General features: G+C 41.5%; 1 protein-coding gene across 11 annotated transcripts; it reads left to right on the forward strand.

Moving 5' to 3' along the window:
• The first annotated feature begins 47,382 nt into the window (after window positions 1-47,382).
• Window positions 47,383-59,232, forward strand: ZBTB43 (zinc finger and BTB domain containing 43). Of its 11 annotated transcripts, none has more exons than XR_012155205.1 (4): window positions 47,383-47,515; window positions 52,088-53,535; window positions 53,682-53,717; window positions 56,528-59,229. XR_012155205.1 is itself a non-coding variant. In XM_073313742.1 (4 exons), exons 2-3 carry the CDS (start codon window positions 52,111-52,113, stop codon window positions 53,699-53,701), a joined length of 1,230 nt encoding a protein of 409 aa, XP_073169843.1. In that variant the 5' UTR covers window positions 47,383-47,515; window positions 52,088-52,110; the 3' UTR covers window positions 53,702-53,717; window positions 56,057-59,231. The 11 variants fall into 11 exon arrangements, 6 of the variants coding, with proteins under 6 accessions (XP_073169843.1, XP_073169845.1, XP_073169840.1 ...); XM_073313742.1 differs by having other exon boundaries at window positions 52,088-53,320; window positions 56,057-59,231; XM_073313744.1 differs by having other exon boundaries at window positions 52,088-53,320; window positions 56,528-59,228.
• Window positions 59,233-60,948: the final 1,716 nt, after the last annotated feature.

Below are 60,948 nucleotides of genomic sequence, written 5' to 3' on the forward strand. Positions count from 1 at the left end.
GTGGGTGGCAGCATTAAAGCAGAGCTAAGAAAGCATTTTTCTATAAATTTTTCACATGTAGACACTGAGCTCTTCACAGGGTTTTGTAAGAATACTCAAACTTGCAGTAGGGAGAAATTACTCAATTTATTTAAATGAGAAATAACAATTATACCTGGGAACTAGCTGCAAGTTTTTCCCAAATTAAAATTAACCATTTTCACAGAAAAACATCGACACCTTTGTCACAAAACAGAAGTTTTATAATGAAATAACTGTGCTTCACAGTAGTGAAAAATACCACTTGTTTTCATGGAAAACTGCAAACAAACTGAGGCAAATGTCACAACATGTATTTCAGTTACTTCTAAAATTTTCTATGCCTCCATAGCATCTAAGTGATTCCAATACATTAATGTATTTAATCTTGCAATACTGTAGAGCGGTAGGGAAGAATAACTATGCCTGTTTATGGAAACTGAGGCAGAGAGATTAAATTGACTTGCCCAAGATCACACAGGAAATCTGTGGCAAAGCTTCGACCTCCTAAGTCCCAGTTCAGCAACATAACGAAAATACCACCCTTTCTTTCCTTTGTGGTTCTTGGAAGAGACACCAAAAGGTGATTTGTCAGTGGCTTCACTAGTCTTATAGATGTTTTTTCACACTTCCATGTGTGAAGTCTCGTCTTCAATTGAAAAAGTATTATGCTGCATCAGCTGATATCAGAAGTCTGTTGTATTTTAATTTAAGATGCACCTATATACATGTGCATGATTGCCTCAAGCACAGGATTAAAGTTGGTAAATTCTATAGAAACTATACAAATCCAGACAGAAGCCCCAGCCTAGTGGATTTAACCCATAGTCACTTGCGTGTTTAGAATATTATGTGCAGTAGCTCAAATGTTAAACATAATGAGCCTTCTCAGCTTATCAAGGTGCACAGCTCCACTCAGGGGAAACTTGATAAGCATAGGAGTGACATGGCTGGTCCACACACCTGCAGAAGGTCAGCTGTTATTTCATTTCAACAATGGCAAGGCTCAGATGTTGACAACTTGTTCCAGCACCTGTTTCTGGACAACAAGTATCAAATCAGCTCATTCAGAAGAACCACTGTTTAGTACAGCACTTTTATGGTCCCGTTCCTTATAGAGCATCAGTACAAAGAAAGCAAGAGAGGTTGACAGAAGACTCCTTCCTTTTTAGAGCAGACTCCCCTGAGAGTCATGTGACCCAGTATAGTTCTTGGGGAAGATTCTCTGTACTGGGCATCTCCCACCAAACATCTGGCAACTAGTGACTGCATGTGAAAGGCACAGGCATAGCCTAAATATATCTGGTGTGCCTCATGCTACAAGTAGTAAGAGCCCAGACTGTTTTACTCTTACAACTCATAGGAAAATATCAGAGGTGATCTTCCTTGTGAGCCTTTCCCTGCCCTCTCTCCTTACCCAGGATACTAAAGTAGTTCTCTGCTCTCTTTGTTGCAATTCTTTGGTGGGGATTTCACCACAACAGTACAAAAGGGTCTCTCATTCTGCCCCAAGATGCAGAAAAGGAGACAGCAGGCTGTGCACACTAGCAGAGCTGGCCAGCCAAAAAGAGTATCTCCCACCGGGACCTTTTCTGCTACATATTTACCATCAGGCACGATCCAAGTTTAAATTCCCACGGCATACAAGCAAAGTCCCTGCTCAAACAATACCAAAGAGCCTGTTATAGTACCTAGCCACCAGAAAGGTTTATGCAGCAACCATTTTTATAGGGCCCTCGGATGTTAGCTCTTAGTACCTGATTGACCTCAGCAAGGATCCCAGACTCATTATCACAGAAGAGGAAGGGTTTGACCCTGGGCTCAGGTATTGACTTTATCACAACATAGCTCCTTAGTATGTCTCTTTTCTCTACCAAGTAGAACACGGATTCTGGTTGTACAACCTATGAGCAATGGGACACAATGAAATGCCTTCAGGCTCCCTGCACAGCACACAGCTTTCTGCCTTGTCCTGGGGCTGATGAAGGGGTTGGTTTGTTCATTTGTGAGGCTGTTCCAGTGTTTGACTACTTAACAGAAGTTTAGCAACCTGGTATTTCATTAATGGTAGAATTGTGACTGGATGGAAACAAATATAGTTGTTTAAATATATTTGTCCATGCATAACTTGAAAATAGTTTTTGTCAGCCTCTATTTTAGATTCAGCTGATGTACGTAGGCTAGTCCTTTGCTGTGATAATGCAGATGGCCTTCTGGCCATTTGCTCACAATGCAGAATAATTGCACAAAGCAATACATGATACAAAATAGCAAAGGAAGTATACGATCTAGATTAGTGAGCTAATGCACTGCAAACAGTTTGTGTTTTAGTAATAAAGAAAAATATAATTCTGTGAGCAATAAAGTAATGGGAAAATACATTTGTTCTTTGCTGAACAGAATTCCTTGTTACTTCTATGTTATCCAAGGGATTAGGATGTACTTTTCTTTTCATCTGATGAATGTGGATTTACGTGGTAGCATCCTTAGGTTCTCTTTCCCTGGTTAAATTAATCTAATTGCATTTTCATGTTTCAGATTATAAACATTTGGATTTCCAAAGCTTTTGCTTCTCATAGTGAGTGGCATCTCTCTGCCAGATAAGCTCTTTATGAAAGGCATTTTTTTCTTAACAAAGTTCAAACTTTAATGGCCTTTTATGAAACATAGTTTGGATAAAAGAGATGACTCAAGGTTTCCAGCATTCCAACCTGCAACAAGCTACCCAGGTTATGGGTCACAGTTCAGTCTTTTCATGACTAAAAGGCTTCTCTTTTGGCTGATGCTGCAGGATTGTCTTGCTATCATTTTATTCCAGATAATAGACACAGCAGTGGAAGAAATCTGGTTGTGTTTATGGTAAAGACAGACAAACTGCCTCCTATCTTTCACGTGGTATGTGCTCTCTGCATCTCCTATCTCTTGGTCTTCCCTGTTTCTGACTTTCCTCTCTCATTTCTTTGAAAGCTTGTGGCCATACTCAAATCCACTTTCCCTACATCCCCCATGCCTTGCCCTTTCAATTGGATAAAAGATTTTTCACTTCCTGTCCTAAATTTGCTCAGTAGCACTGCTGTGTGCTGCTGCATTTCACTGGTAAATGAAGCAATCCTTCAGCAGTGTTTGTATGTTAACAGTTCAGGGGTCTGATCCCAAGAGGTTCTGTGATAAGTCGCATATATTCAGTACCATTCTGCAGCAGGCCCCAAGTCTGTAAAGTGCTTTGTGATCCTTCCTGACGAATGGTGCTAAAGATACAGCAGATCCTTAGCAGCAGTATAGAGAAGATACCTCTTTAATCCGCATGCAACCAGAAAACGTACAAATAAATAGCTGTTTTCCTTCCCCCTGGCTCAAGCATTTAGTACACTTAATTTGTTACCTCGGACATTATCTTATACTAGATTTATTTTTAAATAAAAATTCATACGTTTATTTTACTTACAAGACGAACAGCCTCACCTCTACATATGTTAGCCCAGAATTCTGCTGGGATAAGCATGAAGTTGGGAAACAACAGTCAGAAGGGTTCCCGAGGTTAGAAATATGGCCAACAGCAGCACATTGCACCTCTTGTTGAAAAGCTGCTAAACTACACGTTTTGCTTTAAAAATACCCTCCTTTTCATGTTCCAGACTAGTGGCTTCAGTGGTGGGAATTTGGAGTTTTCATAGGTTGATCCCTATTTCAGTTCAGAGGAAAGGATAGGATATTGTTAAATGGCTAAGTCCCATTTATTCTCATCACATTGCATAGCCAATTACATCCCACTTCAAGGTGAAGGAAAGGAGCTATGGCTGTAAAAACCCGCATTTAGTATAGGAACAGACTAAAATACTTACAGGGGAATACATGAATGTGTAGCTTAAAATAGCTCAGACAGTATGCTGCCATGCAAAATGCGTTCAGACATGAATAACCCCCAAAATGCTTTTTTAAAAAAACCTGGAAATCCCAAATGAGGGGAAGAGACACTGATGCTGTATATTGCAAAACTTCTTATCATTGATACCACTAATTTTTAGTTCAATGCATTACTTTTTATCATCGACCCCATATCCAGCAAAATTAGATGTACTGTCCTTGCTTCTTATGAAATTACACAGAAGCTGCTGCTTTATTCCTCTCCAGGACAGTAAAAAGCAATAAAATTCTTGCAGATTTCGACAGTAGGCAATTCAATAAAAAGCTATGTATATTTTATAAGTACAATAAAGACAAGTCTATAGCTGGATCATAAATGGGTTTTGTTTGTTTTGTTTTTGCTGGCATCCCTGTTGCAGTCGGTTGGCAACCCAGGTTGGTCTTCACAACAGCATACAAGACACAACACTGACTTTTTGGGGAGAGGCAGAATGAAATTTATACCTTTATAATATATTATTTAAGTTTTGCCCTAGGGATTTTGCAATGTGGGTCGGTTTAAAATTTAAAGGTGTTGTAGAACTCAATACTTTCCTGTTCTTGATTAGTGCCATAAAATTGTATATATATAGTTTTGTTACACTGTAAAACTTTTCTCTCTTATCATTGTGACTTTCCCCTTTGTAAGCAAACCGTAGATGGTTGATGGGTATATAATCATTTGCTGGACTTGCATTAATGCACTGATATTACTGGACTTGCATTAATGCACAGATATTATTTTATTTTTTTTAAATTCAGGATTAACAAGGGGCAGCTTGGAGGTGGATGGAGGGTGTACACCTGAAACACAGTGCTGCAACGGATTTACTGGGAGTGTCTCTCTGCTGAAATTCAAAATTTTCCCACAGATGTAAAACGCTAACTTAATAATATGCAAATAACCTGTCTTGAAGAATTACAGGACTGTAAATTTCATTTTCTGCTCACTTGAAAAAAGAAAGTCAAAAATATGCAGCAGTTGGACTCAGATTAAAAAATATTCTCTCCCTTTTGAGTTTCTGGGCTTGGTCCTGCAGTGCCCAAACTAAATGGGAGGCTTTTCTGTTACATCAGAGACCGAGTCCCGATCAAGCAAATTGCTCCGTATGTGCATTGAAAGCTGCCCCCAGGAACAGCTTGCAAGGTCAGACACTAAATTCGTACACCAAGGTTCATTTGCTATATCGTTGGGTTAGAGCTTTCAGATTAGTTGTCATTGTTCCAAGTTCTCCGGGTATTTTAACATTATGGGACAAGCCTAGCTATTCTTTTTCACCAATGATCTACAAATATCTGTGTTCTCATGCTTACTGTGAGAATTGAAAACACAAAATTTGGTTTACGGAGGACAGAAATTTACTCAGACCACATCTGTTTCAAAACCACAGAAAGCCCCGAAAAGACATTTTCACTTCCCCATGAAATGATGAGGAAAAGTTGCCTTGTTAATAATTTATTAAAACAATTCTCCTTTTGATCATAACCTAAAATATCTGAAACCCACCCTTAAAATAAATTATTTAAATGAATCACAGCAGGAGATGCAGAGCACAAAAAAAAAAGAAAAACCACCACTATAAAAAAGCACTCAACATCAGGAAGAAAAATGAGGGTCTCAGCTTAAAACTATTAAGGCACAAATGAAGAAACAAGAGAATAAAAGCAATGGAATCAGCATCAGTAACATCTCAGATTTCTGTCTCCAAACTGCTGCGTATTGTGCAGAAACTTATTCTGAGATACAATCCATATCAGGCCTGGTACTTAGAGCTTGGCATGTGAGTGCTGAACCCTTCCTAAAATAATTGTAGCTTTCAATTTTCTGCCAAAATCTAAAGAGCAAATTCCACATGAGCATTGTTGATTAGCAATTGGAAGGAAGGAGCCCTAATCTGTCCATAAAGTTTTACATATTTTTGACTTTGGTTAAATGTTAGTGACTTTTGATTTTCCATTGCCCTGCACCTCATCTAGTTGTTTGCACCAATGCCACACGGGTGTACTGTTACCCATCAAAATAGTGACAGACCATACTGGATTTGCACTGGTATAGGTGACTTTACAAGATGCAAAGCAGAAATTAATCAGGCCCCAAACCCGGGAATCTGGGCTTTGACCATATAGCTCAGAGGCCTCCTGGCTGATGGTGAGAAGGTAGGTAAGCCCACAGCAATAACAACCTGCACACACAATTTAGGGGAATTATTACAAGCCAATTGAATAATACATTCAGGAATAAATAATTAAATGGCATTTGTGACCCACTACTGTGAAACAAACAAATGCCCCCTCCTCAAAAAAGACCCCCCCACGTCTGTGAAGAGAATAGATGCTCCGCTGTGACTCCAAGAATGTGCAGGACCCCATCCCCCTAGAAAGGGTTCAGAAACTCAGCCCCCTCCTGGGAAACCTACCTGCTGCTCTCACCTTGGGCAGGGGATGGGCTAGGTTCAGGCTATGTAAAGAGCAGGCCTTGCTGCAACTACTCATCCTGTGATGGTAACTAAGAGCCCCTACCTCATTTGCAGTCTGTTTCACAAAATTTAAACAAGAACTGTTGACATTAGATGCTTCCATTCTTTAATATCTGTACATCATATCTGAACTCTCCACTCCCTGAGATCCCCCACCTGTGTGGCTCTCCCAGCTGGCACAGTTCATCCTGTGTGCCCAAAAGATAGACGGACAATCTTTTCAATTTTTTAAAATTGGAACATTCTCAAAAAAGCAGATGTGGGTATTTGCATTTTATTAAAAATGGCCACGGCTGATCTGGGCTGCCCCGCCCCAAAGAGGGGGACCAGCCTGGGAGCAGCACTACTAGACTTGGGGAAGAGATGCAGCAAGTCTTCCAGAGCTGTATACACAAGCCAGGAAAAGCTATATAGAAACATCAGTGTAGGAAACACCTTCTTGTCCTGACCCATAGCAGATGCTACCAATAGTACAGAGCTTTAAAGATATTTCTCCAGGAACGCTCCACTCAGCTGCCTCTCTTTCATCCTAATGCTGCTATTGCATAGAAAATCAAGTTGATGTGGTTTGTATTACCTAGTGATGTGCATACAATATGTAATTTATTAACCAGAAAACACTATTGCAAGTGTATGTAAAGCCAACGTTTTACACTAGTTTTCACAGCTCAGGCAGTCTTAACATTTGCATTTCCAGCTGTGTCTTCTGCAGAGGATTGCAGGCCCTAGAGAAATCAAATAGTGCTGTCTGGGCTCTGCATTGGAGCGCGTTCAGCACCCCTTGTAACTGGACTTACCCTTTCTGAAAGATCAGGTTGCTGACTTACAGTTCACTTTTTAGTGTCACATGAGTTTATATGAACATGAATTTGCCCAGCATGATTCGCTGGGAGAGCTGTGATTTATATTGCTGAATAACTCCCATATGCCTACAAATCACAGGTTAGTAAACATTATGCATCCCAGAGTTGGGTGCAGACTAGACAATGATGCCACATTGCTCCTAGTTTACATACATGTATCCTTCCTTTTCATGCCTCCTGCACGGCAGCATCAGTTTTCACTAGGATTTTTGGACATATAATTGCCAACACGTACAGCTCTCCCAGTGATAGCACCAGTGGAAGCTAGAGTGTAGACAAGACTCATATGGGCTCAAACACGGACCCCTACTCTCAGCAGTGTTAGACTTGTGGTAAAAATGCCTACGCTTTGTCTACACTACAGCTTCCAGTCTCTGAGAATCCTAGCGCAGACAAGGCCAAAGAGCTTGGCTTATGAGTCACACACCTAGTTGTATTGCACAAGCTGCCTCATGATGAGCTTAGGTAGCTCTGAATGGACATTCCATGGCCAGGCTGAGCACTCTCTCTTTTTTAATTTCTTTGGCAGAGGGCTTGAATGCCAAATCCCACCCAGAATCAGTTTAAATGGCTGAGTTATGATCTGTAGAAAACACTTTATGCAGACTGGAAACACTAATAAGCCCCAAGCATTACTTGCCCCACCACAGTATATACCATGTGGGTGAGAGTAACAGAATCTGGAACAGAGATGAGAATGATTGTGTACTGGCTGTTCTACACATCACACCTTCAGCACCATGCAGACCACTTTCCTTTCAGGGCCAGGAAAGCTCAGATAGGTCCCTGCCTATCCCTGACTGTGGATAAGAAATGAAGCATTTTTTCTTGTCTGCGTTAGCCAGCCTGTTTTGTAACATGCTGTGTTATGCTGCATAAAGTCAGAAAGCCAGAACAATGCAGCCTCTGTTGTTGTTTTCTTTTTTAGCTGGCCTATCCCCTGTCTGCAGACAGCAGGTATCCTGTTGGAATTCTTTGTGGGTTGTTTAAGCATCTGGTACTCATGAAATGCAGGGCTTTATGAATTCCCCTCCCCCTCCAAATCCTGCAATACTGACCCACCTTGTGTCTGGAGAAGTTCGGTGGGACTTAATCTCTCTCCTCAATGAACACCATGATCAGGAACTTGGCAGTTTCAGTTCTTTGCCTTCATCATCTGTGTTCAAGACTGCAAATATCTCCAATGTGTCTCCTGTCACCGTGAGCGGGATGTGGAGTCTGTTTCCCATTGGGAATTTTAATGCCCTCCTTTGATATTTTCTTTAAAGTTTGTTTCTTTTGTTGGTGGGTGGCTGTTATGAGGTGTTAACAGGCATCTAGCAGAGACATCATTTGTGGTGGGAGGAGCAGTATGGATTTGCAGCACTTCTTTTCCAGTTACTCATCTTAATTGTGTCAGCTTCTACGTTGATTGGGTCAAAGGGTTCTGACTCTGAATGCTTGCTTTCTGGTTTTTATTTCCTAATTCTCCACTCTGGTCCCCATTTTTTTGGGATTTCTTTCTCCAAGTGATGCTTTGGGGATACTTTGATGTTTCTGATGTATGGCTATGTTTAGCTCAACGTGCATCATCCCTGCTTATCCTAGCTTCTTGCAAACAGTGCAACCTGATGAATAAGCCTGCATATATTGTACCAACCTGTCTCCTACAGGAGCCCATGACCAAATAATACAGAGCAATCTGAGAGGACCTTAAAAAGCAAGCCATGTGCCATTGTCCCATTACATCAAAGGGCATGCTCTGACATACTGGCATGTTTGTTTGTGCCACTGCCCTTGACGGTATGGAACTTTGTGATATGTAGATCATTGCCCTCTACTGGATGAATTTTGGGAAATCCTCACTGAGAATGGGTCCATGGTTTCAGAATCCAAGTTCAGGAGTTCTCTTCCACATGCTGTCTGTTTGCAGTTAACTGATGACTATGGCATCTGGGAATGTTGGCAGCCATGGAACATTACAACCACTGTTACTCTTAGAGTAGGGAAATATCAGACATTCTTGCCTGCTGCTGGTTATTTTAGGTTCAGTATTATGTTGACTAAGAAATTACAGTTTGTAGGGAAAAAATCCTTCTTGATTGTTAACTATTTCCAGTGCTGTTTAAGTAACTGACTGCAGCAACTAGCAACAAATATGATTAGCCACTTTTGTCACAAGGAATAAACATAAGACTGAACACACAGAAAGACAGCCTATCCCTAAGCTGCAAGTGCAGACAGAGAGAGCTGCTGACTTGTATGCAACCACTCAGCCTTCAATGCAAGATAATAGATCCAGCTGTGTTTGGGAAGCTCTCATACCTTCAGCTGCTTGCCTTTGAAAACAGAAGAATGGATGTACATCAAGTTGACTTAGAAAATTACAAATCCACTGAATTGTGCAGTTCTGTATTACATAAAAGCTGTTGTTAATCTATTTCTCTCTCTCTTTCTCTCTCTCTCTCACACGAAATAGCTCATGGACTATTCTGCATTAAAGTTTTGAGCAAATCTCATTTCATTTGTGGTGAGCAGGCATGAGTAATAACTTCCTCTGAAGAGGAATCTCAGACCAGTTGCTGCTACCCAGGGCTGAAGTAGTCTGTGGGTGTTTCGAAGCAGTCTGTGGGTGTTTCTAGGTTACCCTTAGCTGCTTTGTGTACCAGTGTGAAGTGAAACTAACTGCAGTGAATTGGAGAACATTTAAATACTAAGTCAAAGGTGAAAAGGCAGCAAATCACTAAGCCTGATACAGACAAACTACTTTTCATCATTCTAGGTTTGCTATTGCTTTGTTTTAGTACTGAATAAATTCTCTATTAGGTGTCTGTGCTTGGAGTCAAAGTGTCATTTGGGGGTCCTTGCAGCCTATCACAGGTGCATATACTCAGTGGACAAAGAAGCTGGCCTGACAATAAGGAGGCCGAAGCTGACAGTGTTCTGCTAAATTCTTCATCTCTCTAGTCAATACTATGAATAAAGCTTGTCTTGGCTGACTGCAGGATGCTTAGCAGCATTAAGCTATTTGAAATCTGTGCACAGTAATAAAGCCAAACAGCAGAAGATCAATCACGGCACAATACCAGGAACAGGGAGAAGAAAGCCAGCAAGGCCATAACCTGAAAATGTAGAGCGCTCCCTCTAACCACCACAGTCTAAAACTAACCACTCTGGGGATATGGAGGGAATTCACCAACAAAGGACATTCACCCCTAAATTCTGAAAACACGGTAACCTGGATGCTATCATGCCAGCTCAGTCCAGCTGCCCTGATATCTTACCTCCAGGACTGGCCAAGACTTGATGCTCCAAAGAATACTGAATGAATCTCTAGAAAGGATCTGGCAAAGTCAGCAATGCTGCAGGTTGGAGCCTCAGTTGGAGCCTTCAGTTGCTTCTTTTCTCCTTCCCATTTTCTAAATGTAAACGAGTCCGTTGTAAAGCAAATCTCAGTGTTCAAGGAGAAATATGATTCCAGTATGAGCTGTCCTTACTAATGCCAATGGAACAAATTCAGCCCTGACATAAGGGGGCACAAGTCCACTGAAGCCCATGTAGATGCCGCCCAAACTAAATTGATCCGGTATCTAACTTTGATTATACATAGGTGGTGGTGGGTTTTAGCACTATTATTCTGCCTCAGCACAAAGCTGCTCAGTGGTGCAGAATAACATCAGTGCAACTGCAAGCCAGCCCTTGGAGCCCTTGCACATAATTCATAGGCTGTCCAACTTAAGCCAGCAATTTTTGCCAAACAAGTGTCTAAGAGTTTCAATTCAGAGTTCCCTGTTGGGAAAATAAGTACTCCCCCCCCCTTATTTTCATTAGTTTAAAGAAATACATTTAAAGGATTTTATTCTGTAATGAGAGTATTTCCTTTAAAGAGCTGAGCAGTTGGCAGCATTATTACACAAAAGGAATATTGCAAGTGTTTGGCTGTAGAGATCATGAGTATCATACTTCAAAACAATTTTCTTCAGCATTGGAAATGGCATTTCCCTTTTCCAGTTAGTAAGCACTTTACCTTTTTTTTTGTTTGTTTTTTTCCCCCGGTTTGTTTAAAATGAGCCAGAAAGAGAACCCTTCCAACAGTTCAGTTCAGTGTCAGGAGTGGCCAGGTGCTGCCAGGTGGGAATAGAGTAAGGTTCCGATCATTGACACTAGCTTCTGGACTGTCACAGCTTGGCTGTGTGGTAGAAGCGAAGAGTGCAGCTGCCATGGGGTAGGAAGCCATTCCAGTGGCACATGAATAATCTTCCTTGGCCCGTTAGACCCTTGCACAGTGATCCTTGGTCATCAGGATAGAGGCCTTTTGCAGGTTGCTGTGGAGCATCCCCAAAGGCCCTTAACATAATGGGAACTGTCAATAGCCAAATACTTTTTTTTTTAAATTAAGTTCATTCTTCATAGAACAATATGAAGAGAGAGAAGATAATGAGCCACCTGCAACCTCCACACAAGAGGTATCCAAGGGCTAATCAGTTTCTAGAGCTGAGCCAGATATTTTATCTCTGCAGAAGATCCCCAGTAAGTGAAAGATACCAGCTGCGTTGTCAACCCGTGTTAGTGGTGACTGTGCCCACCTCCCTTCCTGCTTATTTTCTTTGTATGGACAAGAGAGAAAACAAAACCAGTTACCAGTAACAACAGCAACAAAACCTGCCTGGAATCTGAATCTGACGTATTAATAAAACAAGCTCTACCTCTGAAAGAATCTTGCGCAGATATTGACATTATTAGCACCTAATCTGCCAAGAACAATAAAGCATATGGGGCCAAACTCAAATACACAAACTCCAGTGCCTCATAGCTACAGGGAAACCTCACAATTAGGATGCTCAATGCAAATATCTCACTAATTGATGTATTTTACAATTCTATAATTCCCGTTTTAATGCTGTTATAACAAATCCACTAGCCATGAGGCCTCTGTTTGTGCTGCAATTAAAATGCAAAGCAAACTTGGACATGCTAATAACAGATAATTAAACCCCAGCACTTGGCTCAGCATCCAATATGCTGTTGTACTTTTGCTGTGGCTGCAGATCCCAAAGTGAAGTTTCAATATTTACAGGTCTCAAGAAACACAGCGGAGAGCCAAGATGATGATGTGTTTGTTTATACTCAAGAGTTTGCTCCAAAGATCTATAGACTTAAGGGAAACTAGAATAAATAGCTAAAACAATAATAGTTATGCAATTCCCATTTGCTTTCTTTGTAAAACAGAAATTCTGATTAAATAATATAGCCTAACCGTATAGCATAGCTCCTGGAGTCAACGTGAGTTCGACACACATAATGACTGCAGGATTGGCCACAGCTACAGAAAGGAAATCCAGAATGTTTTTCGGGCGATACTCCCAGTTAATCATAACTAGCAGTGAAAACTGATTTTACCTTTAGAATTACAAGTTCCTCTGCACAAAACTTCAAAAAATACCAAACAAAAAAGCCATACATTCCTTAAATTAAATATTACAGGATTACATCGCAGAATAGATATATTACTAACAAAACAGGTGAGATGTTGGGGACTCATTTATTGGCTCTGATTAAGAAATAATTTTCAAAAATGCAGACCTGCAAATGATGCCCCACAGCTAGTCTACATAACCATGTATTCAGATTATTGTTACTCTCATTTTCCTCTCCTGCAGCCCATCCATTGGGTGCTACACCTACTTGTTACATCTTATCTGCATTTAGATTGTAACTCTTTTCGGCTAGGACTGTCTTTTACCATATGCCTGTTCAGCACCCAAGACAGTCGGGCCTTGATCCTGAGTGAAAATAAGTTTAAGATTTTTGAAGGCAAATATAGATATAGAAAGAGCAGCTTTCAGCTGAGACAAACTCCTAGCCTACCAGAGATCGTGGAGACAAGAAGAGCCAGAAATCAAAGATGTCAGGGAGTTTCACTGATTTATCCATCAACACAAGGGAGTCAAAGATAAAAAGAGGAGATAACTTGTAGCTCTGCACTCTTACATTCACTGCTACATAACAGCACACCCTACCACTACATGGCTTCATTAACATGGTGCTCAGTTACTGATTCTAAATCAGGGTGGGCAAACTTTTCAGCCTGATGGCCACATCTGGTATGGAAATTGTATGGCGGGCCATGAATGCTCACGAAATTAACAATTCAGAGCTATTCAAATAAACTTTATTTACTAAAGATACATTTTAGTGTAAATAAACATAAAACCTTACTTACTATTATAAATATACCATCATAGCAACGTATCACAATAATTAAACCAAACTTACTCCCTTTCCACGCCCTTTCTCTCTAGCCTGGACTTGTCGGGTGTCAGCTTCCAGTCATTGGACCTCATTGAGATTCACCAGCCCCTGCTCTTAGAAATCTCCTCCCATGTAAGTCCCGACAGCCCACAACTTTGAAACCTGCCACTGAACACTCCTTGGCCAACAACTTTTTTTTTTTATTCTCAACAATGGAAAATTAAAACTACTAAAACATCAGAGTCACCTAAGCCAACAAGTAGCAGGTACGTGGGCTTGCAGGTTCCCAGGGTCTGATGGCACGTGGGGGTTGTGCAGCCAGACTAACATGTGTGCCCTCATGCCTGTCATGCGGGTCCTGAACACGCGGGAGCGCTGGGCAAGCGGAGCACGGCAAGTCCCTACTCCGCTCCCCAGCTGGAGCGCTGGGCGGGCGCAGCAGGGAAACCCCCTGATCCCACTCCCCGGCTGGAGAGCCGGAGTGGGACAAGCCCCTGATCCCACTCCCCGGCTGGAGAGCCGGAGTGGGACAAGCCCCTGATCCCACTCCCCGGCTGGAGAGCCGGAGTGGGACAAGCCCCTGATCCCACTCCCCGGCTGGAGAGCCGGAGTGGGACAAGCCCCTGATCCCACTCCCCGGCTGGAGAGCCGGAGTGAGGCAAGCCCCTGATCCCACTCCCCGGCTGGAGAGCCGGAGTGAGGCAAGCCCCCGACCCTGGTTCCCAGCGGGAGTGGGGCAATGGAGCTCGAGAGCTGGATTTAAAAGTTTGATGGGCTGGACGTGGCCCATAGTTTGCTCAACCCTGCTCTAAATGCTACAGTTTTGAGGGATAGAGGGCAGGTCACCTCAGAGAGTGATTTTGGAAGGTGAATCAGCAACAGCACCTCAGCGTTTTAGGGAGAGAGCAATGGGAGCTGTTATGAATCTAGGCTGGGTTCCAATTCAAAGCCCAAATCAAAGACTCCTTTTGAATGATGGTCTTAGCAGTTTGAGCTTTGTTTTGGTGGGTTAAGATGCTGTTACACATATGGATGGAACTACAGCCTTGGAGTTACAGGGCCAGGTATTAATTATATCTGTATCGTTGACCTTTTTCAGGAATCTGTAGTTTGATCAGTTGGCTGATCAACAGCTCACCAAACCAAATGCTCAGCAAGGGTGTAGTGGCAAGCCAAGAAAGATGCAGAATTTCTGCCACAGTATTCTAGAGAAAAGATCCAAGACACATTTTCATAAGGATGATAGGATCTACATCGTCCATTGCAGCAAACTATACCTAGCAATGGCACTCTGAGGCTTCACTCCAATGAGAAGGATTTAGTGGGAATAAGGAATCGTTGCTGTGTATGCCAGTTAGTGTGCTGAGTCCTTCGCTGAACCCCCCATCCCTATGCTGTGGCTGGATTCCTTTATATGCAACATGCACATTACTACAGCCAGGACTCTGGTAGGCAAGCCAAGAGGAAACCTCCTTGGCTGAGCTCATTTTAGCTGCACATGTTTCTTATGTGTGTCACATGGGTGATTATTCACTTTTCACAGCCACATTTCCAGCTGTGGGAATCACACAAAGTTTCGCACAGACCAAACCAGAGGCTTAACGCAGCTGTTTGTCATTTCATCACTGACTCTATCCTTTCCCTTCTTCAGAATATTTTCCCTGCCTCTTGGTACTGTTGATCCATACCGCCCCGCCCCCTTTGTTATTTGCTACAATCCTGAACTCGCAACTACTATGGAGTAAACACATTTTGGCATAACCTTGATGCAACAGTCCAGATGCTGGCTTTCATGCTTCACCTCCTGACATGAGCCACAGTCTCCAGATGCCAACAGGACAAAAATCATTTCTCCCCCAGCAGCTGTCTCCTGAAAATTGTAAATGGTAGTGACTTTCCATTTCTCTCTGGGCAGTTGTATATTAATTATAACTACACTGAACTGTTTCCTCAGTAAATAAGAATATTGCATTTTCTTAAAATATCCCCACAGTGTGAGTAAAGGTTAATACTTGAGAAGGAGAGAAACATGCCGGAGAAACACATTTCATTCTGATATTTGCGTGTCTGAACGATAGTCTAATAATACAACAGTTGAGAATTTTTACTGTACTTTATAGGAGTGGAAGCCTGTGGATCTCCCTAAGGTCAAGACTGGAGATGAGGTCTGCTAGCCACATCAAATCACAATTACTATAGTACTAATTACAACCCCAATGATCACCACAACAAAAACCAAGTTGGTCACATGGTTTGAACAAATGAGATTAGATAGATAGATAGATAGATAGATAGATAGATAGATAGATAGATAGATGGGTATGGAGATGGATAGACAGACAGACAGGGCAATCACACAACCTCCTTGAAACTGTTGAGTGGGATACCCACCTTCCATTCAGGCTAAATGAGGAACAATTAAATGCCCCTTTGATAGGTGAAAAAATGGAAAACTGCCACCCACGAACTAGACCATATGCAAGCCTTAGCGGTAGCTGGGCCATGCAGTTCAAGGGGTTTCCTGGGAGTTTGTTAATAATGCAGAAGCAGGGAATTAATTTGATTGCAGCTGTGCATCTGTGTGACAGAGACAGAAGAAGCAGAAACACTAGAGAAACTGACTGAAAAGCAGGAAAAAGTCAAGGAGCCACCCAGAACAGGCACTGGTAGCATGGTCTTGAGAAAAGACCCTGAGACAGAACTCTTTGGGTAGAGTGCTGGCTGAAAAAAGGGTTGGAACTGTGAACAAAGAAACCTTCCCCTTCTGTCTGATTCCCCATTTGTTCGGGAAACAGGACTTTTATACATTCTTTGTAAATAACCAGGACTGCATTGAAGAAATACCTGGCTCCATCATCCATTTCTCCTCCTTATGGAAACAATCTGCAAGACCCTGAATACTGGCTAATTGCTCAGGCCAAAAGGGTAACAATATATACAGAATAAAGGACTGTGGACTTTATCCAAGCTGTATCTAGGTAGCAGTTTGATTGCAACTCCCTTTTCTATCAGCTTCCCAAGTCCCCTCTCTCCAGAACCTATTGCAACCTTTCCTGCACATGTAAAAACTCAGGCACATCACTCCAGACACCTTCAATGGCCCCCATTCATGTCAGGATCTATCTGAGAACTACTTTCTTTGGGCACAATCCAATGCCCATTGAAGCTTTCAACACTGTAGAATTATAATGTAGAAAAGCCAGAAGTGTCCATAAATATTTCTGTTCTATATTTTGGGGGGGAGGAGGGAAGAGGCGGGGAGACAGATGACATAGTCTCATCACATGGTCTCATCACTATTGTCCTAGTATCTCTGGATGCTTTTAAACAGAAGCTCCTAAATTAAACATTTTTAAATCAAAAGGTCTCGATAACTTGCATCCAAGAGTTTCAAAAGAGCTGGCTGAGGAGCTTGCTGGATCATTACAGTTGATTTTCAATAAACCTTGGTGCTCAGGGGAAGTTCCCAAAGACTGAAAGAAAGCTGATGTTGTGCCAATCTTTTAAAAGGAAAACAAGATGATGCAGGTAATTATAGGCCTATCAGCCTGATGCTGGTCCCAGGCAAGATAATGGAGCTGCTGATACAGGACTCAGTTAATAAAGGTGTAAAACAGGGTAATGTAATTAATGCAAATCAACATGTTTTTATGGAAAATAGATCTTGTCAAGCTAACGATATCTTTTTTTGATGAAATTACAAGTTTGGTTGATAAAGGTAATGTGATGATGTAATATATTTGGACCTCTATAAAGCATTTGATTTGGTACCAGATGACATTTTGATTAAAAAACTAGAACAATATAAAATTAACATGACACACATTAAATGGATTAAAAAATGGTAAACCGATAGGTCTCAAAATGTAATTGTAAATGTGGAATCACCATGGAGAGGGTGTGTTTCTATCTCCTCCTTTGTATCCCTCAACTTTCACAGTCCATCACAACCCAGCCACTGTCTTGGACAGACCATCACCTCATTAAGGCAGTGGTCAGATCTTTCAGTGCCCAGGAAACAAAAAAAAAAAAAAAAAAAAAAAGACCCATGATCCTGATTTGCTCACAAAGACTCATACTTTGTACCATTTCCTGAGCAGCACTCTTGTGACCAGAGGAGGTTTTGCAGTATCCTGTCTCTGTTTCCCCTTTTCAAGGCCCCTTAAAAATTCCAGCCTTTCTCGTGCTGAACAGCACTCCCTCCCAATGCTGGTTTAACAACAGAAACAGTTCAAAACAATCCTCAGGATCCCAAAATAAATTCCATCACCACAATACGAAAGTTCATGCTCAACTCTGGTTCTTCTACCACACACAGAGCTCTTCTTCTGTCCCAGTCTATTCCTCATGAAGCTGCTACTCCAAGCCTTTTCTAGCTAGAGTTCTGCCTTCTGACTCTGTTTTTTTCTCCTGTCAGCCTCTCCGGCACCGCCCATGTCCTGAGGTCCCCTGCTAACAAGGTCTCCCTTCCTCAAGGTTCTTCAATTATGTACACAACAAAACAGGCTCACAGGTCCTTTGGTCCAGGCTTTTTTCAGTTCTTTCTCCCAAAACAGCAAACCAAAAACTGAAAACACAACATAGTCATTACCCAGCTGGACCTTAAGTTCTGTCTTCAGGGATCTCTCTGTCAAAGCTTACTGCCAGATTTCCTCTCCCTGACAATTTCAGCCACTCTCACTTCTAAAAATAAAACAAAACAAAACCTGCTTCCTGCTGCTCTTATAGTGGAATCACTTTATCCAACCCAGGGGGGTCGCTTTAGAAATCAGGGTTGGTAACCCCAGGCCCTCCAGGATTAAGAGGCAAGGCACCCTGTTACAGACTCTAACAAATTCCAAACCTGCTAATGGACAACACTATGCCACCCTCAAGACAAAGAGTGGAGAACTGGTGAATCACGGTAAGCTAGCTTTATCTGTTGACACATTGACCCCAAACAGCCACTCTCCCCACTGTCCACAGAGATCTCCCTGGTTTTCTGTCACACTGTGACGAATGAAGATTGTGGTGCAGAAATTCAAAAGCCAATGGCAGAATACAAAGGTTTATACAGTCAGGTTGAAGCTTAATGAATTCCTCCAAGCCTAAGATGAGGGTAAATTACAGGCCAAGAGAACCTTCATATGATCCTCCACTGAAGCTGTCAAGTCCACCACCAAGGAGCTATCCAGCATAGTAAACCACTTCTTCAATCCAGAGTGCCTACAACATGCAGCAGAACCGAACACCAAACACTGTGAAAAGCTATCATCTTACCGTGCTGAAAAGACCATGCACAATAGGGAAGCCTTCTCCAACAGCCTGTATCCATTCTGTCTGCACCTACCAACCAACAGCCCACTTGCATTCCCATACTTCAGTGCATTTACTCATCAAGAAGTTCTGTACACCATAAAGGACTCAACCCAAAATCTGGGAACCTGCCCTATGCCCTTACTGGCTTGTGAAAGAGAGTCCTGAACAACTGGTGCCACTTCTGATCAAAGCAGCCAATGCCTCATTCAAGGAAGGACTCTTCCCTTCCTCCCTCAAAACATGCAATAGCCTGACCAATACTGAAGAAACCCACCCTGTATACATTGGTCAACTTGTTGGCCAACTACCACCTAGTACTGAAACTCCCATTTCTGAGCAAGTTCATAAAAAAAGCTAGCCAAAGGCCAACTACAAGCTCATCTAATAGTCTAAACCCAGCACAATGTGCATTCAGACTAGGACATGGAAATGGAACAACTTTAGTGGCACTGATGGATGATCTCCTCCTGTCAACAGACAGAACAGACATCCATTCTCATCCTCTTGAAGCTCTGTGCAGCATTCAACACTGTCAACAATCAGATACTGCTCTCTCATCTGAGACAGACACAACAGGGTCCAGGGTATGTTTAAATCTTTCCTGGAAGGAAAGTAACAAATGAAAACTGCACCTGCACCATTAGAACCATCCCTTGAGCACTCCCAGAAGCATCAATTCTCTCTCTGGTCCTATTCAACAGCTACATGCAGTCACTAGATGAACGAGTCAGATAACATGGGCTCAAATGCCAGCAATATGCAGATGACCTACAGCTCTAACTATCCTTTACCACATGTGACCACATGGTGCAGTGCTTGGGCTGAGATTAGCTCATGGATGAAGAATAGATGGCTGGAGCTGAACCCAACCAAGACAAATATGAAATTGATGGGCAGAGGAAAGTATTTTGAAGAGTTTCCTGCCATGGTGCGGTCTCCTTTGGTTGCAGATTCACACCCACAGTGAGTCAGTTCAGTCCATGGTCTAGAAGTACTCTTGGATTCCTTAGTGACACTAAGCTCTCACATAGCAGCATTCACACATATTGCTTTCTGTCATTTGGCAGATGATGACATAGCCACAGTCATTCACACCTTCATCACCTCTTCGCTGGATTACAGCAATGCTATTGGTGGTGGAATCTCCTTCCCTAGAAGCTTTTAAGGTCAGGCTTGACAAAGCCCTGGCTGGGATGATTTAGTTGGGGATTGGTCCTGCTTTGAGCAGGGGGTTGGACTAGATGACCTCCTGAGGTCCCTTCCAACCCTGATATTCTATGATTCTATTAAACTTAGGCATGACTTCTTCAATGCTTAGGAATCTGCAACTAGTTCGGAATGCTGCGGTGTGTCTCCTCAGCAACACAGGCTACCATGAGCACATCAGACATGTCCTCTGCTCCCTACAGCAGCTTCCCATAGAATATCAAAGCAAGTTCAAGGTCTTAGGTCTTATCTTCAAAGTGCTCCATGGCCTGGACCCAGGTTACCTAAAATATAGAATCATAGAACTGGAAGGGACCTCGAGAGGTCATCTAGTCCAGTCCCCTGCACACAAGGCAGGTCTAAATATTATCTAGACCATCCCTGACAGGTGTTTGCCAAGGGAGGTGGTGGAATCTCCATCATTGGGGATTTTTAAGAGCAGGTTGGCAATTTATTCCAGTGCTTCCTAATGTCCAACCTAAATTGTCCTTGCTGTAATTTAAGCCCATTGCTTCTTGTCCTGTCCTCAGAGGTTAAGAAGAACAAATTTTTCCCCTCCTCTTTGTAACAACTTTTTATGTACTTGAAAACTGTTGTCATGTCCCCTCTCAGTCTTCTCTTCTCCAGACTAAACAAATCCAATTTTTTCAATCTTCCTTCATAGGTCATGTTTTCTAAGCCTTTAATCATTTTTGTTGCTCTTTTCTGGACTTTCTCCAATTTGTCCACATCTTTCCTGAAATGTAGCACCCAGAACTGGACACAATACTCCAGATGAGGCCTAATCAGCACGGAGTAGAGCAGAAGAATTACTTCTCATGTCTTGCTTACAATATTCCTGCTAATACACCCCAGAATGATGTTTGCCTTTTTTGCAACAGTGTTACACTATTGACTCGTATTTAGCTTGTGATCCACTATGACCCCCAGATCCCTTTCCGCAATACTCCTTCCTAGGCCGTCATTTCCCTTTTTGTATGTGTGCAACTGATCGTTCCTTCCTAAGTGAAGTACTTTGCATATGTCCTTATTGAATTTCATCCTATTTACTTCAGGCCATTTCTCCAGTTTGTCCAGATCATTTTGAATTTTAATCCTATCTTTCAAAGCAGTTGCAACCCCTCCCAGCTTGGTATCGTCCATAAACTGTAAAAATGTATGCTCTATGCCATTATCTAAATCATTGATGAAGATATTGAACAGAACCGGATCCAGAACCCTGCGGGACCCCACTCATTATGCCCTTCCAGCGTGACTGTGAACCACTGATAACTACTCTTTGGGAATGATTTTCCAACCAGTTATGCACCCACCTTATAGTAGCTCCATCTAGGTTGTATTTCCCTAGTTTGTTTTTGAGAAGGTCATGCAAGACAGTATCAAAAGCCTTACTAAAGTTAAGATATACCACATCTACCGCTTCCCCCCTATCCACAAGGCTTGTTACCCTGTCAAAAAAAAGCTATCAGGTTGGTTTGACTTGATTTGTTCTTAACAAATCCATGCTGACTATTATTTATCACCTTATTATCTTCTAGGTGTTTTGCAAATTGATTGCTTAATTATTTGCTCCATTATTTTTCCGAGTACAGAAGTTAAATTGACAATAAGCTTTAATTCCCCGGGTTGTCCTTATTTCCCTTTTTATCAACTAAAGTGCCAGGATGAAGACCATGCTATACAGCTATGTTCCTTCGGCACAATGGTCAACAATAAGAGTAAAGCTCATCTGTGTGAGAGACTGAATTTATTCTGAGGGCAGTCCAAGACTGTGGAAAGAACTCCCACAGGAACTAAGGATCATCCCAAACCTCACCACCTTCTGCTCCAATTGCAGGACACATTTGTTTGACTTTGTCTTCTCTAACACGTATATAGCAACATGTACATTTAAAAATGAAAATCCCTACAAAAACAAGACACTCTGTGCACATGCTTATCCCTCTGGGGAGAGGATAAGAGACCAAACAACACATGACCAATGTGTAGTCATGTTGTCTAATGCACTACAGGAAGGTCCTGAGATACTACAGCAATAAGTGCAGTATAGTAACCTATAGAGAATAGAACTATCAGCATTCGAGTGACCTTTCCCTGTGTCGTCATTGCAAAGTCTGTGGGTTCCAACCTGAGTTAAACTGGAGTCCAGCTTCTAACATATACCCCCAGTCAAGCAAGCTAGCCCAGGATTAAAGCCCCTCCAATACCAGGTCAGAGATTTTTCAAGGTACATCTACACACCAAAAAACCCAAAGCTGGCAGTGAGTCTCAAAGCCCAGGTCAACCAACTCAGGCTTGTGGGGCTCATGCTACAGGGTCTGAGACTCAGTGAGGTGGAGGTTCTCAGAGTCTGGCCTCCAGACCAAGCCCAAACATCTACATGGCTATTTTGAGCCCATGGCCTGATCCCCATGAGCCAAGAGTCAGTTGACCCAGTCTCTGAGACTCACTGCCACATTTCTTTGTTTGGGATTTTTTTTGTACCCTATGGGTGGATGGTGATGGGGGTGGGAGAGGAGGGTCGGCTAAAACTCGGGCAAGAGCCTGGTTAACCATTCAGTGAAGACATACCCTAAGTATCCCCACTGCTGTTCTGAGAGACTTCTCTGCAGAGCTCTGGGAGCAGATTCTGTATCTCTCTGCCTCATTGCTTCACCAGTACCGTCTGAGCTTTGCCCAGTCACTCTGCTCTCCTACGCCAGTATTCATTATGGAAGTTTGTAAAACATTTGGGGATACTATATGTATGAAAGACGCTATGCAAAGTGCCATAGAGTACATGTGATTTTATCATTCCCTTGGTCTTCTACAAATTAACATCAGCAATTTCTGCTTGCAACTGAGGGGAAAAAACTGTTTGCCATTTTCCATCTTGAGTAAATGAACCTCATATAAAAAGAATTCCTTCCTGGTGGTTTAAGCTGAGAAAGAGGTAAATGACTTAGTTCATTTCAGAAACACATATTAAAAGACCTTCCAATAAACTACTCCTCTTTTCTTTGATTCAGAGAATAGTGCCAATTAATGCTGCACCAGTGGCCAATATTCCAAGAATTTGGACCACAACAGAACAGCTGGTTTGCTACCTGTCTTGCAAAACCATAAGACACAGTCTCCTGAGATAATCAGCCCCATTAGTTCAGTAGGAAAGAATTTTTGGTCAAGTGAACAGTGCAGCAGGTAACAAAGGCGACTTTCAGAAAAGATTACAAGAGAAGACAGGAAACCCTTTGATTAAAAAGCTGTTTGAAATGCTATCAATACCTTGATCACCTGTCGAAGGTCAAGAAAACCATTTCTAATCACTCAGACCTTGCTTTCTCAAAGGGAATTCTCTACCCAACATACAGAGTGAACCTGTTGAACAAATCAGGTCTGTAAGTAGTACATGTAACAATGCTTCTTGGGCCACTAGCCCCTAACTGCCCACCTGTTTTTAAAATGAACACAGATATTCCATGCGACTGCCAAGTTGTCAGTAGTGAGCAACTCAGGTGAGGTAGTCTTCTGCTGTGTGATGTAAAAAACTAATTTTAAAAAGCAGAACAGGAATAATATAAGCCTTATTAACCATTTCAGGCATCATCTGGATGGACAAAACAAAGACTTAGAGGCTTTTAATGCTTCTTTACATTTACTTTCTGCTTTTAGAAATACCACAAATCCCATGTAAATTGTGTGAGGATTGGAACATCCCAACAGACCTTTTGTTAGACAAATCTAACAATAATAAAACATGAAAAGCAGTGATAGGATTGTAGTGTGTCAGCTCTGTGCCTCTGTTGGTTTGCATAGCTGGAAACATATATATTTTGCTGATTAAAAAATATTCAATTTTCTGAGGAACATAGCCCTAACTCAAAGACTTGTTTTTACATAATTTCTATGACATTAAAATAAGGCAAGGTTCATTGTGACAGTCAAAGATTTCAGACCAATCTCTTGTTTATTCCTAAATTACAGATTTAACATAAACCCCAGCATAGAACTGTATGACAAAAATCACATCAACAGAAATTAAGAGTGAACATCAGAACTGTGTTGAGAAAAGTACAGATTCTGTACTTCCTCTATGACTATGTCAGGAACGTTCTCAACATGCAGAGATTTTGGGCCAGGTGGAATTACCCTGATTCACACCATCTGAGAAGATGGTCTTTTATAAGCTAAATCTGTAAGGCCAACTCACAGCCAAACCAGGGCTGCTCACTCAGGTGCTGTGATGAGTCAGCCCTCAGGCATGCAGCACAAATTATCACAGAGCAGAGCTTGGGTCAGATGACCCCAGGCCTAGGTATTTCCATAACCCCAGCAGAAGTGCAGATCACTCTGAGGAACAGTTCTAGCCAACTAGAAACCCTTCTGCTGCCTTGCAGTACACCAGCCTTGTCCCAGTATTGTCCTTGCCCTACACTAGTCTTGCTCCAGCCTCTGCCTCCTGATCCTCCCACCCCAAACCATTTGACTTTGACTGTCTGGTTTCAGCCTGTGGCACTTATTTGGACACTGGCTGTAGTACTGACTTGGCTTGGCTTGGCTTTGGACTCTGTCTGGCCTGCCCCTGGACTCTGGCTATGGTTCTGATTCTGGTTTGGCTACAGGCTCTGATCTTGGTTTTGCCCCTGGCCTGTATGCAAACCTCAATTCCAGGACCACCCTTGGCCCAGGTTTCACCCTATGGCTAGCTGTGACCCCCATGCTCCAACCACTAGGCCTGATTATCAGAGGCAGTGCCTGATAAAATCAACTTAAAGAAAATTGGCCAGAAAAAATGGAAACAACAATGAAAGATCTGCATGTCACACATACTGATTCCCCACCTGGAAACATGCTGCTAGAAATAACACAAATGTCATTAATCCTATACTGACTAACAAATTAGAATGTGGGGGGTTTTGGATCAACATTATATAGATAATGGAAGAAGTAGGAAATTATTCAAAGTACCCCTGAAAATGGAGCTTTATAACAGGGTGTAATGCTGGCAGACCAGCCGCCAGCTCATGCCAACATCCCCATGTCTCAACTGAACATTTACAAATACATAGCTGGAACCTGTTTGACTCAGCTGTGTGTTCAGTGTTGTTAATATAGGTATTAGAATTAGAAGAATGTGTTCAGTGTTTAGACTTCATTGAATGCTTGTGTTTGCCTGCATAAACTGACTTATAACATCTGTATTCCATATTTCCATGGTACACCCTGCAAAGGAAAGGTCCCTCAATACCAGACAGACCGTTGTGGGACTTTGCAACTGCAATTTCTCTACACACTGTCAACAAGAGAACAAAAGACTTTTTTGTCGTCCTACGCTCCTCCCTGTGAAGACGAGTCTTGCAAGTGGACTCCTCCCATCAGCTGAGAGCACATGGAAGGAGGTTAGAAACCCCTCTCTCTCTTCTGCTTTAACTCTGAGGGGGAACAAGGTGTTTCTAGGCATATGTGAGATATCCCCAGCTGTTTAGCCTGGGTTAGCCTTAAAGGACATACAGAACTTGCTGATTATAGAAGCTTCTGTTACCTTTTGAACATTGTAACTCATTTGTGTATCTATGTTTACCGGCTTTAACCTTTAAATAGCTCTTTGGATTCCTTTTTCTATTTAATAAATCTTTAGAAAGTTTATTATAGGATTGGTTACAAATATTGTCTTTGGTGTGAGACCTAAAGTGCAATTGACTGGTCCTTTAGGAGTAGGCGTAACCTGAATATTGCAGTCACTTTTGGTGTAAGAGACCATCTATTGTACTTGCGTACCACTTAGCAGATAAGCTCTCTGGACCAAGGATCCCATTACAGCACTAAATAGCTCACTGTTAAAAATGTACCCCTTATTTCCAGGCTGAATTTGTCTACCACTTAGAGTTGGCATAACATGTAACTTGTTTGATCACAAAGTTTCTTATAAAAGCTGGTGATGGACTAGGACTTGAAAATGCACTCAATGCATCATTGTCATTTTGTCACAAGATAACAATGGAGTTAAAGCAATGCATATTATTGAACCATACCTTGGGGGTAGAAGAAAGAGTGGTGTTCTACCGTAACCCACAACTGTAGCAAATTAATTATTCTTTCTTGACCATCCCGTCTCCTAACCATACCCAATTGCATCAAAACATGCCTCTCTTCATGTGTAGTTTATTTCATGCATGTTATATTTCAATCTGAGAATCACCAAGACAATTATTTCAGTTTTGTTCAGACTTCATTTCAAATATGCAACCTCAGGGTTGTGACAATCCAGAAAAGGGGTACATCCTTTAGTGGCATAGTAAGCAAAACTTCTCTCAGAAATTATGTGCAGTGTTAAGCCATGGTGCACTGGCAACCTAAACCTAGAAGTAACTAATATGGTTTTAAAAACCTGACTACTTTTTAAATTGACAGCTTGTGACACACTGGTGGAGCTGAACAAACAGCTTGGCTCAAGCACTAAATATCAGGTATTAAAGCTTGGAAGTGAGCTATTCTAGAAGATGGGAGTCTGAAACATGGAGACTGTAATACAAAATAGAGGGCCTGGTACAAAAGGCCTTGTACGAGGCCTAAGGCCTGAAGCAAAGTCAGGCCCTACTGCTATAAAGCGAGAGTCAGGCTAGGAGCAAAAATCAGGCCCTGTTACAAAACATGCCTACTCGCAAGTTCACAGAACCTGGCAGAAACAGGCAAAAACCCGAGCACTTCTAGGCATGAAGTATTCATGTAAACACATTCCAAAAGTTCCAGAACACCCCAACACCAAGTATGGCATAAGCACACTCCCCGAAGATAATATAGGACACACTGACCCCTCCTAAAGATAAGGTCAGGATGACAGGGTATTGGATAGAGACATTCTGATTGAACCAACAGGTATAAGGTAAAGGGTGGTAACTAACCACATCAAAGAGGCAGTATGTAACTTGTTTATATCAGTGTATAAAAGAGAGGTCACAGAGGGGGGGTCTTTGTCCAATCAAGGGGGGAATAGAAAGTCTCACTGTTCACTGAGCTGAGTCCGTTGTAATGAGCATACATGTGTTAGTGTACCTGTAGCATATATAGGATGCTAGAACTGTGCTTCGTTGACAATAAACCTGGCCGATGCTAGAATTGTGCTTCGTTGACAATAAACCTGGCCGAGTGCCTTCGTCACTGAACTGAGTCTGTGGTCTTCTTGGGCAGTTTGATTGAGGTCTGCTGAGTCAGCTATCTGTGCAGAGCTGGTATAGCACACAGAGAGAATACACACACACAGCCAACAACTGACAACAGTGATAAAAGACCTCACTGAGTTTCTCATGTTTGTAATTTTCCATTGACTTATCTGAGTAGTTCTGTTCTAAAACCATGTGTGCATAAATTAAGAGGCATAATTATTATTAACAGGAATTTAAGCACCAACAATGTGCTCAGCATAACACAACATGAAGTAAAACACGGTCCCTGTCCAAAGGGGCTTGCCATCTATATTACACTAATAATACAGCAGATGATTAGGAACTGGAAGGTCCAATCTGACAGTCGTGTGGTTACCTTCTTACTTTTAATAATATTTTATATTTAATTGATGGATTAGCACTGGACTATTCTGTGGAAAAGCAGCGTGTGACTTTTCTGTTCTTCACACAAGATTTATCAATACCTACAAACATGGCATTGGGTCATTTCTTTTCCCACCACACTTCACTAAGGGATGTAAGATTATGCTAAATGCACATAGAATCATAGAATCATAGAATATCAAGGTTGGAAGGGACCTCAGGAGGTCATCTAGTCCAACCCCCTGCTCAAAGCAAGACCAATCCCCAATTTTTGGCCCAGATCCCTAAACGGCCCCCTCAAGGATTGAATTCACAACCCTGGGTTTAGCAGGCCAATGCTCAAACCACTGAGCTATCCCTCCCCCCATGATGCAATTTAGTTGTTACTCACACTTATATAACGAGTTTATTGACAAAATGGATAAAAACAGAAACCGTGAAAAAATGTATAGGAAAAATACCAGAGGACTCCCATAAGACTGGAAGAATAGAATTGTTGTGGATTAACACAAAATACTATAATAAACACAAAGTACATTCTTTCTTGATTCACAATCCTTATGTAACTTTTAAAAAACAGTGAGACATATCAGTGCTGAACAAATGTTAGCATTGTACTGGCAAAAACATAGCTCCTCCAGTGGTGCAAAGGGTCCCAAAGCTGGCTTAACCATCTAGTTGAAGATTCCCCTGGTATGGGGAAATCCGTGGGTGGTGCAGAGTTGGCATAGGCTGCTCTATGATACCCCCCTCCTCAGGTGTAGGGGGCATGTCAGATATGGTGGGTAAAGGGAGTGTAGATGAAACAGTCTCCAACCAATGTAATAGCTCCTTAGGCCCACTGCCCCTCAGGTAAGCTGCATCAGTGCAAGTTACTTTTTGCACAGACACAACACATTCTTACTGGGGCTTGCACCAGTGCAGCTGCATTCATGTAGCTACACTGGTGCAAAACTCTCCAGTGCAGACAGCCCTTGTGCTTAGGAGGAAGGATGTCTTTGTTAAATATTCAACTGAGGTGCAAAAAGAACTTACAACACACATTACCTTAGACCAATGGTTCTCAGACTATTGTGCTGGTGACCCCTTTCATATAGCAAGCCTCTGTGTGAGACTCCCTCTTTTAAATTAAAAACACTTCTTTACATATTTAACACCATTATAAATGCTGGAGGCAAAGTGGGTTCGGGATGGAGGCTGACAGCTCGCGACCCCCCATGTAATAAACTCATAGAATCATAGAATATCAGGGTTGGAAGGGACCTCAGGAGGTCATCTAGTCCAACTCCCTGCTCAAAGCAGGACCAATCCCCAATTAAATCATCCCAGCCAGGGCTTTGTCAAGCCTGACCTTAAAAACTTCTAAGGAAGGAGATTCTACCACCTCCCTAGGTAACGCATTCCAGTGTTTCACCACCCTCCTAGTGAAAACGTTTTTCCTAATATCCAACCTAAACCTCCCCCACTGCAACTTGAGACCATTACTCCTTGTCCTGTCCTCTTCCACCACTGAGAATAGTCTAGAACCATCCTCTCTGGAACCACCTCTCAGGTAGTTGAAAGCAGCTATCAAATCCCCCCTCATTCTTCTCTTCTGCAGACTAAACAATCCCAGTTCCCTCAGCCTCTCCTCATAAGTCATGTGTTCCAGACCCCTAATCATTTTTGTTGCCCTTCGCTGGACTCTCTCCAATTTATCCACATCCTTCTTGAAGTGTGGGGCCCAAAACTGGACACAGTACTCCAGATGAGGCCTCACCAATGTCGAATAGAGGGGGACGATCACGTCCCTCGATCTGCTCGCTATGCCCCTACTTATACATCCCAAAATGCCATTGGCCTTCTTGGCAACAAGGGCACACTGCTGACTCATATCCAGCTTCTCGTCCACTGTCACCCCTAGGTCCTTTTCCGCAGAACTGCTGCCTAGCCATTCGGTCCCTAGTCTGTAGCTGTACATTGGGTTCTTCCGTCCTAAGTGCAGGACCCTGCACTTATCCTTATTGAACCTCATCAGATTTCTTTTGGCCCAATCCTCCAATTTGTCTAAGTCCCTCTGTATCCTATCCCTGCCCTCCAGCGTATCTACCACTCCTCCCAGTTTAGTATCATCCGCAAATTTGCGGAGAGTGCAATCCACACCATCCTCCAGATCATTTATGAAGATATTGAACAAAACCGGCCCCAGGACCGACCCCTGGGGCACTCCACTTGACACCGGCTGCCAACTAGACATGGAGCCATTGATCACTACCCGTTGAGCCCGACAATCTAGCCAACTTTCTACCCACCTTATAGTGCATTCATCCAGCCCATACTTCTTTAACTTGCTGACAAGAATACTGTGGGAGACCGTGTCAAAAGCTTTGCTAAAGTCAAGAAACAATACATCCACTGCTTTCCCTTCATCCACAGAACCAGTAATCTCATCATAGAAGGCGATTAGATTAGTCAGGCATGACCTTCCCTTGGTGAATCCACGCTGACTGTTCCTGATCACTTTCCTCTCATGTAAGTGCTTCAGGATTGATTCTTTGAGGACCTGCTTGACCCTTGAGGGGTCCCGACTCCCAGTTTGAGAATCCCTGCCTTAGACCCACCTCCCCAAGACTTTCTCCAGCAAAAGCAGGCCATTTTTTGTACATCTGAAGCAAAAAATAGAAATGGACCAAAAACATTTGGCCAAACTGTTCAGTGCAATCTGCACCAGACACAGCATGAGCTAGAGCAGCCTAGGTTAAACCATTTTAATGTACGGTATTATATACCAGTTATCTACCTATCAAACGTACTTAGATGGCCCCTTCACCATAGTATCTGAGCATCTCACAATCTTGGATGTAATTATCCTCAGAACACTCCTGTGAGGTAGAGAATTACTCATATACCCATTTTACAGTTGGAAACTGAGGCAAGGAGAAACTAAGAGACTTGCACAAGGTCACAGAGAAAGTTTGTGGCATAGCAGAAAAATGAACCCATGTCTCTCAAGTCCTAGAATTGTGGCCTAACCACTGGACAATCCTGCTTCTCACAAAACAGAGTTCTGCCTCACACCGGTGGAAATCTCAATTAATTACAGTCAGAGCCTGGCACAAAGGGATAGGATCCTAAGAGAATATTTCCTTTCGTTTAAAAACAAAACCCATTGTAGAAGAACTTTAGCATGGTTAGAAGTTGATGAGTGAAAATGTTTTTATGAGTTTTAATTTTTACAGTAATTAAAAGCGAAAACAATTGGGAAAAGTTTTTGCAGCAAGATTTGACTTAATTTGCAGAAAATAAAACAATATCATACAGGGAACTGTGTTTTGGAGCACCTTGAAAAGGTAACCAAATTCATTTGAATTGTATTCTATATTGTCTATGATGATCCCACAAGGTAATGGGATATCAAATGCAGCCAGTCACAAAAGTGACACTGTGGAGATTAATGTCAACTTTTATCTGTCATTTTGACGAGTTCTCTTGTGTGAACATGAAATTTTAAAGGCACAGTGTCAAAACAAAATGAAAAAGCCGTAATGCTCTCAATCTACTGTTCTCAGCGGGAAAGAGCAAAGGAGCAGAATACAAAAAAATCAATTTAATGATCAAAACACAAATATGTGCCATTCCCTGTCATTTTGCCTGTTTGCTTTTATCTGCATGATCTGTTTTTGTCCCTAAATCAAGAAACAATCTGGCATTTAACAGTAAAAAAAACCTCAAGGTAGTGCTAATATTCTTAAAGAAATTATACTGAATCCACCTCTTGCTGGATTCAAACATAACTAATGCTGCAGTCAACCTTATCATATGAACAAAGAAATGCAACCACATCCAACAACTCTATAGAGCTCCTTATGCATTTTTGGACCCAGGTCAGGATTGACTTTCTTCTTTTGAAAATCCTCCATGGGCTTGTTCCAGGATCTCTGCAATCCCTTTCCTTCTCTGTTACTCGGGGAATTATGCGCTTCTGCGTGTGTGCATAATCAATGAGCTGTGCATATTTTATTTTTTTGCACAGAAAAAAGCTTCTGCCAAAATGTTGCTGCAGTTCTTCATTTTGCCCACCAGAGGGTGCTGTGGCACAAGAACAGCAGTAGCTTGCAGAAGACAATAACTTCTGCAGTTCTGCCCTTTGCCCACCAGAGGGCACTGTGGCGATAGAACACAGCAGCCGCTTCCAGCCAGGTAGGGAAGAGAAAGAGCCTGCCTTCTTCACAGTGCCTGTCAGGCCAGGTCAGGAGACAGGGGCTATGGGGAGACAGACAGCATGGGGTTTTGGGAGGGTCAGACAGGGTTCATAAGGACTAGTGCGGAAGGACAGACTGGGACAGGGGCTGAATGGGAGTGGAGGCACAGAGCCACAGAGGGGAGGGAGGTGCAGGGCCTCATGGTGATGGGGAAGGGGGTGCAGAGCTACATAGGGACAGAGGGTGGCTGAGTGGGGGCACAGAGATACATGGGGATTAGAGGAGAAGGTACAGGGACACATAGGGACAGTGGAGTGGCTGGGTGGGGGCACAGAAACACATGGAGGAGGGGAAAGGGGTACAGAGCCACATAGGGACAGGGGGTGGCTGAGTGGGGCACAAAGACACATGGGGACAGGGGAAGGGGGTGCAGGGCCACATGGGGATGGGGGAGTGGGTGTCTGAGTGGGGGTGCAAGGACACAGGGTGGTGCAGGAACACATGGGGACGGGGCAGATATGCCTGACTGAATGGGAGAGACTAGGGATCAGCCAGAGTCTGCATGGGGGAAGCTCCCTAACAACATCTTCCCACATCCCAAAAAACTTGTTCCATACTTTTCCCACCAATACCCAACAACACTCCAAGTTCACACAAAGGCTCCTTCCCTTCAATTTACGTCCCCCCTCAGCTCCTCCATTACCCCTGACTGCCCCAAGCCTTTGCACTGCTTGTGAGGGGTGCAGGAAATATGGTTCTGTATTGTAGTTTAAATGAATTATTACTCAGAGTGCTGTATTAATATGCCTAGTAAGGAATCTATTTGTCAAAAACACTTCCTGAATCTTTTCTGTTGTCTGTATTGCTGACAGGTATTTTGAAATAAATGACCAAAAATAACTGAAACTGGTGTGATTATACTGTGTTATTTTGACAAATAAAATATGCAGAATTTTAAAATATTGTGCACAGAATTTTTAATTTTTTTGGTGCAGAATTCCCCCAGGAGTACTCTGTGTATGACTCTAGCACAGGTCTCTTCTATTGCTACTGGATGTGAAAGAGACTTCTCTTCTGCAGTAGCTGCTGTATGAAATGCCTTTCCTGTGTACCTCTGCTTATTTTCATATTTCATCTGAAAACATTTCTCATGCACATCTCTCCATTCCTCTTTCCTTGCACTACTGCTTATTATTTTTCTCTGTAACTGTATTTAACTCTGTAAAGCATTCTGAGGATATAATTTCCATAGAAGATGCTGTACTAAATAATTCTATATTGTATTAAATAATTCCTTTCCCTTTTGCCCATTGTACTTGTATTATAAAACACTAGTTAATTTCTGAAGGATGCTGACTCAAACTGCATGTAAATAAATGTAAAATACTATACAGACACATGACAACAAAAATGATTAGGGGTCTGGAACACATGAGTTATGAGGAGAGGCTGAGGGAACTGGGATTGTTTAGTCTGCGGAAGAGAAGAATGAGGGGGGATTTGATAGCTGCTTTCAACTACCTGAGAGGTGGTTCCAAAGAGGATGGTTCTAGACTATTCTCAGTGGTAGAAGAGGACAGGACAAGGAGTAATGGTCTCAAGTTGCAGTGGGGGAGGTTTAGGTTGGATATTTTTAAGGTCAGGCTTGACAAAGCCCTGGCGGGGATGATTTAATTGGGGATTGGTCCTGCTTTGAGCAGGGGGTTGGACTAGATGACCTCCTGAGGTCCCTTCCAACCCTGATATTCTATGATTCTATGATTCTATGATGCTCCAAGTTAGGTTCACACACAGTAGGTGTTCATATGGGTGTGATTCCTGCCCAAAGCACCCACCCAGCCCCAGTGGAACTGGCTGCCCTCTCCACTCTTTGCGTCTTGTGGTATGTTTTACTTTCTCAGTTTATGTCAAAGCAACTCTCTTTAGCAGGGGTGAAAGTAAAATTGAGCTCTTACCGGTACGGGGCCAGCTCCGAGCCCTGCCCCTCTTCCTGGAAGGGGTGGCGTCTCTGGCAGAAGGGGTGGGGCTGGGGGGTCAGCATCCCCCAGCCAGCCCATCTGCACTGCCTGGCCCATGCTGCCCAGGGCTCCAGCTGTGATTTAAAGGGCCTGGGGCTCCGGTGCTGCTGCAGTAGCAGCAGCCAGAGCCCTGGGCCCTTTTAAATCACCAGTGCCATGGCAGCTGATCCTTTTGCTCACCCCCCCCCCCCCATCGGCAGCCCGGGGAGAGGGCAAAAGGGGCAACAACGTTAAAGTGCTTCTGCAACAGTGCTTTTAGCAGGGTCCTTAAAGCCCTGCAGTGGCAGCACTTTAAAGTCAGCTGTACGGGCTGCTGCCAGCAGCCTTACTCTCACCCCTGCTCTTTTGTGTCATGATTTGTGACACAGGGTGGGATTTTCAGAAAAGCCGGAGGGACTCAAGAGCACAAGTCTCATGTATTCCAGCCACAATGAACTCTCCTACCACAGCACTGATAGCACCACTACCCCGGCTTCCCTTTTTGGCCTTCTGCTTGGTCTTCTGAGGGCAGCCTTGGTGCCCATGCCTCTAAGCTAGTGTTCAAAGGACTCCGATTCCAAGAATGTAAGGGATGCGTATGCTCCATTGTACAGTGAGAGTGGAGCACATGATACACATACCTGGCATACATTTTGTCCATAGGTAATGTTTCTGCAGGTTGTAACTCGTGTTTCAAAGAAGGGTTTAAAGAGCTGGTTGAAGAAGCCTTTGGGAAGAATATAGCAGTTTATGGCCACTTCTGATTTAGGTACAAATTAAAAGATTAAACATGAAAAAATCAGAATGTGCTGATTTACTTCCAAATGAAACTGCTGCAAAATGTTTATCGTTAGTGGTAATTCCTATTTTATGTAATAGAAGTGGATAATAAAAGCAGTCTGAGCACAAAAGAAACCTTAGGAAACAACTATAAACAGTCATTGTCCCACATCGGCAAGAAATCTACAAGCACACAGACATAGCCTATGAAACATGGGTGACTGTGTTAAGAAAACTGGCTGAAGCTGTTAGATTTGCAGAATACAACACAGTAAGTTTCATGGGGCTCAAGAACAACATCTGACCTTTGAAGTTAACTTTAAAATGCTTTATTCATGGAATAATTATATAGAGAAACCATTTGACAAGCACCTACAAATTATGACTTTAAATAATTATATATTTTTATATCATAGAATATCAGGGTTAGACAGGACCTCAGGAGGTCATCTAGTCTAACCCCCTACTCAAAGCAGGACCAATCCTCAATTTTTGCCCCAGATCCCTAAATGGCCCCCTCAAAGATTGAACTCACAACCCTAGGTTTAGCAGGCCAATGCTCAAACCACTGAGCTATCCCTCCCCGCCAAAGATGAGACAAAGATCTTGGATGAATTATTATTTGAGTTTATCTTGTGAAATTCACAGGAAAGGCTGCACAAACAGAAAACCCTTGATAATAAACCATATACTTCTCAGCATTTGAAGTTAATAAATAGGTGTGTAACTATGTAATACAACATGAATGCTTAGCTTGTGGAAGAAATACATTTTGGTACTTCATTGTAACCACATTAAATTAACATCAATGGAGCACAAAGACTTTAAGTCCTACCACTATTATACATAAATTTGTTTGCTTTCTGTCTCTTATTCAGAATTTGTTGCTGATTACCTAAGATACTCGTGTGTGACTGTCAACCAGGTGTTAATTTATACTCACCCATGTTCTCCTCAACAAGGAAGTCATCAATAAGGTGAATTGGTGACATAACAAGTAAAAAACACTGCCCACGTGTTTTTATGAGCAAAACACCCTCAGTATCTGATGTGCAATCGCTATGAAATAGGCTAAGCTGGGACCCATTTTTCTGCTGTAATTTGTAAGAAAGTTCCCTCCCCATTAGCTACATCTTAATTAATCCCAACCTCCCCACATCCACCCATCTTTTAGAAAAAAAGACCAGGTAAGCAAAGCATGTCATACCGGCAAACTGAATAACTTTGTGTTCCAGTGCTGACCTAAATGATCTCTTCTAAAATAATTTACTATCCTATTTTTCATTTTTGCACTAGACATAATACCATGTTCTCACTGTGAACTAAACCTTGCTACATACAGTACATAAGGGATTGATCTTACTTCCTGCAAGAATTAAGAGGAAAGAGAACAGCAACTAGCAAGAACATGTGACTGGAGGGTGGTGAACTTAGATAAAATAAAAACTGATCTGAGTCTTTGCCCAGATGCAAATTAAATCCTTTCTGAAGCTTAAGAGAAAAAAGGGCTCTTCTGGTATTTCTGGCCCAGCCAGAATCAGGAATTACTGCAAAACACAACAAAAAATCCTGACTTCACAAGGTTCCTAGCCTCATTTCTAGAGTAACAAGGGCTAGGTATGTTTGGATAAACTTGCCTGAAACAAACTTCTAAATTTTGGAAGTTCACCATTCGCTACATATCACATGCTATGAAAGCTGGATACATTGTCTATATTATAAACCCCCATCTGTGTTATTTTCCAGTTGTTGCACGTATTCTGGTAATATTGTCAGAAGCAGCACAGAAGGCAGTTGAGTTTCCATGACTGTTACCAGCTCATGTGTCTTGAGCTTTGCTGGGAAAGCAGTTCTAGGGCTAATTAGCACTTGGCAGGAAGGAGGATCAAAGAACAAACTCCAGACTTCATGCAACAGTATTCAAAATGCAAACATTTAAGGCATATTAAATACTGAACAGGTATTTTACTGAGGACCTACAAAAAGGTCAAAGAGTTATTCTAAAAGGTTTCTTGGCTCCCTTGTTCACAAATGAAGAGCTTGTTCTAAAAAACCCTCTAGTTTCCAGGCTTCATATTAATTCTAGTACGTCAAAGTACATAAAGACGTCTAGTACATCTTTATAAACACGCATTAAATGTAGGAACATATTATAATTCTTAACAGCATAGAGTTCAATAAATATAGATTGCAAAATAAACATGATTACAAAGGATTTCATTTCCATTGCAATGTTTGTAGATCTTTGCTTTACACAGTTATTATTTACCCATTAAATAATAGACTCCAGCTTCCTAAAATGATCAGGAGCTGTATCAGCAATTGTGCTGAAGTTACGTGAGAGCCATGTTAATGACCAAATATGAACTAGGTTAAGAAAAAAGAAAAGGAGTACTTGTGGCACCTTAGAGACTAACCAATTTATTTGAGCATGAGCTTTCGTGAGCTACAGCTCACTTCAGAAGTTGTCCTAGCCTTCAGCACCATCTGCTGTTTTACAAAAGTCTAACAACTATTTCTCAATTTTGCCAAGCTTCTTTATCCTTACCCCCCTTTCAGAGCAGATTCAGGTCCAGCCAGAGACCTTCAGACAATGTTAAGTATTTTCAATAGCTCTTCCTAAAGTGAAATGCCTGAGCTACCACCTAGCTGGGGGCAGGGCATTCTCAGGAAGGGATCCTTGACTCTGGAATTTGTTTTCTCCCAACAGAGAAAGAGATTGAGACCCTTATGTACATCCTGAATGGCCAGCACACCATTAATTCAGGCTTTTCCTGAAGGGTTGTGTTGAGCAGGGAGGGCCTTCTTTTAATTTCTTTAGCATTGGGGAATTCTCTAGTATTATTGGAATCATGATAGTGTTACATAGTTCAAACAGTTTAGTCATAGTGTATGTGCCCCTAGAAACACAGGATAATTGGAAAAATAAATACAATATTTTTATAATTAAAATTCTGCACCCCTATCTAGATAAGTGGTTTCCTTAACGTCAATCTATTATTAAAAACAAAGTATGCAAGATGTCTAAAGGCAATCAGCTAAGAAGCACAAAGAGTCTTTCTTTGTCTGTCTGCATGTGGGACACTGCACAGTAACGTCCTGGAAATAAAAACTTTTGTGAAAGTGCCTTAAGAAATAAATTCTCAAACCTTCCATCTCTAGGTCTCTGATTCAAATCCAGTTCAGTTATTACTACCTGATCTGCTGAGTGGTCCATGACAAGGCTCTTGAGCTCCTAGTGTATTTTATCTGTACAGTGATATACTATCACTATAACTGTTATTTGGTATCCTTGAGGGGAGTCTCAACAGCGAGGCCAGAGGACAAATCCACTGTTAAAACTGAAACTTCCTCTCACCCCCCGGGGAAATACGGAGCACCTTTACAGAGCAGTATTGGGAAATTTGCATTGCATCTCTTCTGTGAATTTACCAAGCCTCTCAATCCTTTATTATCCTTTTACTTGTGAAAAAAAAAATGACTCAGATACATTTTCTTACACAGTATTTAGCTCAGATTAAAAGGTGTAAAAGGAAAATTGAATATGAAACTTACTTGGATCAAAAAATCATTCAAATCTTCCCAGCTGACCTTTCACTAAGAGTAATGGGCCCTTATCTTGCTTAAATCAAAAGGTTCATAAAGGGGAAGCAGCATCAATCTGTTTTGGGGCTGTATCCCCAGCCACACTTTACTGGGAAGCCATAGACTCTACTCAAAGGAGTTGTTTTATTTAATCTAAGAGGCAAGAGAAAATCGCACCACTTTAGCTTCTGCAAAATGTCAGCTAAACAGCTCTCTCTCTCATGTAAGATAGTGTCTGAAAATATATTAACTTTTTATTCTGAGGTTTGATTCCTTATAGGAATAGTCAGTGCTCTACAGTTTAGGTACAATCCAGCTAGCCTTACAGTTATGAACTAGCTTAATATCCTGGCACAAAACCACTATCACAATTGCCACAGGCTTGTTTGAAAAGTTCAAAGTAAGTCTTTGATCTATTTTCATACTATAATTTTTTCATATGGAATCCCATCATATTTTTAGAAAGTGCTTATATGTGCTTGCCCTATGGCCAACCCAGTAGTTTCATGGCAGCATGCTTCTGTGTCATGAGGGGATCCAGGTATATGTCCTTAGCTCAGTCTCTTCCTCCCAGGCTAACAGAGGCTTGCAACACTGTTGGGACAGCACACTCAGTTTCTGTGTGAATATCTACTACTGCTGCTCTCTAGTGGCCTCTTCTTGCTTTAGCATACAGCTCTCTTGACCAGCTCTGGAGAGCACAGCGGCCAAACCTTCTTACCAGGAAAGAGTGACCACGATACTGATATTTGAGGATTGGACATGGGGGAAATGAAGAGAAAGTATAAGAGAATCTTCAGTAAATACTGGGGAGCAATCTGTTTTCATTGACTGTTTATATTAAAAATTATCTTACCCCCAAAAAATCAAGCTGGAACAGAAAGACATTGTTAAGGTTAAAGCAATTATGCTTACTGCTTGGCTGCTAAATGGATCACTTAATGCAAAGTAGATGCAATGTCAGTAAATTTCCCACCATTTCCTGACTTTTCTGTGTTCAAATTTGTATTAAATTAGGTTTCTAAATCATATACAGATATAATAGGAACTGAGCCTTCAAACCATTCATCAAAACAAAGTTTTCATTAGGGACAAAATGAATTTAAATTTGTTAAACTCTTAGGCACTATGAGAAATCCTATAAGATATTGTGTGGGTATTACTTTTTAAGTATTATTTAAACCCAGTCATAAATTATAAACATCTGGCAGAAATTAAGCACTGGCTTTTCACCACTGAGTCCACCTCTGACTTCAGAGAAGATAATAGATTTTCACACTATCTGCATTTATGTGACAATAAGCACCACTGCAAAAACAAAACTAGCAGTAGAGTTGGAGGACTGCAATTATTAGAGCCTTTATTTCTTCAACCACCAAACCCTAACTTTGCCCAAAGACTCCAGAAAGGTTTGCTCCATTGGCTGCCCAGATGCCAAATGTGCCGAAGGATAATCTATGTAATTGCATCTTTGCATTTAGATTTCAAACAAAAATATTTTTCCTACTAACAGCCAAATGAAAAGTTTAATTCTCAGTATTAAATAAGCGCTGTCCTTCCCAACATGCTTCTGAGTATTTAATTTTTTCCACTTATTCTGTTGCTTAAAGTAGGACCATAAGTAGCAGCTCTCCTTCATTCACTAACCCCGACTGGGGCCCTCAATTATATTAGTTACAAGGTTCATCAGAGAGGTATGACAGAATTTTCATAATTATAATTTCCCCCCATTTAGTGCATGATCTCATACCTACTGTAGTCAATAAGCAGTGGATCAATCACTTATTTGCCAGTGTCACTAATGTAAAAGCAGCTGCATCTTCACACAGTGCAATGGCCAACAGTACCGGCAGCCTCCTGTGAGAATCCAGAGATGCTGGGACTGGCCTCTAGGGGCACTGGGCATGTAATACAATGTGCACTTCCCGCACTCTTCTAAGGCTAGTTTACTTCATTTATACAACTGCTGACACAAACTTCTCACAAGATATTTGCCAAGCTGAGAAATACAAAAGATATCATTTTTCTTCTAATTTTTGTCTTGACTCTTCCTCTTTTGTAGCATTCTACCACCTAACATATATACACTTTTCTCTTCTTTATTCCCCTTCATTCAAGAAAGGGCAGGTAACCTAAACTCAAATTCTGAAGCTTGGGATATATCAGGCTCACCTCGCTGGTAGATCATCCAACAGGGGATAGTGAATGAGCAGAGCGGCTGCTTCTCTATCCCTCAGAGACCATCTTTAACAGCTTTTATCCACTGTGGCAGAGACCGGAAGTTTGAGTCAACTCTCAGACTTTTTTCTGATGGCCAGTAGAGCAATATCTCAGTGCCTATGGAGTAGCTTGCAAAACATGTTTTCTTAATTCCACCATTCTTGACCTTCTTGACATAAAAAGAATTCTAAAAAATAATCCTGTTCTAAATCTCATGCTGGAATAGAAAAAAAGGACAGTCCAATGAAAGTAAGACAAACCTGGCAAGTTTGTCTCATTTTGAAAGAGCTATCTTATATTGGTCCATCTTTATCTATGTCGTATATACCAGTGGATTAAGGGCTGGCCAAAAGGGGCATTTGCCCTTTGCCAATATGTGAATGGAACCCTATTAGATTTAACAACACATTGTTTTACAAAAGATATATAGTACTGTTCTATTAACAGTGATTTAACTCCTGATGAGTTTAAAATACATTCAGCCTGTGCTGTATTTCTACCAATGGAGATCCTGCTGAATGATTCTTGGCTCCAGCCCGTTAGGAAATGAAAAAGGAAAATGTCAAGTTAATCTAGAGAAACTGAGTTGAAGAATGTAAGCATAATCTATTTAGGACATGGAGAGGAGACATATGGGATCTAGTTACTCCTTAATGTGAGTGCTGAGCTGAGGTTGGGTCAGTGCTGTTAGGTAGGTATTGGACAGGTTCTTGTTCTGTGCGGTGTTTGGGGATTAGTGTAGTGATGTGGGGAGAAATACAGAGAAGTTACATAGGCTTCTTGTGAATGACCCTTGTTTCATTTCTCTGAGCGTGCTGAGAGCAGGGTCAGTGCAGTGTTTCAGCAGGATATCTATCTTCTTTCACTCTCCTAAATCAGGGTGAAAAGAGCCCAACAGCAGAATTTTCAGAAAACTATAGTAAGTAGTTTAATAAGTAAGTAAGTATAATTAATAATTATAATAGTAAGAATTAAAAATATAGCCAAGAGTTTTAGAAGGGCTACAAATCCTCATGCTTCAGAACATAAGCCAATCACTAATTAATAGGAGGTTAGAAAGAAACTTTCTGTACGGGTAGGTTATTCCATAACTGCCTGCTGAAGCGTTTCTTACACCTTCCTCTGAATCAGCTATTACTAGGTATCGTAGGAGACAGGACGAGATGGATCACTGGTCTGATCAAGTATGGCAATAACTCCTGTGTTCCTATTTCAGTACATCGACAAGAGCCTAAGTGACATGTGTCAGGAGAAAGGCTTGTCTGTTTTGATGCCTTGTTGGACTAAGCCTCTTTTCCAATTTAAAGATGTATTTTTTAAACAGCTTTCTTGTTTTTAATACACTTGGGAGGCATTATTTACCACACTGTTAAGAAGTTGCAGTGTATATTAGGTTCTGCCCCATAAAATGATTTAAGTCCGTAACAATCAGGTGAAAATATAATGCTGTCTTTAGTTATTGCCCCAAAATGTTTGGTTTGCAAATTCAATTTTGCATAGCTAATTTAATTTACTTTCTGCTGACTTTCACATTAAGCAGAATAGATTAAACTGCCATACCTATACTATATATTGCAAATTTGTATCTGAGTGGCAACCAAAAATATTCTTAAAATTATCTACTGCACTCAAAGAGCTGTTGGAGATAGTGAAGAGAAGCTTGATACAAATCCCTATTGTATTTTATCTCATGCACTTTCCCTCCAGGGGATTCTAAGAATATTTAGCTCCTGGTGAATAAAAGAGATTGAGCAAGCATGCCTCTCAAAAATCTACATTTACTCCATGTCCCACAAACCTGGTGCTTTTTCACTCTTACTATTATAAATTACTTACAACAGAAATGTTGTACGAGGGAGCTGAATTTACAGTCAACAGTTGGTGATCTGATGTCCTGCACAAATTCCAGAAGTTTCTAGATTAAATCAAATGAAGCCACTACTTACAGTACACAACTTCACCTGCTCCTCTCTCTTCAAACTCCACTGACAATTCATTCCACTCAGTAATCATAGAATCATAGAATATCAGGGTTGGAAGGGACCCCAGAAGGTCATCTAGTCCAACCGCCTGCTCGAAGCAGGACCAATTCCCAGTTAAATCATCCCAGCCAGGGCTTTGTCAAGCCTGACCTTAAAAACCTCTAAGGAAGGAGATTCTACCACCTCCCTAGGTAACGCATTCCAGTGTTTCACCACCCTCTTAGTGAAAACGTTTTTCCTAATATCCAATCTAAACCTCCCCCACTGCAACTTGAGACCATTACTCCTCGTTCTGTCATCTGCTACCATTGAGAACAGTCTAGAGCCATCCTCTTTGGAACCCCCTTTCAGGTAGTTGAAAGCAGCTATCAAATCCCCCCTCATTCTTCTCTTCTGCAGACTAAACAATCCCAGCTCCCTCAGCCTCTCCTCATAACTCATGTGTTCCAGACCCCTAATCATTTTTGTTGCCCTTCGCTGGACTCTCTCCAATTTATCCACATCCTTCTTGAAGTGTGGGGCCCAAAACTGGACACAGTACTCCAGATGAGGCCTCACCAATGTCGAATAGAGGGGAACGATCACGTCCCTCGATCTGCTCGCTATGCCCCTACTTATACATCCCAAAATGCCATTGGCCTTCTTGGCAACAAGGGCACACTGCTGACTCATATCCAGCTTCTCGTCCACTGTCACCCCTAGGTCCTTTTCCGCAGAACTGCTGCCTAGCCATTCAGTCCCTAGTCTGTAGCTGTGCATTGGGTTCTTCCGTCCTAAGATCACATCCCTATCACTAGCTACTCACCCAGTTTCCCCTCTAGGCTTCCAGACAGTTCTCTAAGTTTCCTAATAGGCATAACAAGAACCCTGATGTTCTGATCACTTCACCTTTAACTTTTAGAATAGTTAAGATTTTACTAGATTGACAAGAGAGCCTAATGCTTCTAATATCAAAATACTTTCAAATATGTGTTTGTATAAATACCATCACAGATTGAAAAAGTCCCACTGAATTTATTTTTTCTGGGAAAAATAATCCCTCCAATCTAGGTTTCTAACAATTCTGCCTAAAGCCCATCCCAGCAGAATACCACTAAGATGTCACCTAGAGGAAAAACTTTATTTCAAAAGCAAAAAAGAAATCCTGCTTTACCTAATAACAGACAGCAGTGGAGGAACAGGAGCGGGTCAGATGGCAGCCTGACCTATGAAGGAGATCTGCATGTAGAATTGGGATCTACCCAGCCATTGCTAGTTTCCAATTTATATTCAGATACAATACTACTTAAAAAACAAAACAAAACAAAACAGGAGTGTTTTCATCTAAGCCCAAATCTGCTTCAATCGCCAATTAACACAGCACCAAGGAATGTTCTGTTGTTTAAGTTTTAATATCTTGAATCAAAGAATATTTAGTAAGCCAGGAAAGTGCCATGCACAGTAAAAACTAACTATAGCAAGATAAAAGGGAAATCAGAATTCTGGCCACATTCGCAACAATTTACATTATTTTATTTACTGACACCTTGGCACTGACATGTAAATTACTTAAACATAATTATTAAAGTGTCACAATACTAGGTTTTTTTTAGTGGTTCTATGGCCACATAAGCTTTGGTTTACTCTGGGTCTGTGTTATCTGTTTACTGAAAGGGGAATGAGAGGTTTCAGAGTAACAGCTGTGTTAGTCTGTATTCACAAAAAGAAAAGGAGTACTTGTGGCACCTTAGAGACTAACCAATTTATTTGAGCATAAGCTTTCGTGAGCTACAGCTCACTTCATGTATCCAATGAAGTGAGCTGTAGCTCACGAAAGCCTATGCTCAAATAAATTGGTTAGTCTCTAAGGTGCCACAAGTACTCTTTTTCTTTTTGTGAAAGGGGAATGAATGCCTGTTGTGAAGGGAAGATAATGGCTTCCACGCTTGATGAGAGGAGCTCTAGGGTTGCAGATTCCCTGAAATGAATGCCAGTGTTGGCCCCCTCCTGCAGTGAAACCATGTTGTTGCAGAGGTAATAAAAACAGTAATTTAAAACAGTGAAAAAACAGCATAGGCAGAGATTACAAGTGTAAGCAGAGTCAGGATGAACTCCACCCTGACATCTGGTGGTGAGGTGTGGCAACTTGTGGAAAAGAACTTCAGGGGCTGATCTCATTTGCACACCCACCCCGCCTAGAATGAGGTTATAGCTGCCCAAATGGTCACTTTGGCTGCTGTGGGATCCCCAGTGTCTCTGTTATTGGGGCAGGAAGAATAAATTGTTATTACCCTGATTATGGGAATCAAGGACAGTGGAACTGTACTTGGCCTTTTGTTATGATGGAGGGACTCGCCATCAACTAAGTAGCACTTGCTAGGCAAGGGACATGGGTTCCAAAACTCTGTAAATTGAGAGAGGCTGGGGGCAGGTATTAATACTTGCATGCTAATTGCACTGCCCTCTCTCTCCACTGTGAAATATCAGAGCTAATTTTGATTCCATTAGGAGTCTAGTGACAGGCTGCTGAGCTGAATTCACTTTGGGCTAATGGTGCACCAGCCCTGAGGCTCCCCTACTACGAGCTGAAATCACAAAAGAGCTGAACTGACTAAGAGCTGAAATCGCTGAGCGTTGTGTTAAGTAGTGGGGGAGCCTGAAGATATATGGCGGAGCAGTTTGCGGGACGGTGAGCGGAGCGGCTGGTGGAGCAGAGCAGTTTTGTCGGATGCCTAGAGCAGCCCATGGGGCGGCTGGCAGAGCGGAGCCCCATGGAGAGGTAGGGCCATCAGCTTTGGACCACATAAGGTGCTCCTTAAACTCCCCCCCACCCCAATCTCCACCCAGGTTGGGAGGTAAAACTCTACAGATGAACTTTTGAACTCTGGGGCTGCCCTGACCAGGGACAGAGACTTTTGGGTTGTTGGACTTTTGGGACTTTGGTTTGCTGGACTCAAGAACCAAAGGGAAAGGACATGCCCCAATTTGTTTGGGGTGGGTTTTTTGCTCATGGGTTGTGTTATGAATCCTGTTGGTGGTGGTTCCCCAACATAATGCCACATTGTTTCTCTATTAAAATGCTTTTTGCTACACTCAGACTCTGTGCTTACGAGAGGGGAAGTATTGCCTCTTGGAGGCACCCAGCGGGGGTGGTATATATTTGTCCCAGGTCACTGGGCGGGGGCTCAAGCCGGTTTTGCATTGTGTTATTGGAATGGAACCCCTAGATACTGAACCCAGCCCTGGTTGCTGCCAACTCTGACAAGCAGAAGGGTTACACAAGCAATTACATCTTTTTAAGCTCAGTGGTTTGAGCTTTGGCCTGCTAAACCCAGGGTTGTGAGTTCAATCCTTGAGGGGGCCACTTAGAGATCTGGGGCAAAAATTGGAGATTGGTCCTGCTTTGAGCAGGGGGTTGGACTAGATGACCTCCTGAGGTCCCTTCCAACCCTGATACTCTATGATTCTAACTGAACTGGGACCACATGGGCTCCAACCCTGCAAACACTTATTCACATGCTTAACTTTAAGTCCCCCTCCACAACTGAACTCAATTACATGATCTTCTCATTGCACTAGTCCTTTCTCTCTTTTTTTTCCCCCTCCTATTGTTTGTTAAACCTACTTGTTGAATTTTCTCTTTAATCATGCTCAGTTCTGCACCCCCACACAAAGCACCACTGACTTTGCTTAGCGGGTGCATATCTATGCAAAGCTGCTTACAAGATTTTATGATGTTTGTGGTAGGGACTGACTTTTACTCTATGTTTGTACGACACCTGGCACAATGAGGCCCAGTCCTCAGTGGTGTCTCTGGTTCCTACATTATACAAATGATAAATAACAGTATTAAGTTCCTATGCTGGAGACAGTTAGCCAATCTACAGAAAACTGAGCATTTCCTTTTATAAGGCAACTCTTGTAACACAGCTGTCTCTGTGTTCTACAAGTGTATTACAGACTGGGGTGTGATTGAGTCATAAAGTTTGTCAGGGATAAGTTCTTATGAATTTGCCTTATCTTTGGAGTCTACCTATCTGCCAAAAGGAAAGATGAAAGCCCTGACTCTCAACCAAGAAACACACAGAGAGACCCTGTGCCTCCACTGTGGCCCACTAACACCAATAACACTCTTCACAGACACAGATGTTTACCCCCACAAGTTCCTTGCAAAATCAGACCCTAACTCTTTACTAGGGTCTTCTTTCTCATTCATATTTGTATTGTACATGGTTTTATATCAGAACATGACTGAAGTTAAACTCGATACTTGCCCTAACCCAGTACAACAAGTATGAGAAACTGGATAGCTCAGAGACCACATCTGCTCCTCTCAGCTGCCTCTTACTATCAGTGACATCCCTCATTTCGAGCACAAATTCATTTACTTCAGTCTTACTCTGATAAGGAGTAAAGTCGAACATTCAGGCAGAGGACAGCATAACGATCAGTTCAAACCACCCTAAGTTAAAGGATGATGCATCAAGGCCGTGAGCCGTCTACTCCATAATGTTCCAGCGGTGTAAATTTACATACGTTACATAACAAATGAAACAACATCTCTGCCCTGAAGAGCTTCCAATCTAAACCATTCTAAATGAGCAGGAAGACTTCTATTCCTGTCCTGGTTATAAGATTAGAAGAAAACCGCCAAATCCTCCACGAATTATGTCCCTAAAGCTACACAGGCGTCTCTGCATCTGTCAGTCTTTGCAGGGTGAATATTGTCTGTATCCAATTTCCTTTTGTAAGCCAAGCAAACGAAGAGCTCTAGTAAGAGACAGACAGGCTCCTCAGACAGGCAAAGAAGCCATTGAGGCCAGTGGGCTGGATTTACAGAACCTCGGTCCCTCTCCCGCCGCTGGGCCCTGCGCTGCGAGCTCGAGCAGCTCCCTGTGCGGCGATTTCCCTGCCGGGCGAGCCCGGCTTGGGCCGGAAGCTCTTCAGGCCTGGGACCGACTCGGCCTCCCTTTGTCGAGTACCTAGAACACGTGGGGCCCGCTACGACCCTTGTCACGGAAACGGCCGCTAGGAGAGGCGCCCGCCAGCGCGCGCACGGCGCAGCTCGAGCTCGCAGCCGGGTCTAGCCCCGCCCCCGCGGCCCGAGCCGGTGGAACAGTTCCGGCGCCGCGTGACCCGGAAGCGGAAGCGCGCACAGGGGGAACCGCTTCCGCGCGCTGCCGGGCCGAGGCCGGGAAGTGGCGGCGGTAGCAGCAGCGATCGGGGCCCCGCAGCGGGACCGGCCATGTGAGAGACCCCCGCCGCCCAGGTGAGGCCCTGCCTGGATCGAGGCGCAGAGGGGGACGCCCGGGCTCCCCCTTCGCTCCGGCGGGAGGTGAGAGGGGCCGAGTCTCATCGCTTCGCCGCCTGGGTCTGACTGCCCGTGGCGCGGCCTGGGCCCGGCCCCCCGGCCCTCTCCGTCCCACAGCGGCGCCTCCCCTCAGCCCCCGCGGCGCCGCTCGCTGGGCGGGGCCCTCCCGGCCGGGGGCGGGGCCGCCGTGTTCCGGTGGGCGCCGGCGCACCCCGTTCAGCCCCGCTGGCGCCCAGCGGCCGGCAGGGGCGGGCACACAGCAGCCTGGGGGTGGGCAGCCCCGTGAAAGCCCTCAGCCCACGGCTCTTGAGGGGGCAGATGCCTCGCGGGGGGATGTTCACTTCGAAGCTCAGTGGGGCATCCTGTAGCCACCGGAGGCGGGCGGAGTAATGCAGCCGAGCGTCAAGCTCTGCAGCACGCTTCGCAAAGTTATGTAGTTAGACAAAAAGAACAGGAGGACTTGTGGCACCTTAGAGACTAACCAGTTTATTTGAGCATGAGCTTTCGTGAGCTACAGCTCACTTCACTCACTCCATAGTTAGACAGTGCTTCAGGAGCGGCGCCGGTCGTAGGCGCCTTCTGCTTTGGATATACAAAAGCAAATTCTTCCTTCCGTGCCTGGCTCTGCTATAGACTTCTTTAGTAGCCTGGGGCACGTCATTTAATCTCTCTGTACTTCAACTTTCTATCTGTAAAATGGGTATAATAGTTCCTTTGTCTTTTTTAGATTGTAAACTTTTCTGGGCATGAACTCTTAATACATGTAGTTCAGCTAATGTGCTTGAGCCTTGAGATGCTCTGCATAACTAATAATAAAGTACCAAATTTTGTAAAAACAAGCTTTTATAAAGTTTAAGACCAACTATTTATTTCCAAAATATATTATTCTAATAATATTTTATCTTGCAATGCTTGAACCCAAACATCCTAGTACTAAGAGTGTGGAACTCTCTTTAAACAAAACGGGAAAAATTTTATTGACTTTCATTGTCCCAGATGAAAGAAATAAAATAAGGAAACACAGACAATAAATAGTGAAAAGAAAACAACATTTTAAAAATACTTTCACTTTTCATATCTAACTTCTTAATAATATGTAAAGAAAATTTTGTTTACAGTATGATTAAGTTGACTGCCTTTATGTAAACACTTTTATTTTTAATGGTAAACTTTGTATACAACAGCAAGAAAACAGATCCCTTCTAGAAATGTTACCACGTTGAACCCACATGTATTCTGTTGTGTACATCTTTATGGGATTAGGATGTATGCTTGTTGAAAGATGGTAGTTTAGGGTAGTCATAGTAATGTCTTTCAAAAATGCATTTAGCATAGCATTTGTTATAAAGAATAAGAATTCTTATAGTAGGATAATCATGGAAGACAAGTTGTTCTTAAAAAATACAGGAAAAGAGGTAATGGCAGTCTGCTTCTTCCAAATAATGGCATTTTTCATAGTAAGATGCAAAAAATTCATATGACTAAATAGAGATTGTGTAGTAAAATGACTCTTGCCTGTTATGTTGTTACTGAAGAGCTGCACTTCGGTAGCCTTGTCGTGTGCTTCTGCAAAGCAGAAAATAACTTATCCATGACAGTACTGTCATGATAGGCTGCATGGGCTGGAATTCTTGTAAGGAGACTGGGTTTCTTTCTTTATCTGGGATGCCTGCAGCTCTAGCATAGGCATAAGGAAAGTGATCTTCCTAATAAGAGCTGATTGCACTCCTGTAAAAGAGAAGCAATATCTGTAGGAAAGAGTGAAGGGAATGAAAGAGGGAAAATGAGGACCACTGGTAAATACGAAGATTAAACATGCAGACTCTATTAGACCTGTTACCTGGTTCCTACTTCCCAAAAGAGCCCTCTTAGAAGCAGATGCAAGGCAATTAACTGGTTGGTAAGACCTCAGAAATAGCTTTCCTTCCAATAACAGATTTTAAAATCTGATACTTTTATTAATAATCTGATGGTTTAAAAGGAAATCAGCCATTCAGTATTTTGACTGGCAGGCACTTTCTATCAGTTATTGGACAAATTGATATCAGATAATGATCACCCATCATGAGTGACTGAAAATGATCCTATGACAATTCAATACACGTCTCAGAGTAACAGCCGTGTTAGTCTGTATTCGCAAAAAGAAAAGGAGTACTTGTGGCACCTTAGAGACTAACCAATTTATTTGAGCATAAGCTTTCGTGAGCTATAGCTCACTTCAGAAGTGAGACTAACCAATTCTCTAAGGTGCCACAAGTACTCCAATACATGTCTGTTTACCTCCTGTAAATGGTAGTGAGGTTAGGAGGAATGCTGATTAGTTACACACAAATGCAAATAAGTATATTGTGATTATTCACCTTCAGTGGGTCACACTTTTTTGCGGCGGTGGGGTGGGTAAGACCTCTAACTAAATAAAAAAAGGCAAAACAATTATGCTGCTTTAATTTTTAGCCTTAATGTAGATCTTTCCTTTCCCCTTATTAAATTTTGGATGGAGGAGTTCTGGCAACTTCTGTTTTGAATGCAGAGTGGATCTCTGCCTCCAAAATGACCAGAAAGAGGTTATATAATCATGAGTTATTGTTTTAATTGTTATGGGTGACTTACATCACCATTCTCTTTGTGTAGTCTGTGTGTTGCATGCAAATAGTGTTGCTGTTTCTTTAGCATCTCCTAAATGAAATAATGATACCTGTCAAATTTTGCATACATGTGCTTGTTTGTAATAAGAAGAATGAGCTTAATCTTCAGCAAGGCAGTTTTAGGTTAGATATTAGGGAAAATGTTCTAAATTTAAGGGAAGTCAATCTCTGGAACAGGTTTCCAAGGGAGATTGTGGAAGCCCCATTTTTTTTGGAAGCTTTCAAGAACAGGTTGGACAAACATCTGTCAGGGATGGACTAGGTTTACTTGGTCCTGCCTCAGTGCAGGGGACTGGACTTGATGACCTCTCAAGGTCCCTTCCAGCTCTATGTTTCTATGATTCAATGAGTGAATTGGGGCTTCTTTCCTAGATTTTTATCCAATCTCTGTTAAACGTTAGAAGGCACTTTTTTGAAAGTCAGAACTTTGTTCTAAGAGATAAAGATGTCAACAAGATAGATACTTTGAAGAAAATCTGAATACTATGCAGTGAAAACTGTATTCCTGTGATTGACTGTCACAGTCTAATAGTTTCTTTCATTCTGTTGATCATAAAAAATAATAGTTTTTCTTTCAAGTAGCTGATGTAAAAAATCTTCTGGAAGCTCAAATAGCATCTGACCACACCACATCTGATTCAAGCTTGTGCTCTTTTTAAAGTTTTCAGTTATGTAATCTACAAATGTATCCACACAGCTAAATGGGAAGTTAAAGTTGGCCTTTCTATAGGTTTTGACCACATTAGCATTTCAGATGCAATTATATAAAAAAATTTTGGTGTTTCCATAATTCCTGTTAAGGATTTGTAACCCAGTAACTATACACCTCTGTTGGCCTATGTCTTTGCTTATAATTTGGTACTTTAAATAAAACTTTAAAATATCAATCATCTCTGTTTCTTTACTATCTTGTAACAGACTTTGAGCCCAGGTACTTCTCTTCCTTTTGTAACTAAACAGCTGAACTATTTGAGACCCTTAATAACCTTCAGTTTCTTTGAAGAGTTTAGTCTTGTTAGGTTCCAGTTTAAGCAAGAAAAACACTTACTTTAAAAGGTGCTAAATCAAGGGGTTTTGCTATAAAGTAACATTTGAAAAAGATCAAAATTTGTGTCACTGTAAGGATCTCTCAGCTCCCCACTAGCAACATCTACTTCTTTCTCCTTTTAAAAAATGAGGGGCAGAAAAATATTGTTCATAATAAAGGTCATTAACTCTGCTCTATTTAGGACTCTGACAATCACTTTCTTGCAATATATGTGACTTGTCATATTGAAGTATGAAATAACATATATAAATAACTTAGAGTGAATTCCTTTCTTAAAAGGGGCCAGTGTGCTCTTAAAGAAAAGTTTGAGGAGATGATTTGGCTGGCAGTTGGAAAACAGAATTGATTTCTCCCACATGAGAAACTTTGGGACATTGTGGAATTAGTTAATAAGAAATGCAAGCAACCCTACTGCTGTAATCTCATCAAAATAACTACTTTTTTTTTTTACTCTTGACCCTCCTAACCATGTGCATGAGTAACCCCATCCCCATAGAATAACTAGCTGTACAGAATACACAATATAGCTTAGATGTCCAACCTTCATGTTTGTGCACAGATGGTGTAGCAGTTTGTGATCTTGTAGAACATTTTTAAAATCGAAAGACTAAGGGGAATAGAAAAGGTAGAAACAGCCTGGCAACTGTGGGGGTTCCTAAAAGTTTTGTTTCTTTGGGTAAGTAAACCCACTTATCTGAAACATGTCAGCCCACTTAAGTGTCCCTTTCTAAAAAGAGGAAAGACTTGAAGATAAGAGAGTGGAATGAGCAAACTTAGTCTCATCATAAATGCTGCTTAGTTATGTTGAAACTGGTTATATTTTCCTCTCTCTTGCAGCACAACACTAGATTTGTAATGAAATGGAGTCTGGGACAAACTCTTTTCGAGTGGAATTTCCTGATTTTTCTAGCACCATTTTGCAGAAGTTGAACCAGCAGCGCCAGCAGGGACAGTTATGTGATGTTTCCATTGTAGTTCAGGGCCATCTGTTCAGAGCCCATAAAGCTGTCCTTGCAGCCAGCTCACCTTACTTCTGTGACCAAGTGCTCCTGAAAAATAGCAGGCGAATAGTCCTTCCAGATGTGATGAATCCAAGAGTGTTTGAGAACATCCTTCTGTCTACTTATACAGGACGGTTGGTGATGCCTGCTCCAGAAATTGTCAGTTATCTGACAGCAGCAAGTTTCCTTCAGATGTGGCACGTAGTAGACAAATGCACTGAAGTGTTAGAAGGGAACCCAACAGTTCTCTGTCAGAAGATGAATCATAGCAGTGATCATCAGTCCCCAAGCAGCAGTAGCTATAATGGGCTTGTTGAAACATTTGAGCTGGGCTCTGGAGGACAGCCAGACTTCCACAAAGTGCAGGAGCTAAGGGATGGTGAAAATGAAGAAGAAAGCTCTAAAGATGAGCTGTCATCGCAGCTAACAGAACATGAGTACCTTCCCAGTAATTCTTCAGCAGAACATGACAGACTCAGCACAGGAATGACAAGTCAGGATGGCGAAGAGGGAGCCAGCGACAGTGCAGAGTGTCAGTATACAAGGCCTATCTATAGCAAACCCAGCATCATGTCACACAAGCGCTGGATCCATGTGAAACCAGAAAGATTTGAACAGGACTGTGAAGGTGTAGATGCACATACTTATGATGAGCACCAGGTGTCTGAATCCATGAATGTCATTCAGACAGAGCATTCTATCCAGTCTTCAGGAGTTGAAGACTTTCATGTAAGTGACAAAAAGATGGAGGCAGAATTTGATGAACAGGCTGATGAAAATAACTACGATGAGCAAGTTGATTTCTATGGCTCTTCTATGGAAGAATTTTCTGGTGAAAGGGCAGATGGAAATCTAAATGTTCACAGACAAGATGTTATGATAGCAGCAGGGTATGGTGAGAGCATTGAAATGACTACAGGAATTAAAGAAGAAACCACCCTCTCTGGATTCTCACCTAATGACAAACTATATCCTTGTCAGTGTGGTAAAAGCTTTACACACAAGAGTCAGAGGGATCGGCACATGAGCATGCACCTGGGTCTTCGGCCTTATGGTTGTGGTGTCTGCGGTAAGAAATTCAAAATGAAACATCATCTTGTCGGCCATATGAAAATCCACACAGGCATAAAACCTTACGAGTGTAATATCTGTGGGAAAAGATTTATGTGGAGGGACAGTTTTCATCGGCATGTAACTTCTTGTACTAAGTCATACCAAGCCTCCAAAGCTGAGCAGAATACTACTGAGATGAACTAAACATAAGACTTATAATTGTTTAGCAGAGTAAGCAAAATAAACTAATTATGCAAATATTGTCTGGTACTTGCTATTGTAAAATTTAAGGTTTTGGTTTTTTCAAAGTTCTAAGGATGTTGCTGATACAGCTGTGAGCAGACCAAATTTTTGTCCATCTACTGTCTCCACTGCAGGTGCTTCAACCCTGCCCTGATGGGACTCCTTTAGAGGTGAGAGGGAAGTTCAAATCTCCATGGCTTATTCATAGGACCCTCTGCTGAGACTGTAACTAATGAGGCCAATTGTGGTGATTTTTTTTGTTATATATTATTGCTGTTATTTATTATTTGTTTCACAGTAGTGCTCAAGGGCTGTGATGAAGGCTACATTGTGCTAAGAGTTAAATAAACATACTGTAAGTTCCAGACCCAAACCCCACAATCTTAAAGCTTCAATCCTGCAAACACTTATTCCTGTGCTTAACTTTATGCATGGGAAGGTGGCAATAAGGGTAACAGTAGCACAAGGTTGCATAGGTTAACTATGTGTAGAAATTACAGGATTCAGGTGTTTTTGTTTTAATAAATGAATAAAGGATTTTAGTTATATAGAACTGGCTGTCAGCAGGGAACTGAACAGATGTCACCAACTTACTTAACATGGGTCGTTAAGGAGCCTTCAGATAGCTATAGTTTTTAGTGAAAAGCCACTTTTTGAGTCAAGCCTTCCTTTACTTGTTTGTTTACTCATATTTTTCTCTGGTAGAGTGTCTGGTTCTGTCTCATTACTGGGCCTAGTTCTATTTGTTCGTTTTTGTAAAGCACTTGGATATATCATGATGTGTGCTGCATAAATTTAAGAGACAGTTACATTAAAACTTCATTTGTTTGTACCCCTGCAGTGTATGATGGTAAATTCGGTTGGGCTGTCTTTCAACCTTGGCTGCCACATCGTAAGAGAGCTTGTAGAAGTGTGTGTGTAGCAAGAGGGCATTTTATCAAAATGTTTTTATTTTTTTAAGTGCATAGTTGGTATTATTCCGACACTCAATAAAGCCTTTAACCTATAGCTCAAGTTTCAGATTTTCATGGCTTACTGCAGTAGCAAGTACCAAACTCACTGTACAGTACAGACTTGGGTTTTTTTGGTACTAAAACTAGAGCTAGAGACTTGCTTCAGGAAGTTCTTATTAGTCATTGATAAACTGACATTTAAATATTTAATCCTCTACTGTTTGAACAGTGGGGTCCATAATACATGTTCTTGATTGTCAATTACTGTGACTCTGATCACATTCAGAGACACAAGCAGGTCAGAGCTGTTTTCTCTCCAAATGAAGGCCCTTGCTGACAAACAATTTAAATTACCCTAGTTGGATCCCTTTTAATTATACAGTGGGACATGGTGCCATGCACAAGTTTCAGGTTCGTGAGCAATTCTGGATTCTTAGTTGTGGGAAGGTGGCACTCTTGCGCTATGAGGAGGATATATTATACACTGGACTCATGCTCTAGCAGATGGAGCAGTGTCGTAGTTTTGGGAGATTTTGACATCCATCCAGGCTCCAGGGAATGCACCAGTTGTGAAGGTGGAGATAAGATAGGGGTTGAAGAAGGCAGCTCAAAATGGTTGAAAGCCTTTGCATTCCTACTCAGAAGCAGTTAACCTTATGATGTAGTTTATTACCTGGTGTAAGAATGAAAAAGCCTCCTTAGCATACACTGGGCTCACAATCAGAAGAGGTGAGTCTACATACATGTAGCCCTCTTCCAGCACTGGTAACTTGTAACAAAATAGTTAGCCAGGACCAAATAGCTACCAAGCATGACTGGCCCCAAGTTGCATCCAGATTCATGGAACTAAAATACAACATGACCCATTATGTTAAAGCCACACACACAAACTAGTAATTTCCCCTTTAGCTGTTTTTCTTCTTTATCTGCTTAACAGCCCAATTAAAAAAATATTTTAACATCTAACCTAACTGTATCCTGAACATGAATGTCTGACACAAAGGTGAGCTTCGTTACTTGATGGGCTATTATTACTGCAACTCTTTGGCATATTATTTAAACTTAAGTAAAAATGGGTTTTTTAAAGGCTCTCAAATTTTACTCTATCAATTCTTCAGATATTTTTCATACAGAATTTTGAGTACAGAAAATGAGTCCATTGCTGGCAATGGACATACAAATGGTCAGCACTAAGGAGTTCCTGTTCTTAGCACTTACTTGAACTCTACATCAAAGCAGGGTGGGGGTGATAATTGCTGTCTAACCCATGTACTCAAGGTAACTAAACAGGGATCTGTCTGTTCACTAACACTGTAACCTGATCAATGTATAAAAGCACTTTGTATTTAAAAATCTTTATACATTTTTTTACATTTAGAAATTATATAGTCCTTCTATGGTTTCTTTCCACATTTACACTCACTATTTAATATTGAAATTTATAATGGTAGCAGGTTATTTCCTTGTGTGTTTACATGAGTGTAGGGAGAGGGTTCCTGTACTTACTGGCCCTTTTTTTCCATTTCCCCATTTCCCCACCTCCTTACCACATACAGGGAGTACTTTTTGTGACTTCCATGGTTCCATTTGGAGGAGATAATGCTCCTGTTCTCTTCAAGATTGTTCCAGTACAGTGGCTCTCATTCTTTTCCATACTGTGACCCCCAAAGGACAACAGAGAAGATTTGGGGACCCATCTGGCCATAAAAAAGAGAGGGTGGTTGGAAACCCCAGGTTGAGAACCTATGGTCGAATAACAAAGTATACTTCCATCAGACCCAGACCACCCTACAGAGCTGCCTGTGAACCCCTTTCATTTACTGGCTTGAGATGACTTTTATATGGGACTTTTAAAAGTTGACTTCAGATAGGAGTAATGTTTAGAAAACTTTGAAATAGAGCTTTAAAATAAATTTACTAAGAGACACTTTAAAGGTTTTATACAGGTGTAGTAGGTGTGTGTGTATCCTTTTAATGACTTTTTATGAATAGTAACTCTAACATCTAATACTGTTTCCACCCAATAGGTTGTGACATTTTGTGTTGAAAATCCAGCATATATGACTCCATTAACATTCGTAATCCTTGACACTTGGATTTTTGGTATTAATCTACATGATCCACACTTAGCTAACTAAAACAAGAAAGGCTGAATGCAGCTTCTTCCAGAGCCTATAAGCACCACTATTGGGATGGCCTTGTGTAAGGGATAAAAGATGTATTCTGGTCTGGCAAACAAGGGATCCACTTAATATATATTTTAAGGTGAATGTTATGCATTTATGCTTATGCTTTATAATTTTAGATGACCATTTAAAAACATGGTTTTGTTAATTTTTTATCCTTCCCTTAAATATCCCCTCTTTTTGCTAGTAGACATTTGCAGAGGGGATGTTTTATAAATACCTGGATCATTGTAGAGAGATAAGAAGTGGTAACAATTTCAGAATCTTGTGTTACTGAGAGTCCACTGCATGGCCTGCTGGTGATAAGAACTCTCTAAGGAGACTAAAGTTAAATTCCTTCCAATTCCATCTCTAGGTTTCTAAGACCATCATTACCCATGGTATCTAAGCAATTGCAATTCTGAAGTACAGTCTCCTGCAGTCACAGTGACAAGTACCTGACTTCTTTTCTCAGAGGAGCTGTGAATCTGTCTGTCAGGAGTCGTTTTTCTCCTTTTTTGGGTTTATATACTAGCATTCCCATTTTGCACACTAGTATTTAAAAAAAAATAAAAATAAAAGGCAGCACCTTCCCAGTTTCAAGTAGCAACCATTCTTGATCGCTTAATGGACAAGCAGAGAGACCCTAGATGGTACTACTGAAAGATCTTTGGTCTCAATTTTTCCTCTGCTGTAGCTTCCCTGTTAAGACTGTGATAAATATCACACATCAGAGGCCAGGAGGGAGCTCTGAGATTGCCATATTTCAGTGTCTTTTATTATAAGGTCCATACTTGACATCACTGTACTTCTGGACATGAAAGAATGGACATCCTTCAGACCACCTAAAGTGAACATTATTGGGCTGATGCCAGAGAGCTAACCCATCTTTGAATCCTGAGAGCCAGCAGTTTTGTATTTAGTTTGTCATCGTTATTTAGTAGAGTTGAAAGTTTTCTCAAAACAGCAAAGGATTATATTTAATTATATTTAACTGGGTAGTTAGAGTTTTTAGTTAAAAAGCTCTAAGCTGTCTGTGCCCCAAGGGGATATGCTGGAAAACCAATATATTTTTAATGTGATGAAATTATCAGACTCTGATAACTTTGCTTGAAGCCTGTGTCATAAGTCAATTGCTGCTGCTTTTTTGTTCTCCAAGGGATCTTTCTTCCAGAAATGTAACTGTTTATGCAAGTGAGATACAAAAGTTTTTATTATAAACAAAATGTCATTCATAATAGTAAAGTTGCATATCTTATTGATACTTTGTGAGATGTTATGCCTGTATTGCAAAGGTTGGATAATTTTGTCTATATAATATTGCTGTCCTAATTGCACAGCATGGTTTTACTTAATTTAATGTTGCTGTTTAATACTTTCTTCTTATAGAAGAGATCCATGCTCTTTTTGGTATAACATGTTTTAATAAATGTTATCTGTCAACTTTGTAAATTTTTCTTTTTTAATTCTAAGTAAACAAAATGAGTGCCTGTTTAGCTCTAATAGTGTTTAGCTATTGCCATGAAATATAACAGCTCAAACATAATTTCAGTACATCAAAAAGAAGCCAGTACAATAAAAAGTCATTACATATTATGATAAAATAAGTAAAAGTACACCTAGTAATGCATCTTTATTGACATATCAAGTTTACCTTCTAATTTTGCCTAATAAGTTTTTTCTTCTAAATACACTTCAGGCTGATGAACATGTAAACTATATAACTGAGGGCCCTGTGCCTGCTTAACCAATATAATCCATATTCTTGATTCTTCCTTTTTTTTTTTTCTCCTTTCATTAGAAAGGCCACTGTATACCACATCTGGGCTTGGCAGTGGGAGAGCTAGGGATCTAGTCTTAAACTACTTGACTGTCAATGTCCCAGAAATCAGCATCAGTTACCTGTTTCTAACACCTGTAGCAAGAATAAAATGTTCGTAATTTAACAGCTACTTTTGTCTTCTGTCTTGAAGACTCTGGGAATTCAGTGACTGGAATTGCTGTAGGATTCAATCTTGTTGCCACTGTTAACTATGCTTGCACATCAAGAGGCAAACAGAACCCTTTGCATTTTATTGGTTGATATAAATCCCACTATATATAAGGCCCCAGCCACTATCGTAGGCATCAAGATATATGGGCCACAATATAGTGGAGATCAGCCTATGTACCACTGGCAGTTCTTAAACCCTTTGGAACACTCAATTCTATGTTCTGTATTAATTACAGGAGGTCAAAGTAGATCTAATGGTTCCTCATATTGCACCTTAACCATTTTTCATATAGATAAACAGCATGCAATAACTAGTTGTTCAGATTCTAGCATCTGTTCTGCTGTAAGCAACTTGATTTCTAGTGTGCCACAATTACTTAATATTTAGGCCTTAATAAGGAAAAAAATTGCAGCTTGAAGGGGAGATTTGCAGGTTGACTTCACCCCTGTGCTCCTAAATATGTAATGTTTAATTTTATATAAAACCTGTTTCTCTTAAATAAACTTCCTAGTAAGCTAATTGAGACCAATGTTGAATTTACTTTTAACTTGTTCCAAGATGTCTATTAAAACTGGTATTCTAGATGTGTATGGTTGTACCATCTTATATTTCTAAAATCACATTACCAAACACCTTCATTTACAGATTATCTTTTTAAAAAAATCATAGCAATATGAAGGTTTTCAGTTCTCTTAACATTCCTGTTTGTGTTTATCACAATTTACCTTAATTTAACTGTGTATTGTACTGTATCCAGTTAGCACAATATGTTGCACAAACAACTTCTAAAAATCACTAAATCACATAGTTTAAGTGGTGTCAATTCTTTTCTTCATACAAGCACAACTACCAGTAATTCTCGTCAAAATTAACTTTAGGAATAGAACAGATGCTCAGTCTGCAAACATATAAAAAGGAACACCGTTGTCGCTGACAGAATTTCCACTCTAGATAAGGTTCCAGTGTGCCTTCATAATTGCTTTTGGTACTACCAGCTATAAAGGGAAATGTGCTATGTGAGTCCACTGGGCTTGTGGCCTCTAGTATGTAATTCAATTCTACTAAAATAATACAATAATTAATAATTATCAGTTAAACTCAGGTGATTAACTCCATCTTGCAGCAAATTTTATTTACCTACAAAAAGTGGTTTACTTAGTAGTGAGCAATGATGGGTTGCAATACATCCTGCACACATGACCAACACAAACAGAGAACAACCATACCTGTTTCTGCTGTAGGGCTTCCCCCTTGCAGTTCAGGAACAGGCCCTTTACTTACTCCTGTACCCCCATTCCTTATATAAGCAAGGATTGCCTTCTATCGAATAGGCTTTTATAACCAATACTGGTGGGCAAAATGTGAAAAAATCCTGTAACAGGAGACTGCTAAAAGCATTTAATTAAACTCAACATTCAATAAAATTGTACACTGCTCCCATCACTTAAATGGTTGATTAATGTTTTCAGAGAAGTTTACCATAGTATATGTTGCTTTATAGGCAATGTAGGTTTGGGTGCCAGTCCTGGTGGTAAGTGGGACACTGACTACCATCACAATGGGAGGAATAGTAAAGAGTTGTTTTGGAGAGAAGGAAGGATCTGTAGGAAGAAAGAGAATGAGATGAATGAAAGGAACAGGGAAAAATAAAAGAAAGCAGGAAGAGGAATATTTTAATGGCCCTTGGGTTGATTAGGGTGGGTAGTACTATGAAGGGCTTTGGAGTACCTTGCATTTCATTCCTGTGATCTACTGAGTAGTTCTAAATGAAGAACCTAAAAATGCATAGACCAACTGCCAATGAGGTCTCAAACTTGGCTTAGTTTAGTCTTAACATGTATAACAATGCATCGTTGTGGCAAGTGTTTCTAAATATGTATGAGGGGGTTGAGTGACTATCCCAAGGTTCTCAAACACTAAAGACAGTAATGTCTACAGTGTTTCTCGTCTCTTTTTTCCATGCTTAAAGCACCCCACTAACTGGAGGAGTGCAAATACAGATCATGTTCAAGTGAGTATACAAGTGCAGCTTTACATCATTCAAATTCTTTTTATGTGACTGTGGAAGACAGTAATTTCACACTGCAATTGTAAGGGATGGAATTTAATCTTTTCTCCTTCCCCTGTATCCAAATTTAGGTATTTCCATTGAAAACCTATCATTTACCCAGCTTCAATCCATTTGGCCTTCATTCAGCTATCAAAACTGACATTTGTTGCTCCAGATCAGGAAGAATGTTTGATTTCCAAACAAAGACTGGACCTACTTCAGTTTAAAGCAGGTCATTC

The sequence above is a fragment of the Lepidochelys kempii genome, chromosome 16, assembly GCF_965140265.1.
Source record: "Lepidochelys kempii isolate rLepKem1 chromosome 16, rLepKem1.hap2, whole genome shotgun sequence".
Taxonomy (NCBI): domain Eukaryota; kingdom Metazoa; phylum Chordata; order Testudines; family Cheloniidae; genus Lepidochelys; species Lepidochelys kempii.

Coding starts and splice junctions, on each gene's coding strand:
- ZBTB43 (XM_073313740.1), top strand. CDS start 52,111: ATGGAGTCTGGGACAAACTCTTTTCGAGTGGAATTTCCTGATTTTTCT.